We start from the raw sequence: 72,089 nt of genomic DNA on the forward strand, positions 1-72,089 counted from the left end.
CCCCTTCCCCCACCTCACCCTAGTTCTAAACTTCCAGCTCAGTAACTGTCCCCTTGACTTGTCTGGACTTGTCCTACCTGCCTATCTTCTTTTCCACCTATCCACTACACCCTCTCTCTCCTCCTTGACCTATCACCTTCATCCCCTCCCCCACTCACCCATTGTACTCTATGCTACTTTCTCCCCACCCCCACCCTCCTCTAGCTTATCTCTCCACACTTCAGGCTCACTGCCTTTATTCCTGATGAAGGGCTTTTGCCCAAAACGTCGATTTCGAAGCTGCCTGAACTGCTGTGCTCTTCCAGCATCACTAATCCAGAAACTGGTTTCCAGCATCTGCAGTCATTGTTTTTACCTCATCCAAATAAACCTGTTGGACTTCAACCTGGTGTTGTGTGATCTTTAACTTACAGTATGGTAGAAGCCAAATTCATCATAGCATTCCAAAGAAATTGTCTAATGATCTGAATGGAAAACATTAGATGAAAGGAAGCAGTCAAAATGTAGGAGAATGGGACTAGGAGAGTTATTCCTGCAGAAGTGGCAAGGACACAGTGGGCTGAATGGTCTCCATCTGGCAGTCAGCATGGATTTCTGAAAGGGAAATTAAGTCTAACTAATGTGCTGCAGTTTTTTGAGGAGGTAACAGAAAGACTCGACGACAGTATCACTGTTAATGTGGTGTACAAAGAGTTCCAGAAAAAGTGCCACTAAACAGACCTGTGAAGAAAGTTATAAATCATTATATGTTAGCGACAATAGCAATGTAGATACAGAATCAAGAGTGATAGGAAACAGAGATTAATGGCCTTTGAGTTGGAGGAACATTTATCATGGAATTACCTAAACGTTGGTATTGGGACCCTTGCTTTTCCTGATTTATTTTAATGACTTGTTTTACAGGGTACAAAGTTATAAGATGATTGAAAAAAAAACTTGGAGGAATTACAAACGGTGAAGAGAACAGTGTGGAACTCCAAAAGGACATTGACAAGTTTTTAAAGAGGGGGGAGACATGGCAGAGAAATGTGATGTGACACACCTTAGTCAGACATTGAAAAACAGTATGAGTTAGAGAGTAAAAGGGAATCCAGGAGCAGTAAAGACCTGAGTGTGCATGTGAACAAATCATTCACATTTATCATACTGTGTAAATTGAAAATAGGAAATGGGAGCTTCTTCATAACTGACTGGGTGGATTACTTTCAATGTCTTTTGATAAAAATGTTAATTTCAATTCAGATGATTTTGTTAATTCCATGTTGATTTTGCAATGCTTTGCTAACCCACATTGTCAGCTGTTGTGGCCATTTTACACCATTGTTTAGTGTGTTTTGAAAACAATTTTATTCCTTGAAAAACAAAGGTAGATAAATCAGATGATGCAATTTGATAATCACCAAGCCCACGTTTTATCATTATTCTAAAAATGTCCTTATGAGATAAGTACAAAAGGTGTAATTCTCCATTTCACTCCATCTCCTTCATTGCCTGTCTTCACAGTCTGGGACTAGACACCAGAATCATAGTATTCATTTTTTTTTGGAAAATAGTGTCTCTGGTAAAACTGGCATTCATTATCCTTTTGCACTGACCCTTCGAATTTTGGGTTGACCTTCCACCCTTTTCTCACATATGTTTGAGGTTGTCAATTTGGAAGGTGCCTACTGTTCAAATATTCGGGTGCTTGATTATGGGAGAAGGTTCACTCGGTTTATTCTAGAATTGAGAGGTTTGCCCTATGAGGAGAGATCTATACTCTTTGGAATTTAGAAGAATGAGGGGAGTGACAATGCTGTCACTTTTAAAAGGTTACTTTGTCTTTGGTTTTTTTCGAGAGAGAGGCCATAAAGGCAGAGACGCTGAAGAGTCTAGGAAGAGGCTAGCGTAACATTGGAAGGGAGTGGCCAGTTCTCCCAGTTCAGGTTTTTTTTCTAGTTTGTTTTAAGCTGTTGCAGTCACAAAACATGACATCCTGGATTAGAGTGGTGCTGGAAAAGCACAGCAGTTCAGGCAGCATCCGAAGAGCAGGACTCCTCGGATGCTGCCTGACCTGCTGTGCTTTTCCAGCACCACTCTAATCCAGAATCTGGTTTCCAGCATCTGCAGTCATTGTTTTTACCTACAAAATGTGAGAGTCTAGTTGGATTGCAAGCTTCAGTAAAGAACTCCTCTGACCTTCTCTCTGAAATTTCTTTGAATGTTGTCCTCTCCCGCCTGTAAGAATCTGCCTTTGAATTCACTTTTCTGCCAAGGGTGTGTTAAGGGATATTACTGTGTTGGAGCAGTTAATTAGCAATAGTTGCTGTATAAGTTAAGTTATTCCATAGTTAAGTTATCCTAAATTCCATTTTCTTTTGTTCATGTTTCAACTGCAGTGCTTAAATAAACTCGGTTTTGCTTAAAGCCGAGTGGTTTGACCAGCAGCATCCCACCTGGAAAATCCACTTCCCATCTGCCTTTAAAGTAAGAAAAGCTAGGCTACCTTCTTAAAATATTTTGAGAGGGTCCGGCATGGTCCAAACAAGGGGATCTAACAGAAACATATAAAATTACGAAGGGAACAGATCAGATTGAAGCAGGGAGGTTGTTTCCACTGGACGGTGAAACCAGAACTAGGGGGCATAGCCTCAAAATAAGGGACAGCAGATTTAGGACTGAGTTGAGGAGGAACTTCTTCACCCAGAAGGTTGTGAATCTGTGGAATTCCCTGCCCAGTGAAGCCATTAAGGCTACCTCGTTGAATGTTTTGAAGGCAAAGATGTATAGGTTTTTGAACAGCAAAGGAAATAAGAGTTATGGTGAATGGGCGGGTAAGTGGAGCTGAGTCCATGAAAAGATCAGCCATGTTCTTACTGAATGGTGGAGCAGGCTCGATGGGCCAGATAGCCTACTCCTGCTCCGATTTCTTATGTTCTTACTTTCTTATATAAGTCTGTTTAATATTGGAGATCACTGTGTTTGCATGTTTAATTGAGTTAAAGCATGAGGTAGACATTTTAAAGCACAATGGCTAAGACTAAGATATATGATATACAATGATGCTGGTGAAGAAATCTTCCAATCTCCTTTGGCCCAGTGCAAATTTCTGATTACTTGGTGTGAAGCATCTTGAGTTATTTACCCACATTAAAGGTGTTCAGATAAAAGCAAGTTGTTGACTGTGTGCATGTAAATGTCCTGGCATTTACAGCAGTCAGCTATTCGATTCTTGCAACCGCAACAATGCAAATGATTCATTTTAATTACTGAAGACCTTAAAAATTCATCATAGAAAGAGCAACGATTAATTGTGCTGTTTTGGAGAAATGGCCTGTTGCTTTGGTAAACAGTCTTTTATCCCTCATGTTTCTCCTTTAGAAAAATGGGTTTAATTGTCTATCTAAAAGGTTATTAGGCAATGTAAGGATTAATATAATTGGCAAAAGATTAAGGAAGAAGGGAAGGAGATTTTTTTTCTAATACATCACTTCATGACCTGAAGTCTGCTGAAAGGTAGGGGAAAGGTTCAGTGAGAGATGAAATTGCACAATGATTTGGAAAGGAAGGAGTTGCTGGAATGGAGGTAAAAACAGCAGAATAGGGGTAACTGGATAACTCTTTCATAGAAAACCAGCAGAAACACAATGGGCTGAATGGACTCCTTCTTTCCTGGATGATTCTATAATTCCAAGCAAGCTTAGATCTCTGCATGTACTTTTCCAATTTGTTCACTTCAATCAAAAATATTCTGATGGGTTTGATGTACCCCAGTGAACTGTACATAGTAATGCACTATTATTGCTCTTTTGATTTGTTGTGTGATGATGCTGTAACTTTAAGAAGTTATTGTGTGCTGTTCTTTGTTAAGAGAGATTGAATGAGATGTGCTGACCTGTGTGTAAGGAAGTAAACAGCTCATGAGGCTTTGGGGTTTTTTTAAGTTGGAACAATAGAGGCAGCCCAGCTGGGTGTGGCCAGCTGTCACAGACCAAGCTTTCTAGCTTTATTTTAGTCTGTAAGTTTGACTTTGAGCAATTGCTGTTGTGGGCTTGAAGGAGTAGAAGCTGTCTTTTCCCTCTCCCAGTTACATCTGGAAGCTGGAATTTCACTCTGCTGCTGGGTTACCTGTGCGACAAATCTATTTTTCTGAATTTGCCTTCTTGCCAAATGGTGTGTTTATGGGCTGTTACTGCATTGGAACAGTTCATTATTAACAGTTACAGTGTCTACTGGAGTTAAGTTATTCTAAATTCCTCTTTTTTTGATTTGATTTTAACTATAGTGTTTAAATAACCTGTGTTTTGCTTAACGCTGAATAATTTGACCAGTCGCATTGCATCTGGGACACAGCCTTTAAAGTGAGAAAGACTTAGGATCTAGGCTACCTTCATAAAAATGTTTTGAGGGGTTCTGGTCTGGTATAGAACAGATGTGACTTCTGGTTTACCTACTTATGCCTCTTTTGTGGTTTCTCTTGGCTCCTCGGACTTCCTGTCTTCATCCCAGTCCCCCACTCTCGCTGCAAGATTTGTACAGATCGTTCTTAATCAGGAAAGTTTAACCAGGGTAATGGAACAAAGGCAAGAAAATGGCCTGAAGATGTAGATCAACTATGGTTGAAGTGAATAGCAGGAAACAGTTGAGGTGCTGTGCAGTACAAAACACAAGGTAAAAACAATGACTGCAGATGCTGGAAACCAGTTTCTGGATTAGTGGTGCTGGAAGAGCACAACAGTTCAGACAGCATCCAAGGAGCTTCGAAATCGATGTTTCAGGCAAAAGCCCATCATCAGAAATAAAGGCAGTGAGCCTGAAGCGTGGAGAGATAAGCTAGAGGAGGGTGGGGGTGGGGAGAAAGTAGCATAGAGTACAATGGGTGAGTGGGGGAGGGGATGATGGTGATAGGTCAGGGAGGAGAGGGTGGAGTGGATAGGTGGAAAAGGAGATAGGCAGGTAGGACAAGTCCGGACAAGTCATGGGGACAGTGCTGAGCTGGAAGTTTAGAACTAGGGTGAGGTGGGGGAAGGGGAAATGAGGAAACTGTTGAAGTCCACATTGATGCCCTGGAGTTGAAGTGTTCCGAGGCGGAAGATGAGGCGTTCTTCCTCCAGGCGTCTGGTGGTGAGGGAGCGGCGGTGAAGGAGGCCCAGGACCTCCATGTCCTCGGCAGAGTGGGAGGGGGAGTTGAAATGTTGGGCCACGGGGCGGTGTGGTTTATTGGTGCGGGTGTCCCGGAGATGTTCCCTAAAGCGCTCTGCTAGGGGGCGCCCAGTCTCCCCAAAGCTGAAGTGGAAGGTAGCCTTTTATGAGGCAAGAGATGACAGAAAGAGATTGTTACTATCTGCAAGGGAGTCCTCTTCTTGAATTGGCATCATTCCAGAAGATTTTGGAGGGATCTATCAAGAGCAGCCAAGTTCACGGTGTCAGACTGTGTAGTTTAGACGTTACTATTCTTGGTAGCTACAAAGCATTTAAAAGCTCTGATTTTTTTCAGTCAAAATGCCAGACTTGTTGTTACATCAATCATGCAGGAGTAGAGGTAACAGCAACCCATTAGTTCATAATAAATCCACAGGTTGGATTTATAATAAAATAATAAAAACTTTGACACACCAGGTCAAAAAGAGGTCAATCTATAGCTAGTTCAGGAGTTTGGCAATCCCAGTTGCAAACGGTCGATGTGGAAATAAAAGTTGATGTTATTGAGTATGAAGATCAAAACTTGTGCTCAGTCAGAGAAGAAGCGAAATGACTTGAACATATAATTTTTGTGCTGATTATAAGAATGAAAGTCAGAGACGCTCTGCTTCCTTTCAACAATAATACAGCTGCAGTTAAGTCTGTAATCTCAGGAGAAAAATGCAAGATGTCTTAAAGTTAGATTTTCTTACATGAAACTGACTGGGCCAAAGTGTGATGTTGATTTTAATGTAGAATGAGAGCTATTAGCATTGTTGTTCAAATGGGGGTGTCAGAAATATCGGGCTGTTAGAGCAGAAGCAGCAGTGTTGTACAGTGCCATGTTATTACCTTCACCTTCTTAACCATTGTCCATCGCTATTAGGATGAAGACGTCAAATACTCTCCACTTTCTTCAACCGTTGATTGAAAAGAGCCCTCAACTGGGACAAACAAATGATGCCCATCTTTACAAGTTTTCAGCATTAAAATAATTTTAAACTGCTCTCCTAAACCATTTCTGCTCTTGGCATTGTTCCACATTGCAGTGCAGTGATATCTAATGCAGTGCGCAGAAATTGACGCAAAGAAAATTCTTTTTAATTGGGGGATTAGTGTAGTTAAATTTTCATGGGTCTAATCAATGTAGCAACTCATGGTGATCAGCTTGGTGCGTCACACTCCCCTTAAGGAAAGCCCCAGTAAAACCCAAAATAGCTTTCACTGTGCCTGTAATTGGGGTATTATGGCTGCTAAGAGAAAGTGAGGACTGTAGATGCTGGAGATCAAAGTCAAGAGTGTGTTGCTGGAAAAGCACAGCAAGTCAGGCAGCATCTGAGCAGCAGTGTTGGGCTTATGCCTTTCATCAGGAATTATGGTAGTTGAATTTTAATTAGCCTGAATCAACTCAAGAGGTAATGATGATTACTTTGGTATATCATATCCACATCACAATACTCCAATAGGCCTCCATAAAAAACACAGACAGACAGGCACACACACACCCTCCCACACACACACACCCTACAAACATACTACACAGACGCCACATACACACTCCGCCCACACACACACACACACACATCCCACACATTCTCACACACGCGCACACACACCTTCCTCACACCCTGCCCACGATTGCTCCCCCCACCATCCCCAACACACACACACACACACACACAACATATAGAGACATTGAGTCGTATAGCACAGAAACAGATCCTTCAGTCCATCTGGTCCATGTCACCCAGGTTTCCCAAACAAAACGTGTTCCATTTGCCTGTGTTTCACCCATATTCCTTCAAACCTTTCCTATTCATGTACCGGTCCAAGTGTCCTTTAAATGTTGCAATTGTACCTGCAGCTAGCACTTCCTCTGACAGTTCACAACATATAAACACCACTTTCAGAGTGAGAAAGTTGCCTATCAGGTCCCTTTTAATTTTTTCACTCTCACTTTAAATCTATGCTCTCTAATTTCAAACTTCCCTACCTTAGGGAAAGACCCTTGCTCTTCACCTTATCTGTGCCTCTCATGACTTTATAAACCTCTATAAGGTCACCCCTCAACCTCCTGTACTCCAGGGAAAAAAAGCACTCCTTGTATGTCAAACCCTTCAGTCCCAATAATATCATTCTGACTCTTTTCTCCTTCCCAATGTATTAACCTCCTTTATATATACTAGGGCGACCAGAACTGTACACAACCATCCAATCCAAACATTGGGTCCACTACATGGATGACACCTTCATCATCACTAAATGGAACAAATTAGAGGAAACCTTCAAGACCATCAATAATACCCTTACTCTCATAAAGAGAAGGAAAAGAACAACAAATTGCCATTCCTAGATGTCACAGTAGAGCAAACAGCCAATGGGGATCTTCAAGCCAACTTATCCAGGAAAACAACACATACAGACCAAATATTGAACCACAGAAACAATCATCCCAACATCCACAAAAGAAGCTGCATCAGAACATTATTTCAACGAGCCAACACACACAGAGAAACTACGCAGAACAGAGGAAAATCACCTATACACCGTGTATTCAAACAGAATGGGTACCCAATGAACACTGATTTCTCAGCAACAAACCCAAACAAGCAGGCAAAACACATCCAGAAACGCTCGCCGCTCTCCCCTGCATCAAGGACATCTTGGAAATGACTGCCAGACTACTCAGACCCCTTGCCATCATGGTTGCTCACAAACCCACCAACACATTAAAACAGCAGCTAATGATCTTGAAAGACCCTATATAGACAAGAAGCAAAACTAATGTAATTTACAAAATACCGTGCAAGGACTATAACAAACACTACATTGGACAAACAGGCAGAAAACTAGCCACCAGAATACATGAACATCTACTATCCACAGAATGACATGACACTCTCTCACGAGTATCCTTAAATACAGATAAGGAAGGAAACCACTTCAACTAGGACAATTCATCCATCCTAAGACAAGCCAAACAGAGACACGCACGAGAATTCCTAGAAGCATGGCAGTCCAATCAGAACTCTATCAACAAACACATCGAGTTAGACCACATTTACCATTCACTGAGAAAAAGAACAGGAAGTGACCTCACCACAGGAAATAACATTACCACAGGAAATGACATCACCGACCCACAGAAACCCAAACATATAAATAGGAAGTAGGAATTAGCAGCAGTGCTTCACCTGAGGCTCACTGAAGATTTTACCTAGTAGGGTGACGAAACATCCGAAAATGAACCTTCCAGCTCAGTGAGCAAGCCTACATCCACATTCTGTACACAGTATTCCAAAAGTGGCCTCACCAATGTCCTGCACAGTTGCAGCATGGCATCCCAACTCCTATACTCATTGTTTTGACCAATAAAGTTGTGTGCCAAATGCCTTCTTCACCACCCTGTCCTACCTGTTACACCACTTTTAAGGAACCATGTACCTGAACCCCTAGGTCTCTATGTTCATCAACACTCACTAGTGCACTACCATTAACTGTATAAATCCTGCCCTGGTTTGCCTTACCAAAATGCAACACCTCACAGTTATCTAAATTAAACTCTATCTGCCATTCTTCAGCCCATTAGCCCAGCTGGTCAAGATTCCATTATACTATTAGATAGCCTTCCTGACAAAGGCTTGTGCCCAAAACATTGATGCTCCTGCTCCTCAGATACTGCCTGATCGGTTGTGTTTTCCAGTGCAATCCTTTTCAATTCAGCCTTCACCACTGTCCACTGTTATCACCAATTTTGTTGTCATCCACAAACCTATTAGTCATGCTTCTTATATCCTTGTCAAAGGCCTGCTTAAAATCCATGTAAACAACATCTACCACTCTACCCAGATCTATCTTTTTGCTCACATCCTCAAAAAATTCAATGAAGTTTATAAGATACAATTTCCCACAAAAAAACATGCTGACTATCCCTAATTAGTCTTTCCCTCTCCAAATGCATGTGAATCCTGTCTCCCAACATCTCCACCAACAATTTATCCACCACTGAAGTCAACGTCACCAGCCAATCGTTCTCGGGATTATCTTTTCAGCCTTTCTTCAATGAGGCGCATTAGCTACCCTCCCGTCTTCTGGTACCTCACCCATGACCATAGATGATATAAATATCTTTGCTAGGGGCCCTGAAATTTCTTCCCTCACTTCCCACATTGTCCTTGGCTACTCCTGATCAGGTTCCAGGGATTTATCTACCTTTATGCTTTTAAGACCTCCAGTACCTCCTATTGTGTAATGTGGACTATGTTCAAGTCATAGCCATTTATTTCCCTAAGTTCCTTAACTTCCATGTCTTTCTCCACAGACGGGAAGTATTCATTTGGGTATTTCACCCATCGCCAGTGATTCCACACATAGATGACCTTGTTGATCTTTAAGGAACCCTAGCTTCTCCCAATCGTTCTTTTGCCCTTTTATGTACTTGTCGAACCTCTTTGGATTCTCTTTAACCTTATCTACCAAAGCCATCTCATATCTTGATTTTGCTCTCCTGATTTCCTTCTTAAGTGTTCCCCTAGTCCCCTTATACTTTCAAGGGATTCACTTGATCCCAGCTTTCTATACCTGACATTTGCCTCCTTCATTTTCTATTTCATAGAGTCATAGAGATGTACAGTATGGAAACAGACCCTTCGGTCCAACCTGTCCATGCTGACCAGATATCCCAACCCAATCTAGTCCCACCTGCCAGCACCCGGCCCATATCCCTCCAAACCCTTCCTATTCATATACCCATCCAAATGCCTCTTAAATGTTGCAATTGTACCAGCCTCCACCACTTCCTCTGACAGCTCATTCCATACCCATATCACCCTCTGTGTGAAAAGGTTGCCCCATAGGTCTCTTTTATATCTTTCCCCTCTCACCCTAAACCTATGCCCTCTAGTTCTGTACTCCCCAACCTCAGGGAAAAATCTTTGTCTATTTATTCTATCCATGCCCCTCATAATTTTGTAAAACTCTATAAGATCACCCCTCAGCCTCCGACGCTCCAGGGAAAACAGCCCCAGCCTGTTCAGCCTCTCCCTATAGCTCAAATCCTCCAACCCTGGCAACATCCTTGTAAATCTTTTCTGAACCCTTTCAAGTTTCACAATATCTTTCTGATAGGAAGGAGACCAGAATTGCATGCAATATTCCAACTAAGAGTTAAGTCAAGCACACTCTAACTCAACCTTAACATCCAGCATCTAATGGTATCAAATAAAGTGTACAGATTGTGAAGAGGACTCTGCAGAGCAAAGTGACAAGCTAGGCTGTAATTTTCATCTTTCTCTTTGATACAAGCTGGAACATTTTCTGCTGCCATTCATATTAACCCCAGAGTTTATAACTGGTTGCTCACCTTTGGGTTGATTGGTAAATATACGTCTGAGACAGGGCTTGGTTGCTTAAGTCTGAAGAAGGGCTGATGCCCGAAACATCGATTCTCCTGTTCCTTGGATGCTGCCTGACCTGCTGTGCTTTTCCAGCAACACATTTTCAGCTCTGCTTAAGTCTGATGTCAATGACGAAATGAAGACTTGGTACATGTGGCATGAAACTTACAGAGTTCGGTGATGGTGAGGAAGTCATGGTGAGTAACCACAAAAGTGATAAGGAGAAGCATATGACTAGGGTTCTGTAAAGAGATTATGTGCATTCAAATATCCACTGCAGATAAGAAATTATTTCAGTGTTATATTTTCTTGACCGAAGTAATCCTTTAAAAGGGGAAACTTCCTGTTGTCCAATTTTGTCCTATAATCATGTGACAGTCAGAAAGATACTGAAAGTCAAAGAGAAACCAAGCATTGTTGATATCCCAGAATCCAACAGTGGAGTAAAGCGAGTCACATCAATTAATATTATAGTCCCAACCATTAAATGGAGTTGGTAGCCCAAGGTATGGTTCAGTGCTTGAAAAGTCAGTGATGAAGCGAGTGCTGAGTCAAACTAATTGAAGTAGGAAGAGCTACCCAAACAGAAGGAGAAAGAAGCTGGATGGGTCAATTGAAAACATGTAGCAAGGAAAAACAGAAGTATTGATCTTTTTGTTATTTTTTGTCAAATGATGATATTTTTGTTAAATATATTGGGGCATGGAAGAAAACTACTTTCTCTGTTAGTTTTTCTTTGTTTCTCTGTTAGTACGTGCCAAACTAAATTATGATATGGAGGAGCCAGTGTTGGACTGGGATGGAGAACGTTAAAAATCACACAACACCAGGTTAGAGTCCAACAGGTTTATTTGGAAGTACATGCTTTCATAACGCTGCTCCTTACCTGATGAAGAAGCAGCAATCTGAAAGCTAGTACTTCCAAATAAACCTGTTGGATTATAACCTGGTATTGTATGATTTGTAACTAAATCAACAAACTAAATTGAACAGCAGTCAGCAGCTATTGGCTACAGGGAACAGTTGAAACAAATATCAAAAAGATTACAAAGATTTGAGGGAAACCAATTACAACCAGCCCAAAGGATTTGTACTGGACAAGCGTCGATCAGACTTTCTGACACGTTGACTACATGAGTGAATACATTTTACACCTCCCAGCATGGCTATAATGAAGAGTGTTTGCATGGCCCCCATTGGATTACTTGAACCCAGTGCATGATCCCATTGGCCAAATGCCACAGAGCATTCTGGATGAGCTGGTCAAGGAGTGGATAAAAGTACACATCTGGGAGCCACTCCCTCAGTGAAGACTTGCAGCAAGAAACATGGCAGAAGACCATGTGGCAACTAAGAAGACCCAGGAGAAGATCCACCCTGACCTGCAAGACCCATCTTCATCAGAGAGGGAGGAGATTCCAATGGAGAAAGTGAGGACTGCAGATGCTGGAGATCAGAGTCGAGAGTGTGGTGCTGGAAAAGCACAGGAGATTCCAATGGCCCAGCTCAAACATGTGGATTGTTGTGGGTAATATCCTTTCTCAGACGGATAGAAATAGATATAGAGGAAATATTGTGGAAATTTGGGAATACTCACATGATGTTTTTAATAAGGAATATTTTGTTAATAAAATTGAGTTGAACCACAAATCAAATTCTGTGTCCCTTTGTTCACCTCACCAACCAGAGGGCTTGCATAAACTGTTTTTAATACAGAAACTGGTCAAAGTGTCCAAAGCACAGACAACAATCCTATGTGTTTTGGCTGTAGATAAACTGAACAAAAGTAGTTTTGGTGAGGAAGTCATGGTGAGTAACTGGCAAGATGAGAAAGGGAAGCATATGACTGGAGTTCTTGTAAAGAGATTATGTGCATTCATATATCCACAGCTCAACCTTGGAAATTCTCAGGTTTTATTTAGGTTTCCTTCGTTCTTATTGAAGTCGTGAACTTGTGTATGTGTATTAGTTTATATTTTAATTCATTTTCTTTAACCTTAGAGTATATTGCAAGATTGAGCATCTTATTACATTGCTCGCTGTACTGTCCTCTCTGTTAGGGAGATATAATGAAATTAATTCCTTCATTGCTGCCTGCTGCTTAAAATGGTCAATCTTACTTCAGGGAAAAAAAAACTAGCTGAGTGCTCTCTTCCTAACTGTTCCTACTATTCCTATTCAAATGTGTTTATTGCTTGTTCATCCACTTGGTCTAACTGTGCAGCACAGTGGCACTGCTGCCTCACAGCACCTGCAACCTGGGTTCAATCCCACCTTCAAGTGACTGTCTGTGTGGAGTTTGCCCATTCTCCTCATGTCTGCATAGGTTTCCTCCGGGTGCTCTGATTTCCTCCCACTGTCAGGTAGGTTAGGTAAATTGAACATGCTAAATTGCTCATAGTGTCCAGGAATGTGCAGGCTAGGTGGGTAGCCATGGGAAATATAGGGTGGGGAGATGGGATTGGGTGGGATGCTCTTTGGGGGTGGGAGGGGGTCAGTGTGGATTTGTGGAAAGAATGGCCTGCTTCCACACTGTAAAGATTCTATGAACTGTGTTGGGAAAACTGGGACAATCCCGGAAAAAAGGAATACAGACTCTCCCATGAGGAAATCTCAAAGTAATAAACATTCTCATTGTGCCTCCTGTTCCAAATAATCACAAGGAAGCATCTAACAAGTAAAATCAGTTACTTTACTTTAAGCAGAAGTCTGAAAAAGACAAAATGGGCTGAAGAATTCTAACCCCGAAGGATAGGTCATCATTAATGGGTCCAACTCTTGGAACTCCTCCAAAACAGCCTTATTGGAACACCTTCACCACCCAAACTGCTGTCCTTCGAGATGCACTGAATGAACTCATTGAGTTATCCTTGACAGCACCTTCCAAAGCCCCAACTTTTAATGTGTAAACAGCCAAAAACAGCGATGATGTGGCACCACCAACATCTCCAGTTCCCTCTCTAAGTCAAACACCATTCTCTCTTGGATTGCTGTTCCTTCACTCTTTCTGGTCAAAATCTGAGAATTTTATTTCTGAATGCACTTTGTGAATACTGTTATGAAGATGTACCGTACTTTTAAGAGAGTTGAAGGACCTAGCAAGCACACGGAGTGCTGGAAAATTTACAATGTAACATTTGGTCCAGCAGCTAGCAGTATCTGGGTTGTTATGAGACAAAAACAAATTCAAATTTGGCCAATTAGTTTAAATTATGCCCTGAGAAACTAAACTCCAATCAAGTTTGAATTTAGTATTTTGACACTTATTAACACCAATGCAATAACCTGATGCTTTGGGGTATAAAATCAGGTATTTTGGAGCAGTTAGTCAGAGCATCAAAGATCAGCCAGGAGAACTGCCAAGCCACCAACACATGCAGACAGCTCGGAGAATAGCTCTCTTAAAAGTACCTTTATCTATCAGTGACCTGTGAAATAGAAATCCCAAAGAAGAAGAAAAAAAGACAGAGGAAGATACAAAGAGAAGATTCGACAGCCAGTTGGTTTTGAAATTTGACTTTTTGGTAAATCTTAATTAGGGGTTTTATCGGTATTGTAGAAGGGAAATAGTTGTTAGTTAATATTCTCTGTTAGAGTTTAAAAAATAAAGTTGTTACTTTTTACTTTCAATGGTGACTTTTGGGAAGAGTTCATGGCCTCTCGAATTTTAATAGACTGCAGCACGAGTTAAACTATTTCTGTGTTGCAAGTTTAAATTATCTGGCTGTGGGGGGCTACCCTGTGTCATAACAATACCTACACCACAAAGACAGCAGAATGTAATGTTGCTCATTACCTTCCCAGAAGCTTCTGGGGCAGCACACAGCAAAACAAAATCCCATCTACCCTCTAATACCATCATGTTATAGTTAATCAAAATCTAGAGATATTTTTCTCCCCTGTCCAATCTGTAAGTTTGAATTAATTACTTCTTTTCAGCTCTTATGCTGTACATTAGGAAGTATTTTCCCTTGAATGTACATATAATTGTGAGTTTATCCCGTGTTGTAACAATACCTACACTACATAGACAGCAATACTTAATGTTGCTCATCACCTTCTCAGAAGCTTCTGAGGTAAAACACAGCAAAACAAAATCCCATCTACCCTTTCAGCTTTGCCAGTGATGTCCATGTTCCATGAAAGAGAAAGACACAAATTACTTGAACCCTGAGGACTGGATACTACCGTGCAGGGAGCTCAACTGCCATGCACATGAACATCCCACAAATAGCAATGTGACGATAACTGAAACAATCTATCTAATGCCAATCTTCCATTTCTCCCATGTCCCTGCACACTACTGCTATCTGAATAATCATCCATTGCCATCTTGAATGCCTCAATTGAACGTACCTCTCTTTTCAAATTGTTCTGAGTTTGATGAGGTGAATTTCATAAATGACCTATGCTTACTGTGTGTGATTGGGTAAGCCTGGATACTGTGACTGAGAGATGTGACTTATATATTATTTTATGGCTTGGATTTAAAACTAGCGGCAAATGGGTGTTTTTTTGTGGAGGGATTTAAAAATTAACTGATCAATCTTTCTAGAGCCATGATGTTAAACCAGAATATGGGATTTATTTATACAGTAGAAGTTTATGACAAGAAAGAGAAAATATTGAAAGACATTTAAATTTAGAATTATCAAAGACTGGTAGCTTAGTAAAACACAAAGATTGTACAGCTTTTGGCATACTTGAAGAAGACCTGATAAAAGTCAGATACAAGTATTTTCTTTCCTTGAAACAAAGCTAATAATAAGATACAGGAACAGAATTAGGCCAATCAGCCCTTCGAGTCTGCTCCGCCATTCAATCATGGCTGATATGCTCCTCACTCCCCTCCTTCTCTCCATATCCCTTCAACCCATTATCAATTAAAAACCTGTCTAACTCCTCATTAAGTTTACTCACTCTCCCAGCATCCACTGCATTTTGGGGTTGTGAATTCCACCGGTTCACAACCCATTAAGGAGAAGTAGTTTCACCTCAACTCCGTTTTAAATTTGCAACCCCTTATCCTCAGACTATGACCTCCCAACCTAGAATGTCCCACAAGAGGAAGCATCTTTTATCATCTTGAAGACCTCAATTTGATCTCCCCTCATTCTTCTACATTCCAGAGAGTATAGGCCTAAACTGTTCAATTTGTCTTCATACGACAAACCCCGCATCTCCGGGACCAATCTGGCGAACCTCTTCTGAACTGCCTCCAATGCCACTACATCTTTCCTCAAGTATGGTTGACCAAAACTGTGTACAATACAGTTGGTTCTGCTATAATGCAGTAGGTCCATTCTCGTGCGATCTCATGTTATAAGAAAATCGCAGAATAGCAGCACAATTTAAACTAATGGGGCCGGAAATGCATTACAACCAATACACATTTTAAACATTTGCACTTTAGAAATAATGTTCTCAACTCATCAATTTTGTTGTAGCAAATTTGTGCTAGCGAAATGGATGTTGTAGCACAACCTGTACTCCAGGTGTGGTCTCTTGTTAAGAGCAAGTAAAAGTGCAACAAGAGAATTTAGTTTGGTTAAAACTCTGCAGATTATTCACATCTCTCGAGTGACTGTCTGTGTGGAGTTTATACATTCTTTGTGTGTCTGTGTGAGTTTCATCCGGGTGCTTCAGTTTTAGGTGGATTTGCCATGCTCTTCAGCTGAGCTGGTGTGGAATCGATCAGCTGAATGGCTGCTTCCACACTGTAGGGATTCCTCCTCGCTGAGACAGTTTAAACTCACAGTTATATGTACATTCAAGGGAAAAGACTTCCTAAAGTACAACATTGGAGCTGAAAAGAAGCAGTTAATTCAAACTTACAGATTGGACAGGGAAGGAAAAAATCTCCAGATTTTGATTAACTATAATGTGATGGTTTTGGAGGTGGACGGAATTTTGTTTGGTTGTGTGTTTTGAAAACTTTTAAATGGTGTTATTTTTAGACAATTTGATTTGGTCTATTGTAGTTTTTGTATATAATAAATGTATGGCTCATTGTTAAAATCAAAATGGCAGAGTTCTGTGCCTATATTTCATTGAAAGACTGCCAAGTTATTTTTTTTTAAGAAAATGATCTATCAAACTAGATTGAATTCTGGGATTTGAATTGTCCATGACTAACATAACAGTATTGACTCAAAGAAAACTATACAGATGTATAAAAGCTAGCAAAAAATGAGCTGGAAGCGTGGTGTAAATATTTGAATGCAGTGTACAAAACCTTGCAAATAAAGTTCTTGCCAAAGTAAAAATTGATAGCATTGCTGCGTTGCTCTGAGATACATAAAATATAAAACAAACTGGCAGAACACAATAAAATGGATTGAGGGATAAATATTGACCAGTGCACAGGGGAAAACATTTTCGTTCATTTTTGAAACAGCACCATGAGATTCTTTCAGATTCAATTGAGTGAGTAGTCTTCAGACTCACATCTCATAGACCGATAGTATTCCACAGTCTGTGCCTAGATTTTTGTTTTCCCTGGAGTGGTATTCAAACCCATTCACTCGGTAGTGAAAATGCTGCCAACTGAGCCATGGCTGAAACTGGATCCCTTTAACATGCAGAAATAAGTGCAGAATTTGCACTCCCTCATTTGTAATTCATAAGTGGGATCTTGTAAATGTATTTGTAAGACACCAGTTACGTGGCTCACTGGTGCAGTAGATTAGATACTTATTTCAAATCATAAACTCCCAGTGTTTAACTCCACTGACATAATCATTTGAGTGTATTGCACTCATAGAACACTGCAAATATACCTGTCAGTCAAATAGGCCACTGTTTAAATTTGTAAACAGGTTGTAACCTGTTTAAAATGCTTCCACGACTGTTATTACAACTAATACCAGGTAACAGCAACTTGCAATGAAAATGTCACAGCCACCTGACTTAGAAATATAGCAGATCAATATTTAGCAAAAGCAGTCTGCTTCAGAAATCTTGTGGGCTGGCAATTGAAGAGGTCAGAGTTGAGAGTGTGGTGCTGGAAAAGCACAGCAGGTCAGGCAGCAGCCGAGGAGCTGGAGAATCAACATTTCGGGTAAGAGCCCTTCATCAAGAGTCCAGCATCTGATCTCCAGAATCTGCAGTCCTCACTTTCTGCTAATTGAAGAGGTCATGCTGCCAAGTGCTGATTGGTCACGCTTCACCATTAACAACATGTGATAGCATTTACATGAGTCATGGTGCAATACTTTTAGGTCAGTATTTCTTGGTCAGATGCTTCGTTTAATCAATTGTTCAACAACAGTTTACAGTTACATTACACTTTTAGCAACATAAGACATAACAGAAGGATTGTGAGACAATGTTTGACATCTAACCTTCCAAGGAAATGTTAAAGGCTAGGGACCGGTGATGAATGAACGACCAAAAGGAAGAAAATTCCGGAGAAAGTTTGAGGGTATCAGGAAGGGAAACCCACTGAATTACAGAATCATTATCTGGCAGAAGGAGGTCATTTGGCCAATTGTGCCTTTGCTGGTTCTATTGTGTAGTGACACTCACCTGCCGGGCATTTCTCCAGACAGCTGACGCAACTTTAACCAGGGGGCCAGCCTTGGGTCATGGTCGGGTGTTGTGGTGTCTTCTTCTGGTCCTGGAGAAGGAGGAAGCCCCACGTTAGCACCCACCCGGCAAGATCTCCTGGACCGTCCCCACAAAGTGGAGTGTGACTTCCTGCTGTTTGCTGAGTCCAGGAAATGTGCAGGGGAGCCCTGGACTGAAACGCTCACTTGGGTGCACTGCTTCACTTTATACATATTTCACTGAATGGGAAGATGGGACCAAACTCAGACATAATCGACTTGAAAGGGATGTGGTGAGTTTGATATGATAGAGTGAGAAAATGTGACTTCTGTAACAACAGAATTTCCTCTAAATAAAATGTAATATAACTCAGACACTGCCAAAAGCATCCTCGGATTGATCCCAATGTGTCTTTTCTTCCAGGAATAATCAAGTTCTGTATCATTGAAAGTTCTAAGTGAGTCTCATCATAAAATTATGATATGGTAGAGGATTTTGGCAACATTGTGCCATCACAACATTTAAGGAGGCCATTCAGCACATCAAATGCATGCTGACCCTGAGTAGAGCAATCCACTCAGCTCCATTTCCATGCTCTATCCCCATAGTTTGTTTGTCCACTCTATCTAAATCTGTACTACTTCTGTATGCTTAATAATAACAAATGGCAAGGGTTATAAAGTCATGGTGGTACTGTGGCAATATTACAGGACTAACAATGTCATGGTAATGTTACAGAGAGATCTGATAGGTGTTGATGGTAGTTGTCTTTTCCTCAAGATGAGGAATTTCAAGACTAAGGGGCACATTTTTGAGGTGAGTGGAGAAAGATTTTAAGAAGATGTAAGAGGCTTTTTTTTAATAAACAGGGGGTGGTTCATGTGTGGAATGACCTTCCTGAGGAGGTGGTGAGGCTGATACAATTACAACATTTAAAAGACATTTGGATGGATACATGAATGGGAAAGGTTTGGAGGGATATGGGACAGGAGCAGGCAGGTGGGACTGGTTTAGTTTGGGATCATGTTTGTCATGGATCGAAGGGTCTGTTTCTATTGTTATGGACTGGCCAGACCTCCTTCAAAACATTTCAAGAAAGTAGCCCAGACCCGAATTTTGCGAGTTGTTTTAGATTAGATTACTTACAGTGTGGAAACAGGCCCTTCGGCCCAACAAGTCCACACCGACCAGCCAAAGCGTATTCCACCCAGACCCATACTCCTACATTTACCCCTTCACCCAACACTACAGACAATTTAGCATGGTCAATTCACCTAACCTGCACATTTTTGGATTGTGGGAGGAAACCCACACAGACACGGGGAGAATGTGCAAACTCCACACAGAGAGTCGCCTGAGGCGGGAATTGAACCCGGGTCTCTGGCGCTGTGAGGCAGCAGTGCTAACCACTGTGCCACCGTGCGTTAATCAGGTGCAACACAAATATTCCAGGAGAGATGCAGCTGGTTGAAACATAGTTGAAACAAAACCGAATGTATTTACAAGATTGCCGAATGAAACACAAACAAAAGAGAACAGAATACTGAATAACTTATCCTATCCAAAAACCCAACAGATTATCCCAATTTAATGATGCTGTTCCAACAATCCCCATAAACACCGTTTGGTACAAAAAGTAAAATAAAACACAGAGTCTTATAGGAGAGAGAGAGAGATGGCAGCATGGAACACCTTCTTCCACGGAGCTGTTTCCAGACCAGCAGCCTCAGAAACTGTCTGACTACTTTTAGTAAACAGCCAGCCTGCCAAAAGCCAAACCAAACCAGAGAAAAGCTAATCTGGGAGAACTGGCCACTCCCCTTTCATTGTGCAAATGTTTAGTTCAATAAAAAACTTGAAAGCCTTTTTTCCTGAAGCAGTATCTGTTAGTTATAATCAATCTAGTCCCAAGACCCATACAAGCCAGACATTTTGGAATCATTGCTTTTACAACCTATCTGAAAGAAAAGTTAGGGCTGAAGGAGCGCCATCATCACACCATGTTGTATGATTTTATGACTAAGTAACAATCCAGAGACTCAGGCAGATGCTAACGGTATAGATGTCTAAATCCCCAACAAAATCTAATGGAAGTTAAACTAATTTAGAACACTGTAATATTAAGGTCGAAGAGTGTGGTGCTGAAAAAGCACAGGTGGTCAGTCTGCATCTGAGGCGCAGGAGAATCAACGTTTCAAGAATGAGCTCTTCATCAGGAAAGATCAGGGCCCAAGGGGGCTGACAGATAAGTGGGAGGGGGTGGGGCTGGGAGAAGGTAGCTGAGAATATGATAAATAGATGCAGGTGGGAGAGAAGATGATAGGTCAGAGAGGAGGGTGGAGCAGATAGGTGAGAGAGGAGATGGACAGGTTCAAGGTGCTGGGTTAGAGGGTTGGATCTGGGACAAGGTGGGGGCAGGAGAAATGAGGAAACTGGTGAAATAAACATGGATCCCTTGTGGCTGGAGGATCCCAAAGTAGAAAATGAAGTGTTCTTCCTCCAAGCATCGGGTGGCTAGTGTTTGGTGGTGGTGGAGGAGACTCCATGTCCTTGGTGGATTGAGAGGGGGAGTTGAAGTGGTTGGCCATAGGGCAGTGGGATTGATTGGTGTGTATGCTTGAAACGTCGACCCTCCTGCTCCTCGGATGCTGCCTGACCGGCTGTTCTTTTCCAGCATCACTCTTTTCAATTCTGATCTCCAGCATCTGCAGTCCTCACTTTCTCCCTGCAATATGAAGGCAGCCATTCGTATTGATGAATAAAGCATGTTGTCAAAACTCAGCTGGTTCACCAAAGTCCTTCAATGTCCTTATCCAGTCTGACCTTCATCTGTTTAACTCTTTACAATTCTCCAAAGGCCTAACAATCGATTAAATTCAAAGCCGATTAGAGATGGACAGAAATGTTGGCAATGTCAGCAATGCCCATTATCTTTGAAACACAATAAAATGAAGGGAACGTTCCTCACTACAAGATATTCAATAAATCATTTGGACAGCAGCAGTTATGCAATGAATTTTAAATTATTTTGGCCATTCCAATAATCCTTGGTGATATTAAATCATGTCTCATAACTTGACCCATCTCCACAACTAGGAGAAAGTGAGGACTGCAGATGCTGGAGATCAGAGCTGAAAAATGTGTTGCTGGAAAAGCGCAGCAGGTCAGGCAGCATCAAAGGAGCAGGAGAATCAACGTTTCAGGCATAAGCCCTTCTTCAGGATTCCTGGAGAAGGGCTTATGCCCGAAACGTCGATTCTCCTGCTCCTTGGATGCTGCCTGACCTGCTGCGCTTTTCCAGCAACACATTTTCCATCTCCACAACAGCAGGATAAATGTTTCTGTTTAGGCTCAATCGTAGCATTTAGCTTTTGCCTCTGGCATGTAAAATGGTGTGTCATTATTTATGCTATCCCTTGTGGCATTAAATACTGGGCATGGATATTGTGGTATTGAAGAATTCAACAGGAATTTAATATAAGCCCGGTTATTATGTACAAACACTACATTCATAGGCACATCAGTGTCTGGACAACCTTAAGCGATCAGTTCCATCAGAGAAGAATGATTTGAGTAGCATATCATGCTTCAAACGATGTGAGTTAATATGGATTCTAAGATCTTTACATGATTAGGCCAAATGATATTATGCTGTCATTATGTCATAAGCATGTGTCTTAAAGGTGTACTAATGTTATGTGTCTCTAAACATTATTCTGACACATTGGTATTATCTCACACATTGTGAGCCATGGTCTATTTCATAGGCTTGAATTTGCAATCGAGGCTAACATCAGTATACTATTGAGTGGAACTGAACTGTAGGAGGTGTTTTTTTGGAGCAGAAAAGGAGACCATTCGCAAATCATACTTTCACCAATGTCTGAAAGAGTTTTCCACTAATTCTACCCACCCCATACTCTTTGTGCACAGCCTCTGAAACCCTTCCCTTTAATTCATTTCCCGTTTGAAAGTTTTTATTGATTCAGGTTCTGGACTTCATTTTTAGAAGAGGGTCTGCTCATTCTTTTTTTTTGGTAAGCCTACGTGATCTCATTGTAGCAGGCTTTCATAAAATAGCATTGGGTCTTTCTTGTTGGCCTGATCAGCATTGAGGAGAAAGTGGGGACTGCAGATGCTGGAGAGTCAGAGTCGAAAAGTGTGGTGCTGGAAAAGCACAGCAGGTCAGGCAGCATCCGAGGAGCAGGAGAGTCAATGTTTTGGGCAAAAACCTTTCATCGGGAAAGTAGGGCTTAAGCCCAAAACATCGATTCTCCTGCTCCTCGGATGCTGCCTGACCTGCTGTGCTTTTCCAGCACCACACTGTTCGACTCTTATCAACATTGATCCCTGAAGTGGCATCACTATAAAGAAAAATTTATCTTGGTCATTGGTGAGGTTTTTGTTTCAGAAAATTGACTGCCTACTTTTGCTTCTTATGAAACAGTGATTTGAGTTCAGATATCTTTTGTGGGCTTTGTTCATGCAGCTGAACTGACTGCCTTAATGTCAATCCTTTCTCTGGATTCTAACTAAAAAGATATGAAATGAGAAAGAGGTACACATTAATTGGAGATACATCTTCCAAATGCCATTCATTTAATTGTAGCCTGTACACTTTCAGTTCTTGTCAAAGGTTATTTGCTCACTATAACGTAACCAAGCCAAGATACTTGAGGAACCTTTTTGCCAACCACTTCTGACCAGGCAAGTGAAATTATACAGCACAGACCCATCCTTAGTTGGAGTGTATCACTATCAATACTTGAAAAACCCGCCATCTCAGATGTTCTTAAAACAGTTTCCCATCTTATACTTGTCCATTGCTTCTTGCATTTCTCCATAAGTTGGTATAAGGCTGTGTCGACAAGTGTGGTGCTGGAAAAGCACAGCAGATCAGGCAGTGTCCGAGGAGCAGGAGAATCGACGTTTTGGGCATAAGCTCTTCATCAGGAATGTGGGGGAAGGAAGGGGGCTGAGAGATAATAGGAGGGTGGGGGTTAGGCTGGGGGAAAGGTAGCTGGGAAGGCAATTGGTAGATACAGGTTGGGTGATGGTGATTGGTCAGAGGGGAGGGTGGAGCGGATCAGTGGGAAGGAAGATGGAGAGGTGGGACAGGTCAAGAAGGGCAGTGCTGAGCTGGAAGGTTGGATCTGGGGTGAGGGGAAATGAGGAAACTGGTGAAATCAATGTTAGTGCCATGTGGTTGGAGGGTCCTAAGGTGGAAGATGAGGCATCCTTCCTCCAGACATCAGATGGCTTGGATTTGGTGGTGGAGGAGGCCCAGGACTTGCATGTCCTTGGCGGAGAGGGAATTGAAGTGGTCAGCCACAGTATGGTGGGGTTGTTTGGTGCACATGTCCCAGAGGTGTTCCCTGAAGTGTTTTATGAGTACAAGGCTCTAGTCAGGTTGCATTTGGAATCTTGTAAGCTGTTTTTTGTCCAATATCTAAGGAAGGATGTGCTGGCATTGGAGGGGTCCAGTAGAGGTTCAGCAAGAATGATCCCGGGGATGAAGGGTGTGTGATATGAGTAGTGGTTGAGGAATCTGGGTCTGTACTTGACGGAGTTGAACAGGATGTGGGTGGATTTCATTGAGACTTATCAAGCACTGAGAGACCTGGATAGAATGGATATGGAGAAAATGTTTCCACTAACAGTAGAAATGAGAACCCCAACGGGCAACATCAGAGGGAAGGGATGACCCTTTAAAACTGAGATGAGAAACAATTTCTTCAACCTTAGAGTGGTGAATCTGTGGAACTCATTGTCGCACAGGGCTGTAGAGCTGTCATTGAATATAGTTAAGACAGCGATAAGTTCTTAATCAGTAAGGGGGTCAAAGGTTCTCGGGAGAATGTTGTTGAGAAATATATCAGTCATAATTGAATGGCAGAGCAGACTGGATGGGCTGAATAGCCTAATTCCATCCCTATACCTTATTGTCTTACAGCTATGGTCTTCCTATGGTGGTAGCAAAATAAATGATTGATTCTGATTGACATAAATGCTTTGTATCCTTTTTCCTCCATTTCTGTCAGATTTAACATTACAACTTCATTCAATTATGTCAATAATTACTCTCTCTCGGCCTCTATCTCTCCGTCTCTTAAGAAACATTTCTCTTGCAGCTTGATTGCCATGATTGCCATTTGAAAACAAATTTATCTCCGTTTAGAAATATCTTGGACCCCCTATATGACAAAAAGTCTGTCGTTTATTTTTTGCAAAGAACTGATTTCACGTGTCTTGTCCTTCTGGTATCTCACCAAAGCTAATTCTCTGAATTTGTATGATTTGTTTCTTTGAGCTCTCCTGTGAGAACGTGATTGTTTCTGTTCAAGAGTAGTGACTCATCAAAAAAACATTTGAATGCACTCCACTTCCAACTTTCTATTCTGGATATTGTTATGAAAGTCAATAGGCATAACTTACAATGTGAGAACTTGGATTCCAAATTGGAGGGAAAATCAATTTTGCGTCTAAATTGTGCTTTTACTTTGACTAAGTCCGAGTTCCGTTAAGATTTTGAAAGGGTGGATTTACTCACTGTATCATATCAAACCCACCCCATGAATTAAAAGCAAATTTATTGCAGGTGCTGGAAATCTGAAATAGAAATGAGAAATTGCCAGAGAAACTCACTAGGTCTGAATCAGTTTCAAAGAAAAGTTGTACTGGACTCAACGCTATTTTACTTTCTGCTGCCCGACCTGATGAATTTCTCCAGCAGTTACTGTTTTGCCTCATTGGTGATCTACCCCGTTCCCTATTATTCATCATGTTCAATTCTGGTCCCACCTTATCGCTTGCTATTCATAGCGTAGCATGCCACTCAGCAGACATCTCTGGATTCACCAGTATCCTTTGTGTTAAATCACAAGGCAAGACAGAAATAATATGAGCCTGGTATCTCTGACCAAGGGAGATATGTGCAAAAAGACAAGGCAAGACAATGGGAGACAGGGATGCTGTGAACATCCAGGTGGCCTCAGAGTAAGCGAGGGCTATGATAGCCAGAGAAAAGCCCAAAGGTCCACGCCATGAACGAGGTGCAAAGTCCATAAGCATACAGTTATCCTTGCTGCAATAATAACATCTCACTCACCTTCTGTGGTTCCACAGACAGCCAAGTTGATCTTTAAGGGGTCCTCTTCTCTGCCTGGTTATTCATTTATTTATAATGTATTTAACATAGAACATTACAGCGCAGTACAGGCCCTTTGGCCCTCGATGTTGCGCCGACGTGTCATACCAATCTGAAGCCCATACACTATTCCATGTATGCCCATATGCTTGCCCATTGACAACCTAAATATACTTAAAGTTGGAGAATCTACTACCATTGCAGGCAAAGAATTCCATATCCTTACTACTCTCTGAGTAAAGAAACTACGTCTGTCCTATATCTATCACCTCTCAATTTAAAGCTATGCCCTCTCGTGCTCACCATCACTATACTTGGGAAAAGGCTCTCCCTGTCCACCCTATCTAACCCTCTGATTATCTTAAATATCTCTATTAAGTCACCTCTCAAACTTCTTCTCTCTAATGAAAACAGCTTCAAGTCCCTCAGCCTTTCCTTGTAAGACCTTCCCTTCATACCATGCAACATCCTAGTAAACCTCCTCTGCACCTTTTCCAAAGCTTCCACATTCTTCTGATAATGCGGTGACCAGAACTGTACACAATACTCCAAATGCGGCCCCACCAGAGTTTTGTAACACTGTAGCATAACCTCATGGTTCCGGAACTCGATCCCTCTATTAACAACCCTGTCAACCTGGGTGGCAACTTTCAAGGATCTGTGTACCTGGACACCGAGATCTCTCTGCTCATCTACACTACCAAGAATCTTACCATTAGCCCAGTACTTTGCATTCCGGTTACTCCGACCAAAGTGAATCACCTCCCACTTGTCCGTATTAAACTCCATTTGCCACCTCTCAGCCCCAGCTCTGCAGCTTATCTATGTCTCTCTGTAACCTACAACATCCTTCGTCACTATCCACAACTCCACCGATCTTAGCGTCGTCTGCAAATTTACTAACCCACCCTTCTACACCCTCATCCAGGTCATTTATAAAAATGACAAACAGCAGTGGACCCAACACCGACCCTTGCGGTACACCACTGGTAACAGGATTCCAGGATGAACATTTCCCATCAACCACCACCCTCTGTCTCCTTTCAGCAAGCCAATTACTCATCCAAACTGCTATATCTCCCACAATTCCATTCCTCCGCATTTTGTACAATAGCCTACTGTGGGGAACCCTATCGAACGCCTTGCTGAAATCCATATACACCACATCAACCAGTTTTCTCTCATCTACCTGTTTGGTCACCTTCTCAAAGAACTCAATAAAGTTTGTGAGGCACGACCTACCCTTCACAAAACCGTGCTGACTATCCCTAATCAAATTATTATTTTCTAGATGATGAGAAATCCTATCTCTTATAACCTTTTCCAACACTTTACCAACAACTGAAGTAAGGCTCACTGGTCTATAATTACCAGGATTGTCTCTACTCCCCTTCTTGAACAGGGGAACCACATTTGCTATCCTCCAGTCTTCTGGCACTATTCCTGTAGACAATGATGATTTAAAGATCAATACCAAAGGCTAGGCTATCTCCTCCCTGACTTCCCAGAGGATCCTAGGATAAATCCCATCCGGCCCAGGGACTTATCTATTTTCATACTCTGCAGAATTTCTAATACCTCTTCCTTGTGAACCTCAATCCCACCTAGTCTAGTAGCCTGTATCTCAGTAATCTACTCGACAACATTATCGTTTTCTAGAGTGAACACTGTTGAAAAATATTCATTTAGTGCTTCCCCTATCTCCCCTGCAGGATTTGTAGAATGTCTTTGGATTCTCCTTAAACCATTTCCTAGAATTATTTCATGTCCCCTTTTTGCTCTCCTGATTTCCCTCGAGTATACTCCTGTAAAAACATGATCCTGTGCAGCACTGAAGTGCAGACATGTCCTGTTCAAGGATCAGAGAGGTGCTGTGAGTGTTGTGGGAGGTTAGCACAATGGCTTTTCCCCAAGATGGGAGGGGGGGGGGGGTGGAGGGCATAGGTTTAAGATGAGAGGGGAGAGATACAAAAGGGTCTGGAGGGGCAACATTTTCCCACAGAGGGTGACAAGTGTCTAGAATGGGGTGACGGGGTGGAGTGGTGGAATTTCATCATTTAAAAACATTTAGACAATACATGGATGGGATAGGTATGGAGGGAAATGGACCAAACACAGGCACATGAGACTAGTTTAATTGTGAAAGCTGGACAGCATGGGGAAGTTGGGCAGAAGGGCCTATTTCCATGCTGTAGACCTCGATGACTCTATGACATGTAAGATGCAAATGTCCTTGGACATGGAGCGTGGGCAGCCAGGGTCCATGGAGCATACCCTAAACTATTGACGTCTGGTTTTCAATATAGAGGACCTTTGGAGCAAGTGGTAATTTGAATTCGCCGGGTACCCTCCATGGTTTCCATGCTGAGGTTTTTGATGTCTGGTTTGTTTGGTGAGTTTCATAAGATTGAAAATTGAGTATCAATGAAACGAATTGGGCCATCAACAAGGAGTTTAACAAGTAATAATCTCGATTTAATTGGAACTCACTGAAGCCTAGTGAGAATTTGGCCAAAAGCCTTATCAGAACCATAAAAGGTAGAACATCCAACTTTAAGAGTGGCCTTGTCAGACCTCTCATTTGATTCTGGCAAAGTTCACATCATAGTCCATGTTGCTCAAGCCTGGACAAGATTCTGCCATTATTCTTACATTCTATGACTTGTTTCTGTTAAAAGGACAGAAAGTCATTTTGAACATTGGGTTCAAGCAGCATTTGCAAGATATCATGTGGTTTCTGTCAATTGACCAACAAGCTACCTGGGAAGATAATTGTGGAAGCATTTGCTGACTTGGGTTTTAAGACCGTGAGAGAGAAAGAGAAGTAGTCAGAATCAGGTTCATGTAGGGTGAAGAGGTCCATAACAGGAAAACTGCTGTTGCTAGCTCTCTCTGAGTGCAAGGACAGGTCCTGAGACACTTGGAATTGAGTGAGCAGAAAGCTTCATGAGCAGGAGGCTGTGAAGTGTCAGAGAGGAAGATATCCTTCAAGGCTACTGAAGACTGATTTCAGGAATCCATGTTAAGTGAGAGTGAGCTGAGTTAATGGTTCATTTGGAGGTTCTCAGGAAGATGTATTATCTGAAGAAAATAGCATCTAATGAATGTGTAGCTGCTTGCCAAAAGCAAACCACTGACAGTCATTCCAACTGAGCAAGGAACATTAGCATGGAGATAATTGTGAATCATTTACAGTGGCATGGTGGCTCAGTGATTAGCACTGCTACCTCACAGCACCAAAGTCCCAGGTTCAATTCCAGCCTTGGGCAACTGTCTATATGGAGTTTGCACATTCTCCCCATGTCTGCATGTGTTTCCTCCCACAGTCCAAAGATGCGCAGGTTTGGTGAATTGGCCATGCTAAATTGCCTATAGTGTTAGGTGCATTAGTCAGAGGGAAATGTGTCTGAGTGGGTTACTCTTCGGAGGGTCAGTGTGGATATGTTGGGGCGGAAGGCCTGTTTCCACACTATGAGGAATCTAATCACTGAAGTTTGATTAGAATCCCTGAATCTTGTTGCACTGCAGCAGGCCATTCATCCCATCACACCTGTGCTGGCTCTTTGAGCAAGCCTTCTATTCAGCCCCACTCTCTTGCTGTTACCCTGTAATTCATCTACAATTATTAATATTTCAAGTCAAGTTCCTCTTTTAAAGTTCTGAATAAATTTACTTCTACCACCCCACAATTGCAAGAAAACACATACTGTCTGTGAAAATCAAAGTCTACGGTTGGACTTCCCTCCTTAGTTTCAATGCCAATAACCTTATATCTGCTTCTACGTCCTAGCATAGAAATAGTTTGCCCTATTTACTTGATCAAAATCTTTTGTAACTGTCAGTTTGCGTCAGCTTCTCATTCAGTTTCTTCGTCAACGTAATGACCTTCTTAGCTTAGTAATCAACCCTTTGCGTTGCTTCTGTAATGAAGCTGTCCTTTTAATAAAGTTGTTTTGTCCTTGGTTTTTTTCAAGAGAGGTTGTAAAGGCAGAGGTGCTGAAATGTCTAGGCTAGCTTAACAATGGCAAGAGAGTGGCGAGTTCACCCAGTTCAGGCTTTGTTTTCTAATTTGGTTTGGCTGGAACAGTGAGAAACTGCTTGCAGTGAAGAAAGGTTCCAAGCTTCAGCAGATGATTCCTAACTGGCTTTCCCCCTGAAATCTCTCCTGCCTATAAGGACCTGAGTTTGAATGTGCCAAGGGGTGTGCTTATGAGATATTGTAGAAATTGGAACAGTTTCTTAGAAACATTGCTGTGTCGGATTGGTTGGGTTTTCAGATAGTTAAGTTAATCTAAATCCTGTTTTCTTTTGTGTTTCTACTGTGGTGTTTAAATAAATTCTGTTTTGCTTAAAGCTGAGTGGTTTGACCAGCTGCATCCCACCTGGAATATCCACTTCACATCTACCTTTAAAATAAGAAAAAGTTAGAATCTGGGCTACCTTATTAAGATAGTTTGAGGGAGTCTAGCCTGGTCCATAACACTTCTCTTTATCAGCTTACTTCAGATCACATGCCATCAATATGCATAGACATTGTTTTTATATTATGCATTGGTTGAATTGGTGCATTTTGATCTCATCCAAACCTTCAAGCAGGGGCTGAGAAACAAACTTTCAATAAGGGGGAGGGGGGGGGTCAGCTTCTTTCTGCTTTCATCACTGACTGTATTTAATTTGATGCAGAGGTGCTGGTGTTGAACTGAGATGGACAAAATCAGAAGTCACACACCACCAGGTTATAGTCATAGAGATGTACAGCATGGAAGCAGACCCATCGGTCCATCTCATCCATGCCCACCAGATGTCCTAACCTAATCTAGTCTCATTTGCCAGCACTTGATCCATATCTTCCTATTCATATACACATCCAGATGCCTTTTAAGTGTTGTCATTGTACCAGCCTCCATCACTTCCTCTGGCGCCTCCTTCCATAGGAGCACCACACTTCTCCATGAAAAAGTTGCCCTTTAGGTCACTTTTAAAGTATTCCACCAACACGTTTATTTGAAATCACAAGCTTTCAGAGTGCTGCTCCTCCATCAGGTGAAGTGCCACACCAGGCAAAGTCCTGGTAAATCTTTCCGGGTACCCTTATTTTGTTAGATGCTCAAGAATGACCAACCGTTCATTAATCCTCTAAGGCTAGAGGAAGGACTTTTTAATAAGGCAGGATGGACAAAAAAAAAGGAACTTGCTTTCCCAAACTATTGCTACTTTCTCCAATTTTTGTCTTTGTTGGAACTACTTGGATGACACAATGTCTCAGTGGTTAGCAATGCTGCCTCACAATGCCAAGGACCCAGGTTCAGTTCCACACTTGGGCTGCTGTCTGTGTGGAGTTGCCACATTCTCACTTGTCTGCTTGAGCTTCCTCTGGGTTGTCTCGTTTCATCGCACAATTGAAGATGTGCAGGCCAGGTGGGTTAGCCATGGGAGGTACAGGGATAAAGTAAAGGAGTGGGTCTAGGTTGGAGGGTCGGTGTGGACTGGATGGGCCAAATGGCCTGCTTCCATTCTGAAGAAATTGTCTGATTCTCGATTTGTCTGAACTAGTTTCTCCCGCCTGCAATGGTTTGCCTTCTACTCCTTGTGCCTTCACTCTGTTGGATCCCCAAAAATTCCGAAGATTTCTGCCATCCGGAGTGAATGAGAAAAATCCCACAGCTTCAGCAAAGAGCCAGGGATTCATTCTGGTTTCTTTCAATCCACATGACTCCAATATTGATCATATAAGTGGGTGGCACGGTGGCACAGTGGTTAGCACTGCTGCCTCACAGTGCCAGAGACCCGGGTTCAATTCCCGACTCAGGCGACTGACTGTGTGGAGTTTGCACATTCTCCCCATGTCTGCGTGGGTTTCCTCCGGGTGCTCTGGTTTCTTCCCACAGTCACAAAGATGTGCAGGCCAGATGAATTGGCCATGCTAAATTGCCTGTAGTGTTAGGTAAAGGTGGGAATGGGTGGGTTGCGCTTTGGCGGGTCGGTGTGGACTTGTTGGGCTGAAGGGCCTGTTTCCACACTGTAAGTAATCTAATATAATTATCTCATTGCTGAATATTGAAGCTTGCTTTGTATTGTGATTTGGAGATACTGGAGGGGACAAAGTTAAAAATCATACAACACTAAGTTATAGTCCAACAGGTTTATTTTGAAACACTAGTTTTTAGAGGAGCAGTGTTCCAAAAGCTTGTGCTTCCAAATAAACCTGTTGGACTATAACCTGGTGTTGTGTGATTTTTAACGGCTTTATATTAATGTGGCTGCTGCATTTCCAATAATAAAACAGTGACTACATTTCTAAAATGACTTGATTGATTTTAGGGCACTTTGGGACATTAGATTCACTACAGTGTGGAAACAGGCTCTTCGGCCCAACCAGTCCACACCGACCCTCCAAAGAGTAACCCATCCAGACCCATTTCCCTCTGACTAATGCACCTAACTCAATGGGCAATTTAGCGTGGGCAATTCACCTAACCTGTACATCTTTGTGACTGTGGGAGGAAACCGGAGCACCTGGAAGAAACCCATGCAGACACGGGGAGAATGTGCAAACTCCACACAGATTGGAATCAAACCTGGGACCCTGGTGCTGTGAGGCAGCAGTGCTAACCACTGAGCCACCGTGCCACCCCAAATCCTGGGGCATCTTGAGCTTAATTGTTAAAGATGCTTTGAAGATGCAAGTCATTCACATACATTATCTGTACATGGGGGATTTCTAACAGTGTAATGTTTTACTCAAACATAGCATTAGAAGTGAAGATAATTTTGCTGACATCGGACCCAAAGAACCATTGTGGCACAAACAAACTTCAACCCATCGAGTCCACAGCAAGCAAGAATGCAAATGCAAGCAGATTTGATATTCAGAAGGCCACTCCTAAAGTTTGGGACTTTGTGCTTTCCTGTACCTCAAACAGAATTATTCACTTACTTTGGGAATGGTGCCCAGAAGTCACCAATTCACATTCAGGCTGATGAACCATTGAGCTTTCAAACACCTTAAAATATGCCCAGAGCTCCCTGTCAGCAGGAGTGCACTTTATACTTAAGTTAAATGATGGGGCATTTCTGAATTAATTAATGGAATCGCTATACTTTGACAAGAGTTTCACAGATAAAGTGCTGTCAACATTTAATATAAATAAAGAAGTGTTAAGTGAATTAGCTTTTGCTTTTCATCTCCCGTAAAACTTCATTTCACCTTCAGTGAGCTATCTAGGCAAAGCTGTAGTTACTAAAGTTGAAAAATCATCATCCAGTTCCTGTTTATGTAAGAGTCAAGCCATTTAAAAACTCACAATAGCTGCAATAATTGATCGCTTTAGGCTCAAGACTTGATTCATGATACTTCCTCTGTTGCAGTATAAAAAAAAATCCACATAACTTTATTACAAGGCAGAAAAACCCACTGCTTCATAGAGCGATCTCAATATTACCATATGAAAGAAACGAACAGCACAAATTTTAGTCAGCATTACTAATTCACTAGTGAAGGCTTTCAGGCACTTGACAGTTCCTGGCCCATTGCTGTTCTTTTTTTAAGCACTGCCAAGGAAACCCAGGCTTCTATTCCTAGACTTATAAATAATGCATTGCAGCTTTAAAGGTTTTTTTTTAAATTTGTCGGTATATCGCAGGAAAGGGGAAATAGAGACTCAGGGTCCAACACATCAGGGCCATGTGCTAACGATCACAGAGGAAGAAGCTGTAACTTGCATTGCGCTTGGTGTTAAAGACGTCTTTTAGTAGAAATAATACAAGCTGTCACTGCCAGTGTTGAGACTGGAATTCACATTCTGAATCAGTGCTCCATTAAAATGCAGCCAGCTTTATACTGGCAGCCAGTGCTCAACCCTAACAGCCAAACACAACATTTTTTATGACTTGCACCTTCCATTGCGAGAGAACTATAATGCTGCAGCTGGTGTTTAAAATGATTTTTCTTGGAGCCTTCAATAGATGAAAAAGCAGGATTAAATCCTTCAAACAGTATGATCAATACCCTTGTTGATCCTTATGTGTAAAACATCTTCCCATTCTGAAAAAACGTAGCACCGGATTTGAAATGTTAACTCTGTTGCCCTCTCCACAGAGGCTGCCAGACCTATTGCGTTTCTCTAGCATTCTCTATGTTTAATTCGGATTGCCAGTGTCTGCAGTATTTTGCTTTTATCCCTCTAAGCATTTAGCTTTATTTCCTTCTTGCTTCAGCAACCCCATGGCCCTGGTACATCAACTGTGGAACAAAGATAAATACTTCTCAACTCTTACTGCAACTTCAAGACATTTTTTATTTTCTCATGGGACGTGGTCATCACTGACTAGGCCAACGTTTATAGCCTATCTCTAATTACCCTCGAAAAGGTGGTGGGAAGTAGCTTTCTTGAAGCCCTGCTGTCCATGGGCTGTCAGTTGACCCACAATACCATTAGGGAGGGAATTCCAAGATGTTACCCAACAACAGTGAAGCAAAGGGAATCTATTTCTAACTCAGGATGGTGAGTGGCTCCTGGGGGGGACCTTGCAGTTGGTGATGTTCCCATGTATCTGCTGTCCTTGTCCTTCTAGGTGGAAGTGGTTGTGGGATTGGGAAGTACTGTCAGAGGGTCAATGATGAATTTCTGCAGTGTGTCTTGTAAATGATATACACTTGCCACAGAGCATCTGGGGGAGGGAGTGGATGCTTGGGTATGTGGTGCCAATCAAGCGAGCTGCTTTGTCCTGGATGGTGTCAAGCTTCTTCAGTGTTGTTGGAGTGTACCTGTCCAGGCAAGCGGGAAGTATTCCATCAAACTCCTGACTTGTGCTTTGTGGACAGGCTTTGAAGAGTTAGGGGACAAATTACTTACTACAATATTCCTATCTCTGCTCTTGTGGTCACTGTGTTTATGTGATGAGTCCAGTTGAGTTTCTGATCAATGATAACTCAGGATGTTGATAGTGTGAGATTCAGTGATGTTAACACCCTTGAATGTCAAGGAGCATTGATTGTCTCTATTGGAGATGGTCATTGTCTGTCATTTGTGTAGCACGAATGCTACTTGCCACTTGTCAGCCCTAGTCTGGATATTGTCTAGATTTTAGTAAATTTGAATGGATTGCTTCAGTATCAAAGGAGTCACAAACGGTGCAATCATCAGCAAACACACCCATTTCTGACCTTATAATGGAGGGAAGGTCATTGAGGAAGCAGCTGAAGGGGTTAGGTCGAGGACACTATCCTGAGGTACACTTGCAGAGATGCCCTGGAGTTGAGATATCTGACCCCCTCCACCAATCATAACTATCTTCCTCTGTGCCAGGTATGACTGCAACCAGCGGAGACTTCACCCCTGATTCCTATTGATTGCTCCAATGCAGTATTGATGCCAAGGGGTGTCACTCTCCCCTCCCCTCTGGAAGACAGCCCTTTTGTCCATGTTTGTCCAAGGCTGTAATGAGTCAGGAGTGACCCTGGTGGAACCCAAACTGGGCGTCACCGAGCAGGTTATTGCTGAGCAGGTGCTGCTTGATAGTACTGCTGATGACATCTTCTACCCTGCTGAGTTTCTCCAACATTTTCTGTTTCTATTTGTGCCTGTGCTAGCCAACAGGAAAAACATTGGTGCCGTAATTATGACATTACTTCAGGGCAAAAGCATGAGAGGATGACAGATGAGGCACTTCAAGGAGGCGCTGAAAGTTAACATGAAGAAATCTAACCCCCTTGCCAATTTTTATAGGTGTACCATTGAGAGCATTCTGTCTGGATGTATCACTACCTGGTATGGCAACTGGACCATTCAAGATCGCAGACGGTGACAGAGAGTGGTGAACTCCGCCCAGACAGTCACAAACGCCAACGTCCCAATGACAGGATCCATCTACCAGGCCCGCAGTCAAGGAAGGATCGCCAGCATTCTCAAAGATTCATCCCACCCTGGTAATGTTTTTCTTCACCTCTACCATCGGGGAGAAGGTACAGAAGCCTGAACACATGCTCCAGCTGGTTTCAAAACCGTTTCTACCCTACTGTTGTTAAAATACTGAATGGACTCACAAACTCTTAACATTCGCCTGTACCTGTATTTTTGTTTTTGCCGCTGTTTACTTAATATTTACTTATCTGTGCTATTTAACTCTGTGATCTGCATGTATTGCCCACAAGACAAAACTTTTCACTGTGCCTCGGTACACAGGACAATAAGTTCAGTTCAATTTAATCACCCAGGACTGAAATGAATGGGTGCTGAGACTATGGGAAAGGTCCCTGGACTTTGAGATTCGATGTTGACAAAATGACAAGGTAAAACAAGATCAACAAAAAGAACAAGCCATGACCAAAATACCCTTTAATTTTCTTACAGACAGTGCAGGATTCCAAGGCCTGTAAGTGACAGTGATTTCCAGAGCAGACATGGATCGCCATGCTTGGAACATTGGAGCTTAGAAGGAAGGTTGACCCTAACTAGTAATGAACAACTGAAAGCCTGCACACTCTGAGTCCCTCGCAATAACCTACTCTGGATTCTCAAAATACCACCCTTGTGAGGGGTGGCCTGTCAATTTTTGTGGGAATTCCCTGTGTGCAAATTGGCTGTTGCATTTGCGACATTGCCTCAGTATTCCATTTGCTGCAGAATGCCTCACACTGTCAAGTGGTTCCCAATAGGCACAGGAATTTCTGGCTTTTTCCCAATCCTATTTCAAAGCAGCAAGCATAACACTGGGACATTTACAACAGTTAAAAGCAATCTGGATGGGTTCATGAAGAGAAAGGGTTTAGAGAGTTTTGGGCCACGTTTTGACAAATGGGACTTGATTAATTTAGGATATCTCATCAGCATTAACGAGTTGGACTGAAGGGTCATTCCTCAGCCTCCGATGCACCAAGGAAACAGCCCTAGCCTTACAGCTCAACTCCTCCAACTCTAGCAAACATCCTTGTATATTTTTTCTGAACCCTTTCAAGTTTCACAACATCATTCCGATAGGAAGGAGACCAGAAATGCATGCAATATTCCAAAAGGGGCCTAACCAATGTCCTGTACAGCTGCATCATGACCTCCCAACTCCTGTACTCAGTACTCTGACCAATAAAGGAAACCATACTAAACGCCTTCTTCACTATCTTATCTACTTGCGACACTACTTTCAAGGAGCTATGAACCTGTACTCCAAGGTCTCTTTGTTCAGTAACACTCCCTAGGACCTGACCATTAAGTGTATAAGTCCTGCTAAGATTTGCTTTCCTAAAATGCAAATCTTGCATTTATCTAATTAAACTTCATCTGCCACTCCTCAGCCCATTGGCCCATCTGGTCGAAATCCTGTTATAATCTGAGGTAACCTTCTTTGCTGTCCACTGTACCTTGAATTTTGTGTCATCTGCAAACTTACTAACTATACCGCTTATGCTTATATGCAAGCCGTTTATATAAATGATGAAAAGTAGTGAATCCAGTACCGATCCTTGTGGCACTCCACTGATCACAGGCCTCCAATCTGAAAAACAACCTTCCACCACCACCTCTGTCTTCTACCTTTGAGCCAGTTCTGTATCCAAATGGCTAGTTCTCCCTTTAGTCCATGATATCTAACCTTGCTGGAAGGACAAAGCTAGCAGCTGAGTGGGAACACCATCATCACTATGCATCTCATTAATATATTTTATGTCCAGGAGCTGATGTTTGACCTGGTGTCAATAGCTTGCTTGGGCAGCTTTTGTCAGTGGTGACATGAGAGGTACTCAAGGCATTGCCTGATGGTTATCCATCACATTTGTTCATCTCTTACCACACTGCTGTATTAATAACAGATACAAGGGAATGCCCTTTCAACTTGGGAATGTCTATATTAAAGCCTGAACCAGAATACACAACATTTCTCATCGCTACTTGTGTGTGTGTTTTTTTCCCAAATAGAGATGAGAAAAATCTTTTCACCCATGTGGTTTCATGTAACACCTGTCACCTCCATAATGGTGGCACAGTGGCTCAGTGATTAGTAATGCTATCTCACAGTGTTAGAGACTCAGTTTTGATTCCACCCTCCATATGAGTGGAATTTGCACATTCTCCCCAAGTCTGCGTGCATTTCCTCCCACAGTCCAAAGGTGTGCAGGCTAAGTGGCTTAGAACATAGAATACAAAACATTACAGCACAGTCCAGGCTGTTCGGCCTTCCATGTTGCGCCAACCTGTGAAACCAATCTGAAGCCCATCTATCCTACGCTATTCTATTTCATCCATATGTTTATCCAATGCCCATTTAAATGCCCTTAAAGTTGGCAGGTCTGCTACAGTTGCAAGCAGTGCATTCCACACCCCTACTACTCTCTGAGGAAAGAAACTACCTTTGACATCTGTTCTATGTTGATCACCTTTCAATTTAAAGCTATGTCCCCTCATGCTAGCCATCACCATCCAAGGAAAAAGGCTCTCACTGCCCCCCCTTATCTAACCATCTGATTATCTGAGATGTCCCAATTAAGTCACCTCTCAACCTTCTTCTCTTTATTGAAAACAGCCTCAAGTCCCTCCGCCTTTCCTCATAAGACCTCCATACCGGACAACATCCTAATCAGCCTCCTCTGCACCCTTTCCAAAGCTTCCACAGCTTTCCTATAAGGTGTTGACCAGAACTGTACACAATACTCCAAGTGTGAACCACACCAGAGTTTTGTACAGCTGCAGCATAACCTCATGGCTCCGAAACCCAATGCCTCTACCAATAAAAGCTAACACTTCATACGCCTTCTTAACAACTTTTAAAGCTGGGTGGCAACTTTCAAGGATCTATGTACATGCACACTGAGATTTCTCTGCTCAGCTACACGACTAAGAACCTTACCATTAGTCCAGTACTCTTTAGTCCTGTTGCTCCTTCCACAGTGAATCACATCACGCTTTTCCACATTAAACTCTATTTGCCACCTCTCAGCCCAGCTCTGCAGCTTATCTATGTCCCTCTGTAACCTGCAACATCCTTCAGCACTATCCATGGCTCCACTGACCTTAGTGACATCCAACAATTTACTAACCCATCCTTCTATGCCCTCATCCAGGTCATTTATAAAATTGACAAATAGCAGTGGCCCCAAAAGAGATCCTTGTGGTATACAATGAGTAACTGAACTCCAGGATGAACACTTCCCATCAACTACCACACTGTCGTCTTTCAGCTAGCCAATTTCTGATCCAAACCACTAAATCACCCTCAATCCCATGCCTCCGTATTTTGTGCAATGGCCTAACTTGAAGAACCTTATCACATAGGAGAATGTGAGGACTGCAGATGCTGGAGATCAGAGCTGAAAATGTGTTGCTGGAAAAGTGCAGCAGGTCAGGCAGCATCCAAGGAGCAGGAGAATCGACGTTTCGGGCATGAGCCCTTCTTCAGGAAGGGCTCATGCCTGAAACGTCGATTCTCCTGCTCCTTGTTTGCTGCCTGACCTGCTGCGCTTTTCCAGCAACACATTTTCAGCTCGAACCTTATCACATGCCTTACTGAAATCCATATACACCACATCAACCACTTTACCCTCATCCACCTGTTTGGTCTCCATCTCAAAGAGCTCATTAAGCTTTGTGAGGCATGACCTACCCTTCACAAAACACAGTTGACTATTCCAAATCAACTTATTCCCCTCTAGATGATTATAAATCCTATTTCTTATAACCCTTTCCAGCACTTTACCCACAACCAAAGTAAGGCTTTCTGGTCGATAATTACCAGACTTGTCACATCAGTCAGGACAATGAGTATCGAAGTTGGGAGAAGTTGCATTTTTACGGGACGTTGCTGAAGCCACACTTTGAGTATTGTGTTCAGTTTTGGTCATCTTGCTATAGGAAAGATGTTATTAAACTGGATAGAGTGCAGAAGAAATTTACAAGGATTTCCTCCCAATCCAAATATGTTCAGGTTAGGTGATTTGGCCGTGCTAAACTGCCCATAGTGTTCAGGGTAAATGTAGAGTAATAGGATAAGGGAATGCATCTGGGTGAGATACTCTTCAGAAGGTCGGTGTGGACTTATTGGGCCAAATGGCCTATTTCCACACTATAGGGATTCTATGATTCCACATTAATGTAGCTGCTATCTTCTCTGCTGAATGTCTGTTGGACTTGAGGGAGGGTTGAAACTTGTAGAATTTAGACGCTGTTTAAAATAGTAGGTGATCTTGCACCTAATAATATTCTATGATTCTATGTTGCCAGGACTCAGTGACCTGAGTAAGAGGGAGAGGTTGGACAAGCTAGGACTTTTTTCTTTTGACTGTAGGAGACTAAGGGGCGATCTTACAGAATTGTATAAGATCATGAGTGGCAGGGATAGGGTGAATGCACTCATTTGAGACAAAGAGAGGACTGCAGTTGCTGGAGATCAGGGTCACAAGGTGTGTTGCTGGGGGTGGGGAGCACAGCTGGTCGGGAGGTATCTGAGGACCAGAGGGGGAGGGGTCTACGTTTCAAGCAGAGGCTCTTCAAAAGCTTGTGCTGGAGGCGTCAACTCTCCTGCTTCTCGGATGCTGCCTGGCCAGCTGTGCTTTTCCAGCTCCACGTTTTTTTTTAACGCACTCAGTCTTTATCCCAGGAATGGGGAATTGAGGACAAGAGGGCATCAGTTTAAGGTGAGAGGGGAAAGAATGAAAGTGAATGTGAGGGGCAACTTTTTTACATGGGGGTGGTACACATGTAGAACGAGCTGCTAATAGAAGTGGTGAAAAACATTGAAAAGGCATTTGGACAAATACATGGAAAAGGGAAGATTTAGAAGGATATGAGCCAAGTGCAGTAAAATGGGGTTAGCATGGACCAGTTTGGGCTGAAGGGCCAGTCTCCTTACTGATTTTAAAACTCTACTCCCCTTCTTCAACAAGGGAACAACATTTGCTATCCTCCAGTCTTCTGGCACTATTCCTATAGACAATGATAACATAAAGATGAAAGCCAAAGGCTCTGCAATCTCCTCCCTGGCTTGCCAGAGAATCTTAGGATAAATGCCATCCAGCCCATGGAATTAACTATTTTCACACTTTTCAGAATTGCTAACACCTCCTCTTTGTGAACCTCAATCCCACCTAGTCTTGTAGTCAGGGTCTCAGTATTCTCCTCGACAACATTGTCTTCTTCCAGTTGAATACTGATGAAAAATGTTCATTTAGCACTTCTCCTATCTCCTCTGACTCCACGCACAACTTCCCACTACTATCCTTGATTGACCCTAATCTTTCTCTAGTCATTTGTTATTCCTGATATACCTATGGAAAGCTTTAGGGTTTTCCTTGATCCTATCTGCCAACAGCTTCTCCTGTCCCCTCCTGGCTCTACTTAGCTTTCTCTTTAGGACTTTCCTGGCTGACTTGTAACTCTCAAGTGTCCTAACTGAACCTTCATGTTGCATCCTAACATAAGCCTCCTTCTTCCTCTTGAGAAGAGCTTCAACTTCTTTAGTAAACTAAGGCTCCCTCACTCAACCACTTCCTCCCTGCCTGACAGGTACATACTTATCAAGGACACTCAGTAGCTGTTCCGTGAATAAGCTCCACTTTTCAATTGTGCCCATCCCCTGCAGTTTCTTTCCCCATCCTATGCATCCTAAATCTTGTCTAATTGCATCATAATAAATATCCCCCCAGCAATAATACTTGCCCTGCAGTGTATACCTATCCTTTTCCATCACTACAGTGAACATAACCGAAATGTGGTCACTATCACCAAAGTACTCACCTACCTCCAAATCTAACACCTGGCCGGGTTCATTCCCAGTAACAAATCCAATATGGTCTTGCCACTTGTTGGCCTGTCTACATTAAGTGTCACATAGCCATCCTGCACACATTGGACAAAAACTGACTCTTCCAAAATACTCAAACTATAGTATTTCCAGTCAATATTTGGAAAGTTAAAATCCCCCATAATAATTATCCTGTTACTCTCACCCCTATCCAGAATCATCTATTCTACCCTTTCTTCTGCATCTCTAGAACTATTCAGAGACCTATAGAAAACTCCCAACAGAGTGACCTCTCCTTTCCTGTTTCTAACCTCAGTCCATAATACCTCAGTAGATGAGACCTTAAACATTCTTTCTGCAAATGTAATACTGTCCTTGACTAATAATGTCACACCACCCCCTCTTCTACCATCTTCTCTGTTCATACTGAAACATCTAAATCCTAGAACCTGCAACAACCATTCCTGTCCCTGCTCGATCCATGTCTCCGAAATGGCCACAACATCGAAGTCCCAGATACCAACCAATGCTGCAAGTTCGCCCACTTTATTCCGGATGCTCCTGGCATTGAAGTGGACACACTTCAAACCAACTTCCAGCTTGCTGGTGCACTCTTGCAACCATGAAACCTCATTTCTGACCTCACTGCTCTCAACCTCCTGGACACTGGAAGTACAATTTTGGTTTCCATCCCCAACTGGTTTAGTTTAAACCATCCCAAAGTGCATTAACAAATTTACCCCCAAGATATTGGTACCCATCTGGTTCACGTGTCAAGGTCCCACTTACTCCAAAAAGAGCTCCAATTATCCAGGTATCTGAAATCCTCCCTTCTGCACATCCTTCTATGTCATGTGCTCAACTCCTCTCTCCCCCTATTGCTTGCCTCGCTAACATGTGACACAGGCAATAAACCAGACATAACAACTCTGTTTGTTCTAGCTTCAAGCTTCCACCCTCGCTCCCTGAATTTCTGCCTTGAAATTCCTATCCCTTTTCCTATCTATGTCATTAGTATCTATGTGGACCATGACTTGGGGCTGCTCCCCCTCCCCCTCTCCCTCATGGATCCTGAAAACACGATCCGAGGCTTCACGAATCCAGGGAGGCAACACCCCAACCGTGAGTGTCTCTCATTCCCACAGAACCTCCTTTCTGTCCCCCTAACTATGGAGTCCCCAGTGACTAATGCTCTGTTCTTCTTCCCCCTTCACCTCTGAGCAACAGTGACATACTCTGTGCCAGAGACCTGTATCCCATGGCTTACCCTTGGTAAGTCATCCTTCCCCCAAAATTATCCAAAACAGTATAGTTGTTATTGAGGGGAATAGCCACAGGGGTTCCCTGCATAGCTTGCCAGTTCCCTTTAAGTCCCCTGACTGTAACCCATCTACCTTTTCCTTGTACCCAAGGAGTGACTACCTCCCTGTAACTCCTCTCAATAACCCCCTCTGCCTCCCAAATGATCCAAACTTTGTCCAGCTCCTGCTCCAGTTCCCTAACGCAGTTTTCATGGCTGGCCATTCTAAATTTTCCATAGTGTCCAGGAATGTGCAGGTTAGATGAATTAACCATGGGAAATACAGGGTTACAGCGATGGGATGGGTCTGAGTGGGATATTCTTCAAAGGGTCAGTTTGGATTTAATGCTCCAAATGGCCTGCTTTCACACTGTTGGGACTCTATGGCTCGATAAAAAGTCTGGAATGTTCCGAAAAGTTTAGTTTCTCCCTCTTATGAGGGAGCTTCATGTTCTTCCGAGCACCTCAGAAGTAATTCATTGAAAATCCAATGTTTCATCCTGCGAGGTATTGATCACTGAGCCCTCACACCCCAAACTCTATACACTATGGTCTATTTTATAGTTTATTTCTACGACTGTACTCTTTGGCTTTGCTCTGCAATAGAGCTGGCTTTTTAAGGAGTCAGACAAGTGCCATTAACTATACCTCCTGTTTCTTCTTTTGATTTGTGACAAATTAATAAAAGGTGCTGTGATCTCTAATTCACATGCGGTTTATTCACATTTAATTCAGACCTTGAATCCTTGAGATCAGAGTCTCACTTTAAAGACCATGTTCACATTTATATTGGCTCTGCCTTTCATCCATCATTCCAGACAATGCTGTCTTCCCTTATAGCTTTATCCAAAAGCAATTTTAGCTCTATGATTCTTTATAAACACCAGCTGGAGATAGACTCTGCAAATGCCTTTCTTACTCTTAATTAGCTCCATTACCTCAGTCAGCTTGAAGGTGTTCAAAATGCTGCTCTATAGTTCAAGTTTCTTGTTTTAGTACATCTGAAGCAGGACAGGAAATTTTATAGAAGAATACGCTGCTAGATTCTAACCTATTACTGCACCATTCCAACATTTTATGATTCAGATGATTTCCCATCAAGGAAGCCAAGAAGAATAAAGGGATTGGGGATTAGAGTAAGCCACTCATAGTGGGGTTAGGCTTAGGGTTGGACTTAGGGTTAGGGTTAGAATTAGGGTAAATTTAGAGTTTGGGTTAGGGTAAGGTTAGAGTTAGGGTTAAGGTAAGTTTAGAGTTAGGGTTAGGGTAAAGTTAGAATTAGGTTTAAGGTAAATTTGGAGTTAGAGTTAGACTTAGGGTTAGGGTTAGGTTTAGGGTAAGATTAGAGTTAGGGTTAGAGATATTGTAAGGTTAGAGTTAGATTAGGGTTAAGATAAGTTTAGAGGTAGGATTAGAGTAAAGTTAGAATTAAGGTTAGGGTTAAGGTAAGTTTAGAGTTAGCATTTGGTTAAGGTTAGAGTTAGGGATGGTGTAAGGTTAAAGTTAGGGTTAGAGTTGGTGTAAGGTTGGAGTATGATTAGAGTTAAGGTAAATTCATAGTTAAGGTTAGGTTAAGGTTAGAGTTAGGGTTAGGGTAAAGTTAGAATTAGGGTTAGGGTTAGGGTAAGGTTAGAGTTAGGGTTAAAGGTAGTGTAAGGTTAGAGTTTTGATTAGGGTTTTCTGCCAAGTCTCACAACATCCAAACTTGGAACATGCCTGAGTCATCTCTTGACCAAATACGTGGACACCTTATCCAATGGCACCTTTGGTGCATCTACACCAAAAGGACCGCAGTGATTCAAGAAAGTGGCTCATCAGTACTTTCTCGAGGGCAAGTAACAAAGGGCAATGAATGCTTACCTTGACAGTGATGCCCACCCAATTCTCATGAATTGTAATGTAAAAAAAAGTCAAAATTGAAAATACTGGAGAAATGCAGGTGTGGTTGCATTTATAAAGTAGGAAACAGAGTTAATGTTTCGAGACCAATTTGATGTCCCTTATAGTCCTCAATGATAATATATTCTACTATCCCGTTATTCATGGGGTCAGTCTGCAGGGGGTCTCGCAATTTCCTCCCTTACTTCCCACAACATTCTGGGATACATTAAATCTGACCCCGGAGACTTATTCATCTTTATATTCCCTAAGACCTCCCAAACCTCCTCTCTGTAATGTGAACTGTTTTTAAAACATCAAGGTTTATTTCTCTGCAGTCTCTGGACTCCAATTCTTTCTCCACAGTAAAAACTGACATGAAGTATTAATTTAGTATCTCTCCCATCTCCTGGGGTTCCACACAAAGACAAACTCCTTGATCGTTAACACGTCCTTTCTTCTCTCTCGTTACCCTTTTGCTTTGAAAAGAGTAGAACCTGTTTGGATTATCCTTAACTTTATCTGCCAATATTATATCATATCCCTGCTTTACCTTCCTGACTGCTTTCTTAAGAATGTCCTTACAACCATTTTTTTAAAATTACAAACAAAAGATATTGGCGTACTTGAATTCCTCTAATGCTTTGTGTTTTTATTTCAGATTTGCAACATCTGCTAGAATTTGCTTTTATGCAAAGGAGTTCAATCTTATCGATGTGCCTGGTAAAAGCACTAACCTCCCCTGAGGAGGCTTTAAGCTGCTGGCATCATTGGATTCTGGTTGCAATCCATTATTTTCTGATTTTTAAATGGTCCAAATCACCCCAAATCCATGGTTCTAGACACTCGCCTCATTTAGGGAATGGGAAATGAAGAAGGCAGTAGACAAGTGTTTCAGAGCAAAAGAATCTCTGCATTTATTTAAAATACGAAAGCTAAGTATAATACAAGAACAACAGGTAAGTGTAATAAACAGGGAAATTGCCACTACCAACTGTACAGAGAGCAGGAATACTATAAAGTACACTATTAGCTAGATGAAACACTAGAACCTAAAAACAACAGAATTAGAGTCACAGAGATGTACAGCATGGAAACAGACCCTTCGGTCCAACCTGTCCATGCCGACCAGATATCCCAACCCAATCTAGTCCCTCCTGCCAGCACCCGGCTCATATCCCTCCAAACTCTTCCTATTCATATACCCATCCAAATGTTGCAATTGTACCAGCCTCCACCACATCCTCTGGCAGCTCATTCCATACACGTACCACGTTCTGCGTGAAAAAGTTGCCCCTTCGGTCTCTTTTATACCTTTCCCCTCTCACCCTAAACCTATGTCCTCTAGTTCTGGACTCCCTGATCCCAGGGAAAAGACTTTGCATATTTACCCTATCCATGCCCTTCATAATTTTGTAAACCTCCATAAGGTCACCCCTCAGCCTCCGACACTCCAGGGAAAACAGCCCCAGCCTGTTCAGCCTCTCCCTATAGCTCAAACACTTCAAACCTGGCAACATCCTTGTAAATCTTTTCTGAATCCTTTCAAGTTTCACAACATCTTTCCAATAGGAAGGAGACCAGAAATGCACACAATATTCCAAAAGTGGTCTAACCAATGTCCTGTACAGCCGCAACATGACCTCCCAACTCCTGCACTCAATACTCTGACCAATAATGGAAAGCATACCAAACACCTTCTTCACTGTCCTATCTACCTGTGACTCCACTTTCAAGGAGCTATGAACCTGCACTCCAAGGTCTCTTTGTTCAGCAACACTCCCTAGGACTTTACCATTAAGTGTATAAATCCTGCTAAGATTTGCTTTTCCAAAATGCAGCACCTCGCATTTATCTGAATTAAACTCCATCTGCCACTTCTCAGCCCATTGGCCCATCTGGTCCAGATTCTGTTGTAATCTGAGGTAAACCTCTTCGCTGTCCACTACACCTCCAATTTTGGTGTCATCTGCAAACTTACTAACTGTACCTCTTATGCTCATATCCAAATCATTTATTTAAATGATAAAAAGTAGAGGATTAATGACAGAATCTTCCACCAGGCTTTCTACCTTGAGGTCCTAATACACCGTCACCACCTGCCTTCCCCTCCCTGCCAGCTAGATTGGAGCTTTCGGGTGTCGGGAGTTTTAGCTCTCCACTGAGGACAACATGGTGTTAAAGTGTGGTCAGTTGCTGAGGTTCTTGTCGTTGGTTCTTTTGGTTTGGAACAGGCCCGTGTCTGGAAGATCTTGTTTGGATTGTGCCTGGTTTCGCATTACCGCTCCGCTCCCCCCCACCCCCCCACCCCCCCCACCACCACCCCCCACTCTTCAGGTGTCCTTTGTTGCGATGATGTCCTTGGTTTGGCTTCCCGATTCCGCTTCTCCGTTCGACCTCTGTCGTTCTTGGTTCCGAAGCTGCCGACTGGGGCTGGAGGCCTGTGGGGAAGCTACCTGCTGGGTCTGGAGGCCTGTTGGGAAGCTGATTGCTGGAGCTGGAGGCTTTTGGGGAATCTGTCTGCTGGGGCTCGAGGCCTGTTGCTGGGGCTGGAGGCCTGTGGTGGAACTGCCTGCTGGGGTTGGAGGCCTGTTGGGAAGCTGCTTGTGCAGAAGCTCTTTGTTGAAAAGGCCTTCTCTTCAGGTGAGACCAGGTTGGCCGTGATATAGACCATGTGCCCCATTATCCCTCCCTCAAATCTCTGTGCTGCCCATTGTGTTCCTGGTGTTTCCTTCTGAAGTAAATTGATTTCCTGATCATTAAGTGTACGTGTGAATGGATTTTGATTGAAGTTGAATGGTCCCTTCCTGTCTGTGCTCTGTAGCTGAAGGTATAAAAGTTTGTTTTGGTTGATTGTCCTCTTTGAGATGTAAATTGGAATTCCAGCCTGGGCAATGTTTCCGGACAGGAATCTCAGTTCTGTGAGTTGTGTTTGTGTGTTCTCCACAGGTTCCATTTACCTTTTAAAAGTTTTGAAAAGTCCAGGATTTTGTCCAGTATTTTAGAAACGGGTAAAAGTCCAGGGTTTTAGTATTTTAGATGATGGGGTTTTTTCTCAATCCCACAGCCTACAGTGATGTATTGACCCAGGCAGCTACATAGGAATTTTATTTTGGCTCCATTGTCTGATGTTGTCTTTGATTTAGATTTTGGCACATGGTAACTCAGCTATCCAATGTTTTACTTGGGCAAAGATGGGCGTAAGTGGATATCACTTTGCCTTGTCCATTCATTTTGTTGTTTCCACTCTGACCAAACAGAGATGTTTAAAATTAATTACGATTTGAGTGAGTAAGAATGGAATGTTGCCACTGGTTGGTAGGAATAGCTTCCAATCATTTAAATCATAAACTAAAAGGGACTGAAAAGGATAGAAGTTAAAAATAGATGTACTTACAACTTGCAAAGAGGGTTTTCATCAAAGGAAGCAGTTATGATGAGGCACAACTAATGTAAGGCTGGAACTAGGGTTCCTACACCAGCCACATTGCATAGCCAAGAATATGCTGACAAAGGGGAATTTCAAAGCTTAAATGAACAGAGTGTATAACAAATAAACCCAACAAGAAGACTAGGAGAAAGTGAGGACTGCAGATGCTGGAGGTCAGTCGAGAATGTGGTGCTGGGAAAACAGCTGGTCAGGCAGCATCCGAGGAGCAGGAGAATCGACATTTCGGGCATAAGCCCTTCATCTGGCTGTGCATTTCCAGCACCATACTCTCGATGAACAAGATGACTATTAAAGCAGAGATAAGAGGCATGACTGAGCTACAGCTGAGCTGTGGTCAGGCAGCAAGAATTTGTCAAGTCCACTGGCAGAAGACTTTATTTGAGAACATTTCTGTTTATGAAATCACAGAATCCTTATCGTGTGGAAACAGGCCCTTCGGCCCAACTAGTCCACAATGACCCTCTGAAGAGTTACCTACCCAGACCCATTCCCCTACTATCCTATATTTACCTAATGCAGCTAACCTACACATTCCTGGACACTATGGGCAATTTAGCATGGCCAATTCACCTAAACTGTGCATCTTTGGATTGTGAGAGGAAACTGGAGCACTCAGAGAAAACCCACGTAGGCATGGGGAGAATGTGCAAACTCCACACGGTCAGTCACCCGAGGGTGGAATCAAACCCAGGTCCCTGGTGCTGGGAGGTAGCAGTGCTAACCGCTGAGCCATCATGCCACCCCACAGTTTATTGGAATGTGTAAGGCAGAGAATTGCCCGTTTTGCCTGAACAAAGAGGAAACCTCTATTTTGCCGGCAAAAGGCAGGAAACCTCGACTTTGATCTGAAAAATGCTAGAAATCCCGAGAAAACAGTAGAAAGATGCAGCTTCTTTTTAATTCCAGAACCGAAAGGATCAGAAGAAGCAAAGTAAACTTGAATTGCTATACTCTACAGTTTTAAAAAACCTTCCAAAGAATAAAACATTCCAAATTGCTATATTACGCAGTTCAAACAACCTTGCTACTCTGTGCAGTTTAAAAGCCTACAACAGAAGAAAAATAAAACAGCGTTGTCATAATAAGGAAGTGAGAATCTACCTGGAAAGAAAAAAGAAAAAACAACATTAAGATACTGAAGCGTTCAAACGCATTAAAGTGAGAAGACTAAACCAAATGTGGATATAATATTGTCTATCATGTCTTATGACCATGCAGCAAGAACAGAATTAGATTAGTTGGACCATCGAAGCTTTCGATCATGGCTGAAATTTCTCTCAACCCCATTCTCCTGCCTTCTTCCTGTAATTAGATTCCCTACAGTGTAGAAGCAGGCCATTCAGCCCAACCAGTCCACACCGACCCTCCGAAGAGTAACCCATCCAGACCCATTTCCTTCTGACTAATGCACCTAACACTATGGGTAATTTAGCACGGGCAATTCGCCTCACCGGCACATCTTTAGACTGTGGGAGGAAACCAGAGCACCCGGAGGAAACCCAGGCTGACACAGGGAGAATGTGCAAACTCCACACAGACAGTCATGCAAGGCTGGAATCGAACCTGGGACCCTGGTGCTGTGAGGAAACAGTGCTAACTACTGAGCTACCATGCCACCCCTAATAGTTGATCTTCTTACAAATCAAGAACTTATCTAGCTCTGTCTTAAAAACAGTGAATGACTCGGCCTCTACAGCCCTCTGCAGCAATGAGTTCCACAGATTCACCATCCTCTGGCTGAAGAAATTCCTCCTCATCTCAGTTCTAAAGGGTCTTCCCTTCACTCTGAGACTGTGCCCTTGGTTCCTAATCTCTCCTACTGGTGGAAACATCTTCTTCACGTTGACTCTATCCAGGCTTCTCAGTATTCTGTAAATTTCAATCAGATCCACCATCCTAGTAAACTCCGTCAAGGACAGACCCAGAGTCCTCAACTGCTCCTTATATGACAAAACCTTCATTCCCAGAATCATTCTTGTAACCTCCTTTGGAGTCCATCCAAGGCTGGGACATCATCCCTATGATATAGAACCCAAAACTGTTCACGATATTCCAAATACGGTCTGACCAGAGTCTTATACAGCTTTGACAGTACATCTCTGCTCTTGTATTCTCGCTGTCTTAAAATGAGTGCTAACATTGCATTTTCCTCCCTAATTACTAACTGAACCTACATGTTCCCCTTAAGAGAATCTTGAACCAGCACTCCCAAGTCTCTTTGTGCTTCAGATTTCCCAAGCATCTCCTCATTTAGAGAATAGTCTACACCTCTATTCTTCTGACCAAAGTGCATTACCTCACATTTCTCCACATTGTATTCCATCAGTCACTTCTTTGTCCATTCACCTGGACTGTCCAAATCCTTCTGCAATCCTTCATTCCTGATGAAGGGCTCCTGCCTGAAACATCGCTTCGCCTCTCCTGGGATGCTGCCTGACTTGCTGTGCTTTTCCAGCAACACACTCTCAACTCTGATCTCCAGTATTTACAGGACTCACTTTCTCCAAGTCCTTCTGCAGCCTGCAAACTTCCACAAAATTACCTGCCCCCATCTATCTCTGTGTCATCTGCAAATTTAGCAAAAATGCTGTAATTTACCTCATTTCTCTGCCTAGATCGTTAAAGTACAATGTGAACAGTTGTGGTCCCAATACTGCAAAGCTCCACGAATCACCGGCTGCCATCCTGAAAAAGATTCCTTTGTCCGTACTCTCTACCTCCTCTCAGTCCTCCAATCCTCCATCCATGCAAGTACCTTGCCTGTAAAACCTTGGACACTTATCTCATTTAGCAGCCTCCTGCATGACACCTTATTAAAGGCCTTCAGGAAATCCAAATAGATCACATTCACTGGCTTTCATTTGTCTAACTTGCTCGTTATCCCCTCAGAGAGTAATAATGGCATGGAATGCTTTGCCTGCAACGGTAGTAGATTCGCCAAGTTTAAGTGCATTTAAGTCGTCATTGGACAGGCATATGGACGTACATGGAATATTGTAGGTGGGATGGGCTTCAGATTAGTATGACAGGGCGGTGCAACATCGAGGGCCGAAGGGCCTGTACTGTGCTGTAATGTTCCATGTTCTATGTTCTATGTTCTAAAAATCTAACTAGTTTGTCAGACACCACCTCCCTTTGACAAGACCATACTGATTCCTACCTGTTTTACCAGACTCTGAAATCTTACTAATGACTAAGGTCAGACTAACAGACTGACATCTGAATCCCTTCATTCTTCATCAGGCATGTTACATTTACCATGCTCCAGTCCTCAGGGATCCTTTCCTGAAAGATCATCATGAATGCCTCCACAATCTCCTTAGATATCTCCGTGAGGATTCTGAGGTGTAGTCCATCTCATCCAGATGTTTTGTCCACCTTCACGTACCTTCTCCTTAAAACCAAAAATAGAAATTGCTGGAAAAGCTCAGCAGGTCTGGCCCCAGCATCTGTGGAGAGAAGTCAGAATTTAACATTTCTGGTTGAGTGTTCCTTCCTCAGAACTGAAGACTGTCCTTAGATATTGCCGCTACACTCACCTCTCCCTGATTCTCCTGAAGTTCTGATGTGATGTTTTTGTTTCCCATCATGAAAACTAATACAGAGTACCTACTCAGTTCTTCTGCCATTTCTTTGTTTACTATTATTACTTATCCAACCTCATTTACCAGTGGTCCAATGTCCACTCTTGTCACTCTTTTATTTTTTAGATATCTAAGAAGAACTCTTGCAACCTTTTTTAATGTTACTAGTTAGCTTATTCACATGTTTCATTTTTTTCCTCCCTTTTTTTGTTATTCTCTGCTGGTTTTAAAAGGCTTCTCAATCCTCCGGCATCCTCTTAATCATCGTTAGAGACAGAAAAACTGCAGATGCTGGAATCCAAAGCAGACAACAGGAGGCTGGAAGGCCAACGTAAGCCGGGCGGCATCAGGAGGTGGCGAAGTCAACGTTTCGAGTGTAACCCCTTCTTAATCTTCACCATATTGTGTGCTTTTTCTGTTGCTTTTATGATGTTCCCCAATTCCCTTGCTTGCCTTATCCTCTCCTTTGCATGCTTCTTCATCCTTGGAATGAATTTCTGCTGTGGCTCCTGAATTAACTCAAAACCCCTTTTCTTGCTTTTGTTTCCTCTCTCCTCGCATCGTGACAATTGCTAGGAGGCCTGTACACAATGCCTATCAGTGTTTTTTTATCCTTTGCAGTTCCTCAACCTCTATCCATTCGGACTCTACACCTTCTGATTCGACATCACTTCTTGCTATCAATTTAATTTCACCTCTCACTAACAAGCCAGCTCTGTCCTCTCTGTCCACCTGCCTGTCCTGTCAATAGGATGTATAACCTTGGGTTTCAGTTCCTGGCCCTGATACCCTTGCAGCCATGTCTCTGTGATGCCCATAATATTGTACCTAACAATTTTAATTGGTGCTACAAACGCATTTACCTTGGTGTTGTATCCTGCATGTATTTAACGAGGAGAAAGTGAGGACTGCAGATGCTGGAGATCAGAGCTGAAAAAGTGTTGCTGGAAAAGTGCAGCAGGCCTGACCTGCTGTGCTTTTCCAGCAACACATTTTCAGCTGCATGCATTTAAGTCCAACATACTCTGTGCTAAATTGATTGCACCCATTCTCATTATTGCCCCTTTTCCTGCTGTGCCTGATGTTCGATTCTTGAGCCTCTGTTCTCTTACTTGTTCTGTAAATTTGCTGAGCGCTCCCCACCTTTCACATTTTCCATACAACTGAACCCAATCTCCTCATTATTAGTAATGCAATTTCACAAGAAGTCAGGTCCCAACTTTATTCAGGTGGACCCCATTCCATTGGAACAGCTACTTCCTTCCCCAGGACTGGTGCCAATCTCCCATGAATTCAAATCCATTTCCCCCACACCAATTTTTTTTCCACAATTCTGTGCCAATTATCTCAGGGCTCAGGTAGTGTAATTCAGACATTATTACCTTTTCAGTTTTGCTTTTTAATTTAATTCTGTAGCTGCTCACATTCCCTCAGCAGAATCTCTTTCCTCTTTCTAGCTCTATCATTGGTACCTACATGGACCATAACAACTGTATTTTACCCCTCACTCCAAGTTCCTCTGCAGCCCAGATGAGAAATCCAGACACTGGGTGCCAGGCTGGCAACACAGCTTTTGGGACTCTAGGTCCTGCCCACAGAGAACAGTGTTGATTCTCTTGACTATACTATCCCCAATTACAACTACATTTCACTTTTCTCCCCCTCTTGACTGGCTCCCTGTACCCGGGTGCTGCAGTCAGTTTGTTCATCATCCCTACAGTCCTCACTCTCATCCGCACAAAAAGCAAGAACCTTAAACCTGTTAGACAAGCTCAAAGGCTGAGGGTCCTTCAGCACTACCTCCTGGATCCCTCTCTCTATCTCACTCATAGTCGCATTCTTCTGTCCCTGACCAAATTTGAGGTAGTTAATCTCAGGGGTGTGACTGCATCCTGACACACAGCTTCCAGGTAACTCTCCCCCTCCCTGATGTGTCGCAGTGTTCAAAGTTCGGACCTGAGCTCACCAGCTCTAAGTTGGAGTTCCCCAAGGAAGCAACACTTGCTACAGATGTGGTCACTATGAACCACAATGTGATCCACCAGCTTCCACATCATGCAGGTACAACACATCACCTGACCTTCCCTCTCTATTTTAATTACTTTGTTCTTTATTTGACGTTTAAGAATTCCGCACTGGACTTGGAGTCTTTAAATGTTCTCCCATTTACCTTCAATCTAATGGTAACTTATGATAGGTAGTCAAATTAATCGCTATCACCAACCAATGAGTTTATGGTTTACCTGTGAGGTCACTCTTCTGGGCTGGGCCCCTACCTGGGTGTCAATTGATCTTGTTAAAAAGTCCTTACAAATTTGAGCCAGAGAAAAGCAAGCAAAAAGCACCAATTCCTCCCCGGCACCAAATTCTCACATTACCTACAAAGTCTCCAAACTCTCCGTTCACTAGAGCGTTTTCTCACTCTGGGTGTGATCTCTCTTTCCTGACCATATGAACCTGACTGATTGTGTGCTATTCAACTGTGCGCTGTCAAAGGAGATCTCATTAAGTCTCGGTTTGTTACAGGGATGACTATCAATGTCTTGTCAGATCAATTACCATGGGTGAAGAAACAGAATTTACAGCCTACAGAAATGCAACAACAGAGTCCAGTGGAACGAATCTACTAGCAATGCTGAAACACAAACATGCCTGAAAGCAGGGAACAAATACAAAATTCAAAAAACAAGAAAGCTCACTTTTGAGACTGCACGCTGATCTTAATCTCAAAATTCACTGAGTAGCAGGAGTTCAATTGTGTACAATAAAGAGTGAACAGTTCAAGAGACATTGTGTTATGCCAAGTCTGTCCAAAAAGCCAATTTGGTCCAGGAACAAGTAATTGTTGAACGGCTGGCTGGGGGCGGCTGGTGGGAGATTTCACCAAGCTTCTGCGATGCAATGCCGAATGCACATGAAAGAAATAACTGATTGAGGTGACCTCTGTTAACATAAGAGAATCGTTTCCTCCTGACAACACAATGCGAATCTGTGACTACACAGGGAGGGTTGGCAGAAATGTTTCCCATTCAGAGCACTGACGAAAATTTAAATTTCAGAAACCAGCAAAATTTTTTGAGAAGTTGCGAACAAGGAGAAAAAGAATGTAAATATGTGAATGTATAAATTAGAAGCAGAACAAAGCCATTTGGTTTATTGAAACCTGCTCTGCCATTCACAATATTCAAAGCTGCTCCATTTGTATTTTGAATTCCCACTTACCTCAGATCTTCTTTGATTGTCTTGCTGAACAAAAAGCAATCGAGCTCAGCTTAACCCCACTCCCACCACCTTCTCAGGCAAAAAAGTTTCAAAATCACACAACCCTCAGAGAAGGAAATATTCTCCATCAGTTCCGCCTGACAACAGCAACCTCTTATTTTTTATCAACAGTGTCTCCGAGTTTTGCACTCACCCACAAGAGGGAAGATCCTTTTCAAGACCGCTCAGGGTCTTTTATTCAATAAAGTCACCCTTCCCTCTCTTCTCAGCTCCAATGGATAAAAGCCCAGTTTGTCCAACATTTACTCTTAAGATAACTTGCTCATTAATCCAGTAAACCTTCCTTGAACTGCTTCCAATACATTTATGTCCTTCCTTACATAATGTGACTAACACAGCATGCAATATTGAGATGTGGGCCAGCCAATGTCCTGTATAACATCTGTATTTTTATGTTCAATTTCTCTTGTAATAAAGGGCAGCACAGGCTGGCCTTGAATAATGAGATGGCTACATTCCTGCAAATCACCACATTAAATTAAACCATGTTCTTGGAAACAAATGTCCACATAGGAACCCATGTAAATGTTTAAGTTAAATTCCCAGAAGTCATTGAGGTACATTTGACATCCTTTTAGCAAAGTAAATCTTCCTGCTCCTGCTCAGCTTTTCACAATATAGTGAATGATGCCACCTCCATTCTCATGACCAACTTGGGGATGAAATTGATCAATAGACAATCTTTGATGCCACTCCGTATGGGTTATTTGCAATAAGGACCATGTACAATGCATACGAAATTTGCAACAAGTTATGAGACAATGCACAACGTGGATCATAGAACCCTGACAGTATGGAATCAGGACATTCAGCCATTGAGTCCACATCAACCCTTTGTATAGCATCCAGAAAACAGTGCGGATAGGAGGAATCGCAGGCATAGCTGGATGGGTTGGAACAGCGAGTGTACAGAATTAGAAAAGAAACACTATCCTGTGAAGTATTAAAAAATGTCAACCAACCAAGGAAGTTCACCTCTAGCACTATTATACATCTCAAAAATGTATCGGTAATCAGTGCGAATTGTACTATCGCAAGTCAGGTGTGTGTTATTGGAATAAAGGGTAGTAAAACATAATTCATATAACAGTAAATCCACATTACTTGAAATTACTTGAAACCATGTTATGTGCATTCTATGCGACTTCTTGTGAACAAATTCACATTTTTCCATCTTATGTTCCACCTGCTAGATTTTTATCACTCACTTAACCAATCGAGATCCATCTGTACTCTCCTTCTGTCCTCAGTGAATATGCTGTAACTGAAAATTTACAGGCAACAACGGAGTCTGCTGAACGGGTATTAAAGCAGATTTGAATTTGATACCAGACAATGAAACTACAAATGTCCAGGAGGAATATTTCAATTTTTCATCTCCCATTAGTACCAGTTATAGAGCAAGGTCAGCAGCTCTCCTCAACTCGCCTGACTGAGGATGTGACCATGTTAGAGCTGAAAATGTGTTGCTGGAAAAGCGCAGCAGGTCAGGCAGCATCCAAGGAGCAGGAGAATCGACGTTTCGGGCAGGAAGGGCTCATGCTTGAAACATCGATTCTCCTGCTCCTTGGATGCTGCCTGACCTGCTGCGCTTTTCCAGCAACACATTTTCAGCTCTGATCTCCAGCACCTGCAGTCCTCACTTTCTCCTGTGACCATGTTAGAGTCATGTGTATGACAGCTACAGAGACATTAACCTCATCGACAACTTAAAATAAAAAAATTGACGTGTATATTTGGTAACAGTGAAATCGGTAGAAAGGAGGATGAGGGCCTGAATCTAGGAATTAGGATACTGTTCAAGTTATGATGGGATCTCCAAGGCGGTGAGGTCAGGATTGCTCCGTGTGCAGCATGCGAGGGGATGTATAGAGTAAATTCGGTATGCATTTTGAGTAAACAAATATACGGCCTAAAAGATGATGCAGGATGGATTACTGCAGCTCTGGCACTAGTGCTGGGGCCGATGGAATGTCTGCAAGGACAATGAATTGCACCTTAACACATCTGGATCTAATATCCTTGACAGGCATAGAGTAATAGAGCTGTACAGCACAGAAACAGACTCTTCGGTTCAACTTGTCCATACCAACCAGGTATCTATATAAGTCAAGTTCCATTTGCCAACTTTTGGCCCATGTCCTTCTAAACCCTTCCGATTCATATACCCATCCAGATGCCTGTTAAATGCTGTAATTGTACCAACCTCCATCGCTTCCTTTAGCAGCTCATTCTCGACATGCACCACTCTCTACATGAAAAAGTATTCCCTTGGGTCCCTTTTAAATTTTCTGCCTCTCATCCGAAACCTATGCTCTCCTAGTTGTGAACTCCCTGACCCCAGGGAAAATGCCTTGCCTATTGGCCCTATCCATGCCCCTCATCATTTTATAAACTTTTACATGGTCACAGCTCAGCCTCCAATGCTCCAGGGAAAACAACCACAGCCTCTCCCTAGAGCTCAGTCCCTCCAACCCTGGCAACATCCTAATAAATCTTTTCTGAACCCTTTCAAGTTTAACAACATCCTTCCTATAGGAGGGACACTGGAATTGCACGCAATATTCCTAAAGTGGCTGAACCATTGTCCTATACAGCTTGTTATGAAGTTGAAGGAGTGTACTGTACCTTTAAGAGAGAGGGAATGCTGTTCTGAACTGGGAGATTACAAGGACCTGTGTATATGACTAGATGGCAGTCCCAGAGTATACTGGAAAGTTGAAAATATGTAACATTTGGCTGTGAAATGGATACCTGAGCTTTGGTTGCTGTTTTGACAACAATTTGAATTTAAATTATGCCCCAGGACACAAAAACCCTATCGAGTATGAATTTATTGTTTTGCCCACATCAAACCAATGAGATGATCTGATGTTAGGGATGTAGAAATGTGGACATTTTGAAAATTGGAGAGAGAGCAACTGCCATCGAGATAGATCTAAGAAATTAGGAAACACTCTCTATCAAAGGTACTGTTTCACATGAAACATACTTTCAATAAAAAGCAAGAAGATGACCCAGGGAATTCAGCAGCTGGAAGTGTGAAGTCACAGAAGAAGATAGTCACTGTGTGGCTTTGAAATTAAGTTGATGTAATTTTAATAAGTGTCTTAATTTGTTCAGCATATTGTTATAGAGTTAGAGGCAGGTAATAAGAGTTAAAAGAAAGGGGGGCCTTAAAGTTGTGAATAGTTGTTGTTTAATGCTCACTTTTAGAGTTAAAAAAATAAAGTGATATTATTTTCTTTAAATAATGGAACTTGGAAGTTCTCTGTTACTCATTTTTTTAAACAGATTACAAGATGCGGTGAGCCTTTCTAGGAGTTTGGTTGAATTAGCAGAGTGGTTCACCATTGTGTTGTAACAAGCTGTAATATGACCTCACAACTCCCATACTCAATGTATTGATCAATAAAGGCAAACACACCAAACACCTTCACTATTCTATAGACCTGTGACTCCACTTTCAATGAACTATGAAGTTTCACTCCAAGGTTTCTTTGTTCAGCAACACTTCCCACAGCCTTACCTTGAAGAGTTGTCGGCCTGCCCTGATTTCCCTTTCCAAAATGTAAGGAGGCATACTGCTCTTGTTGGGGTTTAATGCCATTAAAGTCCAGTGGGCTAATGATGACACAGAGGCCAGACTATAGTTATTGAAGTGATTGGTACCACAGCCAGGTTGATCTCATTAAATATGAGATCTCTGATCGAGTTGTTAATCTGGGCCAATCAGGGATTTCTGATAAAACTAAAACTGCTGGTAATGGGGGATACCAAAGAGCTATTGCAAACAGAATTGAATTTTTTCTGTACCCAGTGAGACCAGATTGCTGTAGAGGATGGCATATCATTATAGGGAGCAAGAGTGATTGTCCTGAGCAAAGGTCACCACCAGATACTGACTAAACTCCACCAGAGCCAGCCAGCAGCTTCCAAACTGAAGATATTGGTGAGACGTTATGACTGGTGGCCAGGAGTTGGATGCTGACAGTGTCCAGAATGCCAACAACAACAAAACTGCAGGCAGCAGCTGCCCCACACTCATGGGAATGGCTGGGTTAACCCTAGGCTCAGTTACATGTCGACTAGGCCAGTCCTTTCATGGGGTCAATGCTCTTGGTCATTGTGGATGCACTTTCAAAATGGTTGGACAGGCATAGAGTTCATTCGTCAAACTCTGACATGACTATTGAAAAACTGCAAGCACAGTTTGCAACACGTAGGATCCCAGAGGCATTGGTCACAGACAATGGGACGTCCTTTACCAACAGGGATTTTGCGTATTTCATAAAGTCAAATGGCATTCGACAGCTCCATACCATTTATCATCCAATGGTCTAGTGGAAAGACAAGTGCAAACATTGAATGCATGTTCAAAGAAATAGCCGACAGCTTTCCTCGATATAAACTATGCTGGTTCTTGTTTGATTATAGGACTACCTGACATGCAACTACAGGGACAGTTCCAGCAGAGATACTAATGGGGAGAAAAACTCCATTTTTTTCCAGGTTAAACCTGATGTTTCTAGACCTGGGGTGGGGGTCGGGGACCAGGGTAGGGAGTAACACCAGGAACACCAATTCCTTGTCTAAAGGAGAGAGATAATTTACATCAAGGGGTAATGTTTGGTGCCGGAACCACACAATGACCCTATATAGGTATGAGGCAAGATTGATGTGAGGTCAGGTCCCATGACATACAAAGTTCAGGGTCGAGAGTGTGGTGCTGGAAAGCCACAGCAGGTCGGGCAGCAACCGAGGAGGAGGAGAATCGACATTTTGGGTATAAGCCTTGCATCAGGATAACAAGCACATGGATCTCCTGAAAGCTGTTACTGCAAGCGAGGCAAGAACAAAACATACCTGAGTCCTCAGACCAGCCAGAAAGATCAGTCAGAAACCATGGGTTCTCTCCCTCCATCTAAAGTTGAGGAAACTTCGGAATCCAGGATAGATGCTGCCGATATTGCAGCCTCAATACCGTTACCACTTGAAGGAGAGGAGGAACTTCTTCCAAAACGGTCTGGGAGCCAGAGAGTGGTTCCAGTCCAGTGTACGGCACCTGTGATGCATGTCAGAGTTAGAGGAACTAGACTTGAGGTGAAACTGCCCCAGGAGAAGCAGCAAGAGAGAGAGCAGGCCTATATCCCGGACTTGGTGGGGGGAGGCGGTGAGAAGCGTGGGGAGCGATGCAGTTATTAGAAAGAAGTTGGCCAGGTGGATCTCATTGATCATGAGCTCCCTGATAGGGGACATTAACCTGGGCCAATCAGAGAGTCCTGGCTGACACTTATAAACAGGAGAATCCGGGATTATCCTCAATCTAGGGACTGGCCCTGAGCTGGCTGGTCAGAGCCCAGTACTATATACATGTAAATAAAGGGATACTTTATTTTAGTTATGAATATTGAAAGTGTTCGATGGAAGATGACTGAGTTTCATTCAGTTTCACCTTCTGTCATTTCATCACATGATGAAATGACAATAGAATTATTATATAACCAGACCCTCTTCAGTCTGCAGCAGACCCAGAAGTAAAGTGAGGGTAAATCCCCAGTGGCAGTGGGCTTTGGAAGCCATATGCGTGTCCAAAATGACCTGCTCCTCTACTTGATTTTTTTTTAAAAGATTTTTTGTAATTCGAGGTTGGGAATATTGCTAATCGGACCATCATGTACTGCCCGTCCCTAGTTGCACTTGAGAAGGTGGTGGTGAGCTGCCTTTTTGAACCCCTGCAATTCGTTTGGATTTGATAGACCCATAGCGCTATTGTGTGAGAGGGGTGGAATCCCAGGATGCTGATTTCCTCCTTGCTTGGTTCTGTGTTCAGAAGTCACTCCCTATTCTCTGTGCTCTTTTTAAACGCTCGCTGCTCTTTCTCTTGGTGCTAAGGTCAGAGTGAATCCAATGAAATGAATGCCTTTCGGAGCTATTTCAGAAAAAAAGTCACTAGTCAATCATATTGTTGCAGATCTGGAGTTACACCTTGGCCAGATTGGGTAAGGAATTCCTCCCTTAAAGGACATTAGTGAAGCAGATGGATTTTTATAGCAGTCAATGTTAGTTTTGTGGCCACCGTGACTGTGACTGGACTTTAATTCCAGATTTATTTTACTTCAAATTCCACCAGCTGCTGTGATGGGATTTGAACCTGTCCCCTGAAGCATTTGTTTGTACCTTTATAATTACTAGCCCAGTAACATTACCACTGGGTCAGCAGCTGGCTGTCAGCTCTGTTGGAGCAGCTGGGGGTGCACAAATCTGAGAGAGTGACCCCGCGGAAGTGGAAGGCAGATGAAAGGTGAACGACGAGGACAGAGAAGCCTCAAAAGAAGTTGAGAAGTTGAGAACACAAAGGAGAGATAACATGTTGAGATTACACACACAGAATCAGAAAGTCATTGAAATAGTGATGCCTTTCATGTCTCACACACAAAAAAAGTCACAGTGTTGATTGAATCAAATATCAAAATCAAACAGTGGCTAGCAAATCTTTCAGTTCAGCTTCACACTACCTTTGCAACTTGGTCTGGTCTCTTTTATGATTTGAAAATCATCCACCCAGTAGAAGAAGATTTAACCATATCCTGACTCTAAGAATAGTTACCTAGCATGTGCAAGAGGGATAACTCTTAGGCATATCAGGTCACAAAGAACTCGAGGCCATGTGTGTAGGATTACAGCATTGTGTCCCTTCTTACCATACCTTGTCAGCAGTTATGTTTATAACTCTTGTTAGAGTTCACTCAGTTCAGGGAACATTTTCATATGGAGGCAACTGATGTCCAGACTGACAGTATGGTGTAATGGGTTAACCATGAGGTGAGTCTAGATTAGAGTGGTGCTGGAAAAGCACAGCAGGTCAAGCAGCATCCGAGGAGCGGGAAAATCGACGTTTCAGGCAAAAGCCCTTCATCAGGAATGCGGTGAGGTCAAGCATCCCAACCTGAAAGGAAGGGCATATACCTAAAGAGAAGCTGAGTGGATGTGAGGACCAGCAAACACAGGACATGAAAACATTCATAAACCCCAAATCAAGGAAAGACAAAGCCCAGGCAAAAACTGAAAACTTACAACAGAAGACCAATGATGGCCAGAATGGATTCGATCTGTGATATTTTACTTAATATTCTTTACAGAGGAGTTTTCACTGTGGTTCTGGATGATATTTACATTGCAATCAATATCATTGAAACAGATTCCTGGGTTATTATCATATTATTGTTTATGGGAGCTTACTGTGCACAATTTTGCAACTGTGCATCCTGCATTGCAACAGGACATTACACTTGAAAAAGTACATCTCGGTCATAAAGTGTTCTAAGAAATCTTGATGTTGTGAGGGGTCCAATTTAAGTGAGAGCTCTTTCACTATTTTCTCCTCAGTCCATTGATGTGGAGAGTTTACTGATTCATCTTCATATTGGGATACAGATGTATTTTGACAGAAGCAATTTGTCACAGAATGATTGTCAAATAACGTGTCGAAAATCTGATTTTGGGAGCTAATCCAGTCAGGTTCATAATGTTCTGTTTTGTACTTTGAGACAGTCATTATGTTTAGGTATATGAATATATATGTTAGGAGCGGGTATAAGTTACTCCCTTGAATCTGTTCAGCCATTCAACAAGACCTTGCCTAATCTGATTGCAACATCAGCTCCACAATCCCGCCTACCCCGATAACCTTTCACCTGCTTGCTTACTAAGAATCTACCTACACCTGTTATACAAATATTCAAAGGCTCTTCTCTGCTTCCTTTTATAGATGACCCTTGTGCTTTCATATACAACTGCAAAAGCTGGAAAATGCCCACCAGGTCAGGCAGTATCCACAGAGAAATATTTCAGGTTGATATATGACCTGATCATCGAATCATGGAATCTTTACAGTGTAGAAGCAGGCCATTTGGCCCAACAGGTCCACAGCAAACCTCCTAAACCCACCCTCTCATCCCATCCTTGCATTTCCCATCACTAACCCACCTAGCTTGCTCATCCCTTGACACGATGGGAAATTTAGCTTGGCCAACCCACCTAACCTGCTTGCAGACACGGGGAGCATGTGCAAACCCTACACATTCCGTCACCCAAAGGTGGAATCGAGCCCAGTTCCCTGGTGCTGTCAGGCAGCAGTGCTAACCACTGAGCCACTGTGCCACCCTGACCACCCATTGAGCCTTTTCTTCATTGTGTGTTTTCATTTCAGACCTCAGGTATCCCCAGTACTTTACTTGCGGCCACACTGGAACTGCAAGAAATTGGAACTCAAAACGTGCAAAATCGCACATGTAAAGTTGAAATTAAACCAATCTTGTGTTGAAACGCTGAGAATATTTCAACTAGATTGCTCAGTTGTAAAGTGAAACATTTTCTTTCCCGCCACTGCCCCAAATCAACCCCATACCCATGGTAAACTTGTACCATTGTCCTGGGCGGGTGGCTAGCAATTGGGAGCATTTCTCTATCTGGGATGGGAAGGCTCTGTTGGAAATTCACACCTTGCTTCCAATTGAGATCATTATGTGTACAATTAATGCACCATTAAGAGCCCCATCCTGCTGCCGTTAGTACTAATCCAGCCACCAGCAGGGCAATTCACCATGCAGGGAACATGAGAAAAAAAACTCCAGAATGTTTGCTCATGGGGTCCCCAGAGTGGAAGAGTAAGAGGGATTCCACAGATAAGGAGACCAAGCCTTCACACAATAAAAGGTGTGGAGTATTAATAAACAAGAATATGGACAGAGGAAAGCTGATATCAGCGTTAGGGACTGTATTGATGCAAGAATGAGGCAGAGAGATTTGTGGTAAGAAATTCCTAGCTTAGGACCTAGGCCTCAGAACCTGTTCCCATGGCCACAAATACTGAAATATTGAAAATCAGGGTGCTCAAGAGATCGGAATTAGGGGAGCACCAATATCTCCAGGCTGGAGGAGCTTAAGAGCCAGTGAGGGGTAAGGCCATTGAAATATTTGAAAACAAGAATGAGAATTTTAAATTTGATATGTCCATAGACTGGGTACCAAGCATCAGGAGCACAGGGGTGATGAGTGAAGGAAACTTGAGCAAGATGGAATGTGAACAGGTTTATGTTGCTGAATCATTGTGCATCTGAAAGGTTCCAGTGACTTATTAGTCCCACTCAGATCATTGTTTAGAAGGATTAGGTGACTGTAACATACCCAGTGTGTAAAGAGGAAGGTGATGAAAGCAGAACAGTGAAATCAGCCAGGATCAATACTCAGTGCCTATCAAACTATCAGTAAGTAAATAGTTGATTTGTCTTGAGTCAATTTCGTGTTTGATCAGTAGAGGAGGAATTGTTCACTAGACAGGACTAGAGAAGTGAGAAAAATATGTTATTGGTTCAGCCACAATATAAACTATAAACTCTTCCTGAGCAAAATGAAGTTCTATTTTCACCCACAGTGTCGAGAATCAATAAAATCACTTCATTTATTTGAGTGTCCTCATCTTCATTGTCGCAAAGTAACCTTTAATTCTCACCTTGACTGTCTTGACTATCTCTGCCTGTCCTGTGGCTTTACTGCTTATGACATAACCTTCAACAGCTTGGCTTCTGGCTAAATTGGTTACCATAGTTACCCGTAAGGCTGTAAAGTAAAAGTTATAAAGATGCATGTGTTTGGTAGATTATCTTAATGGGTAGTTTGGATTGGAATGTGGCCTCAATTGTTCACACACTGGCAGTTTTTTAACAATTCACTTATAGAATGAGGGGATCACTGGCAAGTCCAGCATTGATTGCCCATCACAGAGGCCATTAATAGTCAACCAACGTTCAGTGGGCCTGGAGTCACATATTGGCCAGACCAGGTAAGGATGGCAATTTCCTTCCCTAAAGGACATTAGTGAAATCTCTGGCAATGATTTCATGCTCTCCCTTATACTCTTAATTTCAGATATTTATTGAATTCAAGTTCCACCATTTGTTGTGGCAGGATTCAGGATTCTGCTATGGATTGAGGATTGGCTGTTTGACAGAAGGCAGAGACTTGGGATAAAAGGTTCTTTTTCGGAATGGCAGCCGGTGACAAGCGGTGTCCCACAGGGCTCAGTGTTGGGGCCACAGCTGTTCACATTATATATTAATGATCTGGATGAAGGGACTGGGGGCATTCTAGTGAAGTTTGCCGATAATACAAAGTTAGGTGGACAGGCAGGTAGTACTGAGGAAGTGGGGAGGCTGCAGAAGGATCTAGACAGTTTGGAAGAGTGGCCCAGGAAATGGCTGATGGAATTCAATGTGAGCAAATGCGAGGTCTTGCACTTTGGTAAAAAGAATACAAGCATGGACTACTTTCTAAACGGTGAGAAAATTCGTAAAGCCGAAGTACAAAGGGATCTGGGAGTGCTAGTCGAAGATTCTCTAAAGGTCAACATGCAGGTTGAGTCCGTGATTAAGAAAGCGAATGCAATGTTTCATTTATCTCAAGAGGGTTGGAATATAAAAGCACTGTTGTGCTACTGAGACTTTATAAAGCTCTGGTTAGGCCCCATTTGGAGTACTGTGTCCAGTTTTGGTCCCCACACCTCAGGAAGGACATACTGGCACTGGAGCGTGTCCAGCGGAGATTCACATGGATGATCCCTGGAATGGTTGGTCTAACATATGAGGAACGGCTGAGGATACTGGGATTGTATTCGTTGGAGTTTAGAAGATTAAGGGGAGATCTAAAAGAAACTTACAAGATAATACATGGCTTGGAGAGGGTGGACGCTAGGAAATTGTTTCCTTTAGGAGAGGAGACTAGGACCCGTGGACACAGACTTAGAACTAGTGGGGGTAAATTCAGAACAGAAATGCGGAGACATTTCTTCAGCCAGAGAGTGGTGGGCCTGTGGAATTCATTGCCGCAGAGTGCAGTGGATGCTGGGACGCTAAATGTCTTCAAGGCAGAGATTGATAAATTCTTGATGTCACAAGGAATTAAGGGCTACGGGGAGAATGCAGGTAAGTGGAGTTGAAATGCCCATCAGCCATGATTGAATGGCGGAGTGGACTCGATGGGCCGAATGGCCTTACCTCCGCTCCTATATCTTATGGTCTTATGGTCTTATGGTCTCCAGAACACTGCCTCAATCTTTGGATTAACAGTGATAACGCCACTAGGCCATCATCTCCTGCTGAATCGATTGTGATTTAGAAAGTTTGAACTCAGTTTGGGTCAAAGCAGTGGGATTGGTTTAATTCTAATGTTTATTCATGGGTTTAGCTCCGTCTGTGGTTTTCCCTCCCTTTCTATGGGGAGAAGGTAGGATTAGATTATTGAGTTAGATGATTAGCCATGATCGTGATGAATGGAGGAGCAGGCTCGAAGGGCCGATTGGCCTCCTCCTGCTCTTGTTTTTGAATTCATCATCTCTACCTCCGAAAACAAGGAATGTCAGTGACATTGTAGCAATGTCACTGAACAAGTGATGCAGTAAACCCAGGGTAATGGTCTTGGTAAAGAAGCACAAAACTACAGATTTAACAGGCATAAACCCAGGATTTATGCCCGAAACGTCGATGCTCCTCGGATGCTGCCTAACTGGCTGTGCATTTCCAGCACGAAACTCTTCGACTCTGATCTCCAGCATCTACAGTCTTCAGTTTCTCCCAATTCCGCAGGTGCTGGAAATCTGAAAGAGACACAGAGAATGCTGGAGAAATGCAGTAAGTCTGGCAGCTTCTGTGGAGTGAGTTAACATTGTTGTGAAGAAGAATCATATGGACTTGAAGCATTAACTCTGTTTTTGTTTTCACTCTGTCTAAAATCCCTCTTATTTTGGGATCACATAATGTAGTCCCTACAGTGTGGGAGCACAGCATTGAGCCCATCAAGTCCACTGACCCTCCAAAGAGCACCTCACCCAGATCCACCCCATCCCTGTAATCCTCCATTTTCCATGTCTAGTTCACCTAACCTGCTTATCCCTGAACAGTATGGGCAATTTAGCATGGCCAATCCACCTAACCTGCACCTCATTGCACTGTGGGAGGAAACTGGAGCATCCCAAGCACCTTCTTCACTATTCTGTATACCACTTTCAAGGAATTATGAGACATGTTGATCTTTTGAAAGGTACTGCCTCACTATGTAAGCTAAGTGGTCATGTGTTGTTAGGAATGCATAAACATTTGTGGACTGTGAGAAGCTGGAAAATGGGACTGTTTGGTCTTTTCTGTGTTGAAGAGGGTTTACCACTGGGTTTCTGGGAAGCAAGGACTGCAGATGCTGGAGATCAAAGAGTCTGGGAAACGATAAGTCAAAATGTTAAAGAGAGTTATGGATTATATGCAAATTTGGGACAAGACTCCACTAAAGCTTTCAAAAGTGATGAGTCAGAATTATGGCTCTTAAGTTTTTAATCAAGAGGTTTTGAAAAGCCCTGCAATGTTCATAGCCTAGAAACAGCCATTGGATTGAATTTGTTGTCTATTTTCACAGTCCGAGCTGGAGAAGTTGGAGAGACTTGCAGGGAAAAGTAGATCTCTCTTTCTCAATCTCTGAGAGACCAAGTAAAACCAGCTCAATGTGTTTCTCAGTGAAATATTTGTGCAATATGTTAAAGGTTTAGATATCAGAGTTCCTAACTGAACCTTAAACCTAATCTGAAAACTCTGAAGAATGTTCTGAAAAGGATCACAAGAATTGAAAAGTTAACTCGGGTTCTCTCCTCTCAGATGCTGCCTGACCCACTGAGTTTTTCCAGCAATTTCTATTTTTTGTTCCTATGTAAATATCCTCTCCTAGGCCCCACTGTTCCATATGCCCATTAGAGACCTGGTAAATGAGTTATTTTGATCTCGCTAAAGAGGTCTGGTGGGCATTGCTTTTACTCTAGATAACAGTACAAGGGAAAAAAATTCAGCAATCTGGTGATTCAATAAAATATTTACATTTTTGCTTGTGGATTAATGTAGCTTGACGACTGCTGTGTTCCTACCGTCAGAGTCTGAACAATTTTCATCATTATCGGTGGCCCCTTGTAGGTAAAGATGACTCTTTTCCACTCTCAGGGTGAGTCTGTAGGTGGCTGTACAGATCAATGCGGGCTACCACAGGCTCTGCCAGAGTTGGGGCAGAAGGTGGTCCTGGGAAATGGTGGGTGGGTCGTTGGTGTGGGAATGCGCACCTTTCGCTGTTTCCGCTGGCTTCCGTTTTTTTTCGAGGTGCTCAACGCGTTCCCGGACGGTCCACCACCTCTTTGGCCAGTGATTTCCCAGGTGTCTGTGAGAATGCCGCACTTCACCCAGTGAGGCCTTGAGGGTATCCCTGAAGCACTTCCTCTGTCCACCTGGATCTCGCCTGCCATTTCGGAACTGGGAATAGAGCACCAACTTGGGGAGTCTTGTGTCAGTGATGGGTATGAGGGGCCCAGCCCAATATCCCTGACGGTACTTTAGAAATATTTGAGGCCTGCCGAGTGGCTCAGTGATTAGCACTGCTGCCTCACAATGTGAGGGACCCCGGTTTGATTCCTGCCTCGGGCAACTGTCTATGTGGAGTTTGCACATTCTCCCTGTATCTGGGTGCTCCGGTTTCCTCCCTCAACCCAAAAGATGAGCAGTTCAGGTGAATTGGCCATGCTAAATTGCCCATAGTGATAGGTGCATTAGTCAGGGGTACATGTAGGGGAATGGGTCTGGGTGGGTCGCTCTTTGGATGGTCGGTGTGGACTTGTTGGGCTGAAGGGGCTGTTTCCATGCTGTAGGGAACCTAATCTAAAATCTAGAAACATATCCAAATGTTCTGAGGGTGAAAACAGTGCTGGAGAGACTCAACAGGGTCTGGCAACATCTATGGAGAAAGAAATAGAGTTAATGTCTCAAGTTCTGTATGACACTTATTTAAAACTGATAGGAGTCAGAAAACATTGTTTTTATAGAGGGGGATAGAGGGGGAGGAGGAGCAAGTGGAACAGATTGTACAGGTGCCTAGAGAAGAAGACAAGGACATTGATAATGGTGGTAAAGGAATGATAGAGATGTAAAATAGGTGTAAGTGTTAGCTGTGAAAAGGAGAAAATTGGTCTGCTCCATGAGAGCAAAGCCAGCAAGACACAATCAAGACACAAAAGAGCTGCAAGAACAAGGGAGTACGGAAGCCATACTCTAAAACTGTAGAACTTAATATTGAGTTCTAGAGGTTGTAAAGTGCCTACATGGTAAATGAAATGTTGTTCTTCGAGCTTATGTGTACTTCATTGGAACAGTGCATCAAGTTCAGGATAGAAATGTTAGCATGAGGACAAGGTGGAGGTTTATTGAAAAAGCAAACATTGGCTGATCAGGGTCATTCCTGAAAACAGAGCAGAGGTATTCTTTAAAGCTGTTGCTCAGTCTGCATTTGGTCTCACCAATGCAAGGGAGAACTCATTATGAACAGTAAATGTAGTCGACCAGATTGATAGAAGTACAGGTAAAATACCGCTTCACCTGGAAGTATATTTAAAGCCTTGGACAGTGAAGAGTGAGGAAGTGATTCAGCAAGTGTTACCTCTGTGATAGCAAGGGACAGTACCATGGGAAGAGTGGGGAAGTGTTAAGGGTTGTGAGGAATGAGTCAGGATGTCATGGACAAAATGGTCTTTGTGGACTGTGGAGGAGGGGAGAGAAGTTTTTTTTGTTGTTGGTATCCTGCTAGAGGTGGCAGAAATGGCAGAATGCATTGTCTATGGGATGGAAAGTGAAAACAAAGGGAAACTGTAGTGATTGGAATGAATTTGTCCAGGGAATGTCATTGAGTATGAGTTCCTTGTTAACTTGAGCCAATCAGGGAGCCCTGGCTGACAGCTATAAACAGGAGTCTTTTGATGTGCAGGGCACTGCTTGTCACTGGCCACTTGGGTGTTTAATTTCTTCCTGGGGGTGGTGGAAATTTGAATAAAGATTCGTGCACCTTTTGTCTTTCACTGTGTCTCACACCTGCACACACTCAACATGGGTGCTGGGGAAGAATAAGCACTAGTGTGTGGGGTTTTAAAAAAAAATTAAGCAGGACTCTTGCCCGGGTGTCTCAGGAGAAGGAGTACGCAGTGTCCACCAACACCCTGGAGTTTTTCAGGGAGAGATGGGTGCCGCAGGGAGTGGAGCGCATTATTTCCCCGTCCAATTCTATTTTGATTTAATCCCTACCCTCCCCTTCACTGTTTGATCACACAGCATTGCCCTTTGATGTGAAGGGCAGTGCTTGTCACTGGCCACTCGGGTGTTTCCTTTCTTCCTGGTGGTAGAAATTTGAATAAAGATTTGTGCACCTTGTATCTTTCACTGTGTCCCACACCTGCACACACACAACATGGGTGCTGGGGAAAAAAAAAAGCACTATTGCAGTTAGGCGGTAGTGTGGGGGTAATAAGAAAAGAAAGAAAAAAAAAAGAACAGGAATAAAGAAAAAAATAAATAAAAACAGGAGTCTCACTGCCGCAGGGTATAGCGAGCAGGGCAGCGGTAGACATCAGGTCCGTGACCACTGCCATTCGACACCTTAAGACGGCAGTGCTCGGACCAGGTGTGTGGTGGGATCCCATCTGCACTCACACCAGCCTGGACGGAATTTCACATTGGCCCCAAGGTCCCATACTTCCCCCAGGAACCTGTGCCCCACAACCCGAGCCGCCTCCGGAATTTTAGTTATGTCCCTTTTAAGGACGTAAAAAGGCGGGCCCTATATCGACTGCTGCTGCACACCATCCACCTCTTCTCCCTCATCCACCGTCCGGACACACCTTGGCGTGCCCATTTACCACCGGGCGGTGGGGATCCCCAGTGGAGGGCTCTCAATGCAAGAATCCTCCCCCTTTCTCTCGGGGGTCTAGAGTGAAGGGTGCTGGATGCAGCAGTCCCCTGCAACTGCAGATTGCAGTGGTTCACAGACTCCCAGCCCAACTGCTTGTTCTGTGGTGCTGTGGAGTCCGTGGACCATGTATATATTGGGTGTGGGTGCTTGCACTCCCTTTTTGATTTCCTCAAAGACCTTCTCCTCTGTTTTTGGTTGCACTTCAGTCCCACGCTCCTGATCTTCGGGCACCCGGTACAGAGGGGGGAGGACCTCCTCCTGGGCCTGGGCGTGGAGGAGGTCGTTGACTGCCTGCCCCTCTTCCGGGGTTATGTTAGAGCCCGAGCGTCTTTGGAGAAGGAGCACACGGTGTCCACCAACACCCTGGAGTTGTTCAGGGAGAGGTGGGCGTCGCAGGGAGTGGAGTATATTATTTCTCCCTCCAACTCTATTTTGATTTAGTCCCTACCCTCCCCTTCACTGTTTGATCACACAACGTTGCCCTTTGATGTGACAGGCACCGCTTGTCACTGGCCGCTCGGGTGTTTCCTTTCTTCCTGGTGGTGGAAACTAAATAACGATTCATACACTTTGTATTTTACACTTTGTATGTCCCACACCTGCTCACACAACATGGAAAAAAAAATAAACAGGAGACTCAGAGAGTCTCCTCATCTAAGGACTGGCTCTGAGCTAGCTGGTCAGAGTCCAAGTCCTGGGCAGTGTAAATAAAGGGTGACTCGGTGACCAGGTAATACGTGGAGTTATTTCAGAAACTCTATCATTGTCCTGGGACGGAGAAGGGGCAAGAATGGATGTGCAGAAGATGGGTCAAACACAGCTGGAGACCTGGTCCACCACAGTGGGGTGGGGGTGGTGGGGAGTCCTCGATGGAAGGAATATGAGAACATGTCAGAGACACTTCAGTGGAAGCCTGTATCATCAGAACAAATGTGATGGGGGCGGAGCCACTTGGACAATAGAATGGAATCCTTGCAGGAAGCAGAAGGTGTAGTCGAGGTAACTGTGCCTTGTAATGGACATTAGTCGACAATGCTCAGAAATAAGAAGAATTTAGTCAAGGGAGGGACAGGTTCAAAGATGGAGAAGACAAAGATGAGAGGAAGATAGAAACTGGAAGCAAAATTGATGAACCTTTCAATGCTGGATGACAGCAGGTAGCTGCACTGATGATGTCATTGATTTTCTGGATCGAGAATTGTGGGTGGAAGCTCGGGTAAGCCTGGAAGAAGGATAGTGCCACATACCCCACAGAGAGGCAAGCACAGCTGGGATCCATGTGGGTAAACATAGCCACATCCTTCACTTGGAGGGAGTGAGAATACTTAAATGGGAACCAGCTTTCCGACCACCCTGACAGGGGATGGGTGCGCAAAGACGGTAGATTAATGTTTTGTCTGCCACACTGTCTTTGAATCTTTAAACAGACTCTGCCACTGAGCGAATGAAGTCACCAGCTAGACGTTTTGTTGTGTCGGGAGAATGTTTAATTGAATACATATCCTCAATGAGATGGAGGCAGTTCTCAAAATGCTGAGCCCGCTCTCTGCTTTGAAAGAAAACAAGACAACTGGGAATAAGAGAATTGAAAAATGACAGGTAGTGTATCATTTCTCTCAATACCAGTCACATAATATTAGAAGGAAGAAAATCATCTGGGCTTTTGCAGACTTATAACTTCTATATATCTTCCTTAAATAGGAATCAGGGCCCTCAGCAATGAAAGTGGATTGCAGATGTAGGGGCTGTACTCCTTTGGGAAAAGAAGGATGAGATGAGATTTGACAGGGGTCTCTAAGTC

This window comes from Chiloscyllium punctatum, chromosome 9 (genome assembly GCF_047496795.1).
Source record: "Chiloscyllium punctatum isolate Juve2018m chromosome 9, sChiPun1.3, whole genome shotgun sequence".
NCBI lineage: Eukaryota > Metazoa > Chordata > Chondrichthyes > Orectolobiformes > Hemiscylliidae > Chiloscyllium > Chiloscyllium punctatum.